Raw genomic sequence first — 65,977 nt, 5'->3', positions numbered from 1 at the left:
GCTGACTGCAGGTGCTGAGCCGTGCCAAGGTCAGCCCAGCTTGGCCCAGGCCAGAACTACTCGGCGGACCTGCAGGTTCATGAGCTAACTCCTGGAGGGCTTGTAATACTGCATAGGTGACCAATGAAAAGGGGAGGGCGTGGGTGGGGAATGGGACTTGGGAATTCCAGACAGAGAAGACAATATAATAGAACACTCAAGTCTTCTGAGTCCTCCCCAACCTTCTCCTTAAGGACTGATGCAGCAAGTACCTGTTCATGTCCCCCATCTCTGGGATCTGCCAGCCCTCAAGGGCCAACCGAGCTCAGACAATGCTCCACTGGCTGACCGCCCATGAGTTGTGTGGCTTGGACCAGTCAAGGCCTTTCTGGCAATTCGTCAGAGCACTGTGGGGTTAGAGCTGAAAGGTCATGGGCCTGTCACTGAAGGCCACATGAGAAATGAAGAAGCAGAGAACATTTAGAAGTACACATACACAAAGACTCAGAGTAGCCCAAGAGAGAAGGTCCCTTCTCGTACTTGGCACTGGCACCATGAATTTGCTGGTGATCTCTGGTTCTAGAGAGCTGCAGACGCTCACCTCAGAACCTTCTCTCCTGCGTGGAATGTCTCAATGCCAGAAATCCTTCTGGTTGTTTTCGCTGCATTGATTGACTTACTTCCTCTGCAGTAACCTCATTAGCATGGGGACACCTGCCTGACCAAGACTAGGTCCCTACCTCCAAAATCGTGCTTCATAAAATTCAGGTCTATGGATTGAATATAGTCGAGGAGAGGCCATGCCAAACCCTTAATAGCTGAATCAAATATTTGGAAGTATGTCATCAAAATCAATTAAACTCAACTTAAAAATATGTTTTGAGTTCCTAGTGTGCTTAAATGCACATTCATTCATTGAACATTCATTCATTCATTGAACATTCATTCATTCATTGATGCCAGGTGGTGCTCGAAGAGAGAACAAGATAGAGCCACTGTTGTCAACTTCCTGAAGGGGATCATGTGACACACAAGTCCCTCAAGGGTCTCCATGAAAAGCTTAGAATTAAATAACTTGGGGAGGCACAGCACTAGTTACTTCCCCCAGAGATTTTCAATGCAATCATGTCAAAGGCATGGAAAAGTCCTGCAATAAGAAATTTGCTTTGCTTTGTTTAATCCAGTGTTTATCAATGTCATTTGATCACAGAAATATTTTTTTTATAAAACTTCTTAGTATCCCATAGATTTGGTGCTCTGTGTGACCCACTCTAAGGATCCCCCCCCCAAGCTCTCCATTGTGTCTGCATCTAGATTCCTTTCTCCCTTCTTCCTCCCACCCCTTTTATTAAGGAAGCACCAGAGACCAAAAGAAAAAAGTTGACCTGCCCAAGGTCACCCAGTCCCTGGACGAAGCCTCGTGCCCCACCAGCATCCAGTACTAGGCAGCACTAGAAACACTGAACCTGTATATAGGAAAGCTAGAACAGCGGTCACTCCTGCCCAGTATTAAGTCAAACGCCCTGATTTGTGATATTATGGGGATTGAGAGGCAGCAAGAGAAAACTCTGGGTCGAAGGAGATGTGACACCAAAGGACAGAGACACTTCCTAGGGAAGTTCGTCTCTGCATTTGGCCAGATCCCTGGCAGGCCCTCCGTTAAGCTCTGCACCCAGGGACACAGAGGCCAGGTCCAGGGTCGGAGGCCGCCCTCCAGCCAGAGCAGGTTGAATGATTTGGCAGATGGGCAGGGAGGGCTAGGGCCTGGCTGGAGAATCAGAGTCCCTGGAGGCAGAGGACCGGGATCGAAGGGCGGGACCATGGTCACAGGTCCACAGTCGCTGAGTGATGGAGTGAGCTCCTGTATCTCAGCAGCCACCACCACCCTCCACATGCCTCAGGAGACACCGTCCTTGGCTCAGAGGCCTCTACCCCCCCACATGCAGAGTCCCCTCTCTGGGGTCAAACCACCCCCCCAGGATGGGGCCTGAGTCTCAGAGCCTGGGAGCACTCAGGGAAGCTCCCTCCAAGACTCATGAGTGAGAGAAACCAGAGAGTGAGAGAAACCGCTGCACAGGACGTCTCTGCTAGGAGGACCCCACCCCAGGCCCCCACTTGTCCTAGGGGCTGAGTCTGGACCTGAGGCACAGGGCCTCCCACAAGGCAGACTGGCTATACATGTCTCTGAAGGTCACGGTTTCCTGCTCATCTTGGCCTTGGGAAGGGATTCCAAATCGAAGCTTCTTCCAAAAAGGCCTGAGGCTGTTTACAAAATGAAACCATATGAACGAATGTATCTCAAGATTAAAAATTATTACAAGAAAAGCCATTTTAAAGAGTATGAAAAAATGCAGAAATCGATGTTGCCAATCATTTCTATTGTCCACACTGCACAGAATTCAGTTATAAGATCTTGGCTTTTGAAGCAAAGGGGAATCTGTAACGTACTGAGCTTTTAGTGACAGCATGGATATTTGTGGGCATCAAATGCTTTTATTGTCTCTTCCTGGAATCTGGCTCCATTTGGGCTTTATATTAGCACAATTCTTTCTGCTCTGATTGTAAAAGACAGTGAAGTATTGTCCCAATGAGTGGCACCTACAATGGCTCTAAAAAGGTCAAGAATACGCCATAGACGTCTGGCTTTGCTGAACGAGATAAGACCGTCTGAACAACCGGGCTTTGGATTTGAAGTTCAGGTTTCAGGAAAGCGAGACACATAGGAAGCTAAATTGGGGTGCAGACCTTTCACTTGAACACTGAGATGCTTCTGCCCCGGGGGAGAGAGCACTTCCTCGGGACAAACGCGCTCCGCGGCGAGATGAGTAAGACATCTGATGTCATCGATCATGGGGCTTAGCAAAGGAGATAGAACTATTCTACCAGGTTTTGGTAGAGAGTTTTTCAATTCTCTCTACAAAAGCTGCCTTTATTAATGTTGAGTTACAGGAGTCATACACGATCATTATACACACTTCATAAAAGCCATACGAAAAATAAAATGAAATCACGCGAAAACCCACCACCCAGAGTGAGTCCTGTTAGCCTTTTATTATATATTTTTCTTATGTAAATACACTCATACTAAAATAGATGCATGCTCGCGCACACACACACACACACACACACACAACCACAAACACTTACCGAAACAGAATCCTTCTCGACACACTGCTTTTTAAATACCTTTTGGACACGATAATGTATTGTTTTAACGACTGTATCATATTCCATATCTGAGGTGGGCCCTAAGTTTTTAGTTTTAAAATTCTCTTTGAATGGCCTTCTCAGTTGTTTTCAAATTTTATAAAATACTGAGATGCAGAGCCTTTTTTTTTTAATTTCTTTTCAGTGTAACAGTATTCATTGTTTTTTCACCACACCCAGTGCTCCATGCAATCCGTGCCCTCCCTAATACCAACCACCTGGTTCCCCCAACCTCCCACCCCCCGCCCCTTCAAAACCCTCAGATTGTTTTTCAGAGTCCATAGTCTCTCATGGTTCACCTCCCCTTCCAATTTCCCTCAACTCCCTTCTCCTCTCCATCTCCCCATGTCCTCCATGTTATTTGTTATGCTCCACAAATAAGTGAAACCATATGATACTTGACTCTCTCTGCTTGACTTATTTCACTCAGATGCATAGCCTTTAACTCTATAGGTGGGAGTCAAATCGCTCACTCAAAAGATATGCAGATTACAGGATATTGAAGATTTTCTTACTGATTTCCTTCCCAGAAAATTGTATCAGATCAACTGGAAAGCCATAGTTCATTTGAACTGTGATCTTTCGTAAATTGAATTCTCATATACACACAATCTGTGTCTCGATTCTCTTGGCTAGAGCGAGTGTCTGTATCTTTGTGTCCTGGTACCTTACATGTTAATACTGTGGTTTGACTACATGGAATAAGTGTCCCATGTGATTCTTATATTTGAAAATATTTTTTTAGAATTTTTTAAAAAATAAAATGAGCCTTCTAGATGAATTTTAAATTTTTTTTAAGATTTTATTTATTTATTTGTCAGAGAGGGGAGGAGAGAGCGCGAGCATGAGCAGGGGGAGCAGCAGGCAGAGGGAGAAGCTGACTCCCTGCTAAACAAGGAGCCCAATGCGGGACTCCACCCCAGGATGCTGGGATCGTGACCTGAGCCGAAGGCAGATGTTCACCAACTGAGCCACCCAGGCGCCCCTCTAGATGAAGTTTAGAATCTTTTTGTCAGACCCCAAGAAAAGTTCTGCTGGAATGTTGCTAGGAATTATCCTGAATTCATAAGTCAATTGCAGGGAAATTTAGACCCTATAACATGGAGAGTCTTCCCATCTAAGGATGAGAGGAATCTCTTCTTACCCTCATCTTTATGAGGCCCTCACCAGGTTTTCTTTTTGGTTGTTTCTTTTTTTCCTAAAGCGCCTGCACATTTCTTGTTAATATCATTCAGGGCATACCCTGTGTTTTGTTGCTCTTGTGCATAAAAATCTTTTCTTCCATTGGCTGGCTGCCTTTTACACCACATACAGGAAAACTGTGGGCTCACATCTTAACTGACCACCTCCATGAACATTTTGAACATGATGATTGGGCCCAACAACTTTTCAGATTTTCTTGCCTTCTTTATTGCTGTCATGCAGATCATCTGCATATAATGATTATTTTTTTGTTCAGATGATTTGTTCCACTCAGACCAGAGATGGAAGGAAGAATCTTGAAATTTGGATTGGTAAGCAGGGCAGGGGCTGAGTTGAGCCATTATCTCAGCAAAAGGTAGCCGTGGCTGGAAAGTTCTAAAATTGGATTTTTACTCTCCTGGTGCAAAGCCTTCAGTTCCTTAGCTGTAGAGGTCATGATTCATCTGCACCTGTAGACACATGTGATTTTTGTGCACAAAACAGCTCCCGATCAAAAGTTCCTCTTTACTCCTCCCTTGCATGAACTCTGATAGCCTCTGAGCCCCCTTGCCTCGGCCTGAGAGAGCCACCCCTCTCTTTCAGTGGAAGCAGCCCATCCGTGCTCCACTGTGCCGCCCAGCCTCTCCTGTCCCTTGGGGGTGTCTCAGGACAATTAATTGTGTTTCCAGCACGTACTCTGCCAACGTGAGCTCAGCTTTCCTTAAAAGAGGTCTGTGGGGTCTCTGACAGAGCAGGAAGAGATAAAAGACCCGGAGGCTTTCACTGATTTTCTCTTGGATTTTGCTCTACCCCAAACCAATGGCAAGATTTCAGGCCACAGTAGGCGTCTTGGGAGAATAACACTCAGAGGGGTGGATGTTGAGAACTGGCATGACTGATGTTTTAAATACTGTCTCCTCATCTGCTTCCTTCTGTTGATTCCCAGCCCTAATAGAAAGGGCTTCTTATTCATTTTGCTTTTCATTTTATGTTCTTATGTTCTCAACTGGCAGTGTTCAAGAGAATCCTTTACAAAAAGAAGTTATTATTTCCATTATTCTGGAGTGGACAAAGAAAAAGGAAAACTGCATGTGGGTTGTGCAAATTGTCTAGAGAACACGAACTCTAATAGCTTTCCCCCCCCCCAGTTCCACGAATTTGTCAATTAGTTAAAAATAACTCTGAAACACACCAAAATTTCTGAGAAGCACACTGCTTCAGCTTTTCAATTTCTGCAATGTAAATGGCGGTCGCAAAGAATCATTTCCTTTCAGTCCTTGCTCGATCATCCTTTTAGTTCCATCCCTTTACCGCAGGCCTATCGTACACCTGGCTCTTCTTCCCACCTCTTTGAAGCTGATTGTCACATCATTTTCCATAAATCTCAAGAGACAAACTTCTCTCTGCCCTTGTCAACTTCCTCCACACACTGTTTATTCTAATCAAACTTCTGCCCAAACTCCTGTGTTGGCTTCAAAGAACGGCAGTCAACATAAAGTAGTATCAGGAAAAAACAAACAAACAAACAAACAAATAAACCCAGGGGCGTCCAGGTGGCTCAGTCAGTTAAGCGTCCAAATCTTGATTTCGGCTCAGGTCATGATCTCAGGGTCATGAGATCGAGCCCTGCGTCGGGCTCCACACTCAGGACAGAATCTGCTTGAGATTCTCTCTCCCTCTGCTGCTCATGTTCTCTCTCTCCAAAATAAATAAATATATAATATCTTTTTAAAAAAGGAAAAAACCCACATGGGAAAAAAATACACACACACACACACACACACACACACACACACACATTTACATGTATAAACATAAACACATATATATATGTACTTACATTTATATGACTGCACACACACATACATAAACTTAAATCTCACCTCCACTCTTAACTATGTGACTTTGGCAAGTTACTTGAACTTTCTGAGCCTTAGTTTCCTCATGTATAAATTGGAGATAATAATGTCTCCATTTTATTAATAATCTTACTAACGAGCTCCTTTGAGTGCTAAGTGTGTCAAGCACTTTCCCAGGCACTTTGCATGTATTATCTCATTTAATCCCTGCAATAATTTCTGACATAGTTGCAATGATCATCTCTGGTGAAAGAATAGAAGCTCAAAAAAAAAAAAAGAAAGAAAGAATAGAAGCTCAAGGCAGTTCATAACTTACCCTTGCAGTTGGGGGTCCTAGCAAACATTCTGAGACTCAATTAGGACATCTGGATGCAGGAAGTTTATTGGGGAATGCTCCTGGGAATAATCCGCATGAAGGAGGAAATGGGTACCAAAGACCATCTTGCAGATCACATAGAGAATCATGTTGTAAAATCAGAAAGCATTGCCACCTGCTGGAGAGCAACTCACTGTCCTCGTGACAGGAGGAAGGCATTTTCCTCTGGATCTTTGGAGGTTGTGTGATATTTCACAAACAAATTTTCTGTGGAAGAACCAGTTTTAGAATATGAGGAATACGTTCTATGACATGGCACTTAAGCACAAATTCATCTAATTCATCCTGGGTCCTTCCACAAAAGTGTTCTGGTAAAAGCAGTTCATCCTCTGTTCTTCAGCCAGTTCCTTGTGATGGTTATTTAAAACAAAGTATAACTGGTATATTTTGATGCTTTTCACTTGAGATTTTAAGGGATGATATGTTATACCTTTTTTTACTATGTGTTCAATCTCGGGGGGATGATACTAAAATAAATTTACAGCACTGAAAAAAAAAAAGAGAGGAAATTAAGTGAACTGGAAAATAGGTCAGAAGAAATTCTCCCAGGTGTAGGACGGAGAGATAAGGCTAAAAATACAAGGAGGAGTCAATGGATATAAACATGTCATAAGAAAACCTAAGATACACATAACTAAAGTAAGAAAGCCAGAAAAGAGAGAATGGACAGAAGCACTTTCTAATAATGGCTAAGGGTTTTCCAGAACTGATGAAAAATATCTCTTGTGAAATTTAAGATACCTAATAAATCCCAAGGAGAATCACATTTTTAAAAGAAAAGGAAATCCAGACATAGGCAGACATCTTTTTGAACTACACACAATTAAAAAACAAAGCTAATTTTTCAAGCAGCCCAGGTGGTGTGGTTACACTGTCTTCAAAGGGGGAGGGCACTGACCTCTAACATTTCAAGGACAAGAATGAAAACCAAAGGGCAATGGGAACAGATAAAAGATGAAATGAAAATAAGTGCTGATGGAGAAAATAGAATTCTATCAACCAGCAAAACGATCCTCCTAGGATAAGGGTGAAATCAAATGTCTTCAGAGGAGGAGAAGCAGAGAAAATTTGCCAACAGCAAATTAAAAGAAAGAATAAGCAAGAGGGAAGGTCAAGGAAGGTCAAATGCAGGAAGAAGTGGAGAACACAAACCAGCAAACATGGGCTTACCTAAGTAAATATGACTGTATACAACAATAATAACATAACTGCATAATTTATATGGAATTGAAAATACACAACAACCATAACTTGTATGTTAGGACAGAGGTATGTGAAATTAAGGTGTTCTAAATTCCTTGTATTGTCAAAGTACTAATTAGTATTGTACCTTGGTAAATCAAAGGACACATGCTGCAGGTTTTAGGACAAGCCCTGACAGAGTAGTCCAAACGTTTATCTTCCAATTTATCAAGGAAAAATGAAGTTTAAAAAAAATCAGTCCTAAAGAGGGCAAGAAAGGTGAGTAAAAGGACCATTATGTAGAAAAATTAGAATGCACATAAAAATGTAAACCTAATATAGCCAATGTTCATTAAATGTAAATAGAATAATTTGGGCTGGGTTTTGGCATATCTGGCATCTGAGACCTAAGCCCAGGTGGTGATAGAGAAATGATAATGTTTTTACCAGATCTTTTAAAGTTACTGCCAGGAGAAGGTTGGTTTCACATTTGCCCCTGGTTCAGGCTGAGGTGAGCGAGGAGAAAGAATCCATGGACACCTGAGACAGGTGCTAGGTCCTGGTCAGAGCTTGGTCACAGGTAATGGTCAGAACCCTTGTTCCAAGATCACCTAGTCCCAGAAGCCAGTGAGTGGCACAGAACCCAGGGTAATAAAGAAAGAATAAGTGTGGGGTTAGCACAAGTGGGTCCTGGAAACAACACATCAGACAGATAGAAAAGACATGGCCAGGGAGGAAGACAGAAAGACAGAAACCAGAGCCCATAGAAAATTGGCAGCAAGTAGAAGGAAACTGTCAGGCTTGGGAATCAGACTTGAAAAACCATGAGCACTTCAAATGAGAGAGGAGATGCTGTGAATGCCAATTAGTAGACATCAGATTGAGGTAATCACCAAACAAGAGTGATGGCTGTCTTTGTGGGAATGGAACCTCACCTGGAAGGCTTAGCACTGGCTGACAGTGATGGTCATTGTGATTATAATGAAGAGGAGAGAGAGAACAAAATCTGATATCCAAATAGTGCCATGCCTTCTGTATTGGACATTTATTTTGACAAACCCACCAGGTGCATAACAATAACATCCACTGTATGAAAAGCTCTTTGTTACCCTGAAACACTGTCAGCTTCTCTATCATTATCTGGCTTGCTCTCACAGAGCATATTCTCCCCTCAATTACAGAAGAGGAGACAGACAGAGGCTCAGAGTGGGGGAAGTGACATGCTCAAGGCCACTGGAAAACCTATACTCAGCCTTTGTCTTTCCATGTCATTCTATTTCTTTTTTTTTCTCAGAAGGAAGTACATATATATCAGAAGACTCGATATTGGTAAGATGTCAGTTCTCCCAAATAGATCTAAGATCGAGTGCAATTGCAATAAATATCCCACTATGTTTTAAGAGAAAAATTGAAAGGCTGATTCTAAAATCCACATGTACTGTATGATGACTAACATAACATAATAAAAAAAAAAAAGAAAGAAAGGTTGCAAAAAATAAAAAAAAATAAAATCCACATGGAAATGCATAGGACCTTGAATAGATAAAATGACTTGGAGAGAAAAGAGCAAAGTTGGAGGATTTACACGACCTGATTTCAAGACTTACTATAATGCTACTGTATGAAACCACAACACATAGAGAAGCAATGTGGTGTGAGCATAAATATACATAAATAGATCAAAAGAACAGAATAGAAAGCATAGAAATAAACCCACAAATGTGTTCAATTGATTTTTGACAAAGTTGCACCAACAATTCAATGGGCCAAAGGATATTCTTTTCAACTAATGGTGCTGAAACAACTTGATAGCAAGAACAAACAGACAAAACAAAACCCTTTGATCTGTATCTTACAGTTTATACAAAAATTAACTCAAAGTCTATTTGTAGAAGTAAACCTAAAACTTTAACCACCAACTTTAATGAAAAAAACAAAAACAAAGAAAATCTTTGTAACCTTGGATTAGGCAAAAATTTCTTAGCTATGAAGACCGAAAACACAATGCACAAAAGAATAAATCAATTCAATCAAAGTTCATCAAAGTTACAAACTTTCTCTCTTTGAAAGATACTGTTAACAGACTAAAGAGAAAGACAGTGTTTGGAAGAAATTATTTGCAAATCACATATCTGATTCCTGGACATATAACAATGCTCAACACTGAAAAATGAGAAAACAAAACAAAACAAAACCCCAATTTAAAAAAATAAGCAAAAAATATTTCAGGACATTTCACCAAAGCAAATACACAGAGGCAAAGTGAAAGAAATCAGACTCCACCCCCAAAAAAGAGTACACTATGTACAATGACATTTATAAAAATCCTAGAAGGTATAAAGTGATCCATAGTGACAGACAGCAGATCAGTGATCACTGGGCATATGGAAGGCTGGGGTAAGAAGGAATAACACCAGGACACTAGGGAGACGGGGGCTGGGTATATATCCATTACACTGATTGTGGTTATGATTTCATAGGTATATACACATGTCAAAAATTATCAAATTGTACACTTTAAAATGTACAATTATACCTCAATAAAACTGTTTAAAAAGAAACAGTATGGAGGCACCTGGGTGGCTCAGTTGGTTAAGCATCCAACTCTTGATTTTGGCTCAGGTCATAAATCTCAGGTCATGAATCTCAGAGTCGTGAGATCGAGCCCTGAGTCAGGCTTTGCACTGGGCATGGAGTCGGCTTGAGATTCTCTCTCTCTCCCTCTTCCTCCCTTCCCTCTCCTCTCACACTTACTTTCTTTCTCTCTCCCTCTCAAAAAAAAATGTATATTAATATATATATGAAGAAACAGACTATAACCAGAAGACCCCACTTACCCCATTGTGTTTCATTTAAATCACTAATCCTCCCTCAGAGGTAACCAGCATCCTGACTTCTAAGCATAGATTATACAAGCTAGTTTTGAGCTTTACATACATGGAGTAGCACAGTATGCATTACTGTAACCTTTTGTATCAAGCTACTTTGATTCAATATTATATTGTGAGGTTCATCTATGTTGTTATAAGTCTGACGAAGTTGACTGCTTGCTAAAACAAACTCACAAACACGTCTCAGTGAAATATAACAAAATCCAGTCTTCACACCATAACATTCACAATGTCCAGGACTCAATCCAAACTCACTCACAACACAAAAAGCCAATGACTTTAAAGCAGCTAGCATAACTATGCTCAATGAGGACAATGAAAGTTTGCCCACAATGAATGGAAAGCAGAAATTTCAGGAGAAAGAGCATGCAAAAAATAACTACATGGAAATGTTGATATGGAAAAAATGCACAAAAGTTAAAATAAAAATTCACCAAATGACCTTAAAGCAGATTGGAAATGACAAGAGAAATAAGCTAGTGAACTTGAACATATATCAGTAGAAAGTATCCAACCTGATGAAAAGGAAGAAAAGAGATTGTTATAATATCAACAGGTTTAAGGTATCAGCAGTTGGAGGTACCAAAAGCAGGAGAGAGAGATGAGCAAAAAATGTGTGTGTGTGTGTGTGTGTGTGTGTGTGTGTGTGTGTGTGTGTGTCACTTGCAAAATTGGGTCAAAGACATGAATTTACAGCTTCAAGAAGTTCAATGAACTTCAAACGAGATAAGTAAGAATAAAAAAGAAATCATATTTAAGCACAGGACAGCCAAACTGCTGAAAAAAAAATCAATTTTTTTTTTTTAGAGAAAATCTTGAAATTGCCCAGAAACAAAGTGATACATCCCAGTTCCCACAAACATCTCATCAGAACCATGAAGGCCAGAAGACTGCGGAACAGCATCTTTCCAAGTCTGAAAGAAAATTTTCAACCCAGAATCACAGAGTTAAAGAAAATATCCTTCAAGAACATAGAAGTCTTCACTAGGGAGTAAGGTGGGAGGATGAATGCAGTGACATTAGGAAGAAACACAGGTGGGAAAATGAGAGTGATCCTTTCCCATCTACACAAATCAGAGGGGAGTGGCAGGTGACACTGACTGCCCAGAGAAAGCAAACAGGATGAAAACAGCTTCAGGAGGGCACAGAGAGCTTTAACAAGCTCCTTCAGAGTACAGATAAAGAAGGTCAGCTGGAAAGACCGAATGGCAACTCATGAGTTGGGGGCTGGACGTTTGTCCTGGCATCGAGCACACAGCGGTTTTACCAGGATTTTAATGGAGGACAGGGTTGTCAAGAATCTCTATGGGGAAAACCCTGCAAATTCAGCCATTTGGGAAGACTGCCCCTATTCCTTTCTAGCCTATTAACTGTGGAAGTAACCAAGGATTCTCTGGAAAAAGAAAGGGAGCTGGAGACCGGGAATGGCACCCTGACAGAAAATCAGTGTGCTCACAGTGTGTGCCAAGTCCTAAAACAGCTTTGAGATCACCGGAGCCTCCGTTTCCTCAATAGCAATTGATTAAAAACATTGTTTTCAAGTTAAAACAAACACTTGACTTATTACAGAGCAAAAGGTAAGAATTGCCAAATTTTCAGAGGAACTCCTGCTTCTGGAGCCCCACCCTGCTACAGATCCCAGGGAACTATGCCCACTTTCCTCTGCAGCATGGGGGGATTTTGCTGACTGTCTGAAAAGTGCTGAGCTGGGCAGCTCTGAGCAATGTCCAGCCAAGCAAGCATGGAAGAAGGGATTCTCCTGGCAGAGCTAAGTTGTTCTCTGCACAGCCTCCAAGGTTCATCTGCCGGATGAGGCAGGTGTCAGGCTAACATCCCTGTTTCTTTCTTTTAGAGCTAGAACAATTCATAGTAACCTTATATCATTAATCCTTGGCGGACCCTCACAGGTGTGTTCTTGCCAAAGACCTCACCACCTTGAAGCATCAAGTTATACATATCAGATCTGACCAGGCTGTCAGGCACACAATTTCTGGCCATCCCACATTCCTGGTGAGGAATCAAGACCTTCTAAACATTTATTTAAAGAGTATTACTCAAGAGAAGTCATCACCAGAGCCAAGATGACCAACATGGTGGAGACAGTAGGCTTACAGACCATGAGAGACATCATTTTCTCTTTCTCTCCACCTATCTCATGTTATAAGCAGTCTTTTTCTTTTATGCTGCCTTTGTTCATGGTCATCTTCATTATTCAGTGGTGTCCCTCCATCTCATAAGCCAGTGGAGCCATCCAGTTGCATCATCTGCCCAGTAATGGAGGGCTGAGCCAACACCTGAGTTTCCCCTCTGGACACGTGGCTGGCCATTGTGCGGCAGGCACCCTCTTGGACTCACCCCACTGCTGTAATTATGTGGATCCAGATATCCCGCACACCCCTTCCAGTTCCCGGCACAGTTTCTATTCTTTTCTCCAGAACTTTTCAATCTTCTGCTGCCAATTATAAATCTATTCTTCCACGCAACCTAGATAAGAAGAAACGGGCATAGAATTCGTAAGCGAGCACATTCTTAGCAGAACAGGCAGAACAGATGGCCTCCAAATGGAAGAGCTTATAAGCCTGCAGAGCTACTTTAAAGGAGACCAAGAACAGTTTCCAAAGATACGCAGAATAAAGCAGGCAGCTGCCCGGGGAGGGGGTGTGGAGTGGTCTCAACAGCGAGCCTCCCTTTGAGCCAAACCGCTCACTGAGACACCATACAGAGGGGACCTCGGCGTCCTCTTTGAGAAAATGAGATTATTTGCTGGCCTCTGCTAGCTGCTTCACTTGGGAGCCATGAGCAAACACTACCAGCAACGGTCAGTTCATGGTTCTCTTTATAGCAAAGGCACACAGCGAGAACAGAGCAACTGGAATTCATGCATCGTAGAGTTTAAATTCAGCCCAAGGTGTCTTCTTTGCTCTCTGATATGGGTACTTCTCTGCCTTGCACCCAGCTTGAGAGTAGGTGGGTAAGAATCCAGATAGATTCATTCAAAATCTTCTTTTCTCCTGGGTCCCTCTTGCGCCCAGGAGGTCTGAATGCTGCCCAGGGTGGGGAACAGGGGCTGGTGTGATTCTCCCTCCACGGTGTGAGCACTGCCCAGATAACCCGTTTGGCTCCAACAGTGGAGAGCCAGTGGGATCAGATGCATCTCTGTGCAGTGGGCAGTGGTCCAGATGTGCAGAACGGAGGTGACTTGGGATGAAGGTGAGCTCCCTGCTCCTGTGTGCAGGCCTGGCCTTCCTTGTGTGGCTGTAACTCAGGAGGTGCTTGCCAGAGGACAAGGGTGTCACTGAATGTCTCTCTTTCAGCTGAGAGACTTGCCAATCTGCAGCAGGAAACTGACCGGCAGCCCCAACTAGCTGGATGGAGTGAGACGTTTGGGGCACCTCACTAACTATAACAGTAATGATTCTAGTCTCTCCACTCCCATGCATCCCAGCCCCTTGGCTGTGAGGGAGATGCCCCAGAGATAGGTCCCCTCCCTGCTGGGGATCAGGGGAGGGCACTGACGTGAGCGTGCCTTATAAACTGTGAGGGGCTGGATTTATAAACTGCGAAGGGCTGCCTGAGGTAACTGCCGAAAAAGGAATTTTGAAATTTTGAAAGCAGTTTTGAAATCAAATGTCCACAGGGTCCTAGAAGGAAACGTAAATGAAGGAAAGAGTCAGATGGAGGGCAATAGTCCAAAAGGGCCAGGGAGCCCTTACCCAGGGGTGCCAGGGAACACAGGACTATTTGCCCTGTACGCCTGCTTAGCCACAGCCCAGCCGGGTGACCATGGGCATTCTCCCTAACCCCTCAGTGCCTCAACTTCCTTTTCTGTAAAACAGTGATGACACTAGGAATCCCCTGAAGACTTCTACTGAGGTGAAACGCGTTAATACATGTCAATCATTTGGAAGAGTACTTGGTACATAGTAAGTGCTCAGTAAATGTTTGCTCTAGTTACAGCTATAATTATGATTGTTCATTTGGCTCAGCCAGTCGTTATCAGATGAGATACACCCATATGGCCAGTTCTTCTAATTTTCCAGACAAAAATGAAGACTCTCTTGATTTTTAAATATTGGTGACTGTCATTAAAAAAAAAAAACAACTTGTGGACATTTAAATAAAGTCTGGGATTGAGTTAATAGTGAAATAACAATACCAGTTTCTCAGTTTGGCAAATAGGTCACCTCCCACCCCAACACTGTAAGAATTTAACAATAGAAGCAGCTGAGTATATAGGAACTCAACCTTTGTAATTTTTCTGTAGGTCTAAAACTACTCAAAAATATCATGTCATCTGCAAAGAGAGAGAGTTTGACTTCTTCATTGCCAATTTGGATACGTTTTATTTCTCTTTGTTGTCTGATTGCTGTTGCTAGGACTTCTAGCACTATGTTGAACAAGAATGGTGAGAGTGGGCATCCTTGTCGTGTTCCTGATCTCAACGGGAAGGCTGTGAGCTTTTTCCCATTGAGGATGATATTTGCTGTGGGCTTTTCATAGATAGATTTTATGAAGTTGAGGAATGTTCCCTCTATCCCTATACTTTGAAGTGTTTTAATCGGGAACAGATGCTGGATTTTGTCAAATGCTTTTTCTGCATCAATTGAGAGGACCATGTGGTTCTTCTCTCTTCTCTTATTGATTTGCTCTATCACATTGATTGATTTGCAAACGTTGAACCATCCTTGCAACCCAGGGATGAATCCCACCTGGTCATGGTAGATAATCTTTATAATGTGCTGCTGGATCCTATTTGCTAGGATCTTGTTGAGAATCTTAGCATCCATATTCATCAGTGATATTGGTCTGAAATTCTCCTTTTTGGTGGGGTCTTTGCCTGGTTTGGGGATCAGGGTAATGCTGGCTTCATAAAAAGAGTCTAGAAGTTTTCCTTCTGCTTCAATTTTTTGAGACAGCTTCAGGAGAATAGGTGTTATTTCTTCTTTGAAAGTTTGGTAGAATTCCCCAGGGAATCCATCAGGTCCTGGGCTCTTGTTTTTTGGGAGGTTTTTGATCACTGCTTCAATCTCGTTACTAGATATCGGTCTGTTCAGGTTGTCAATTTCTTCCTGGTTCAATTTTGGAAGTGTATAGTTTTCCAGGAATGCATCCATTTCATCTAGGTTGCTTAACTTATTGACATATAACTGTTGATAATAACTTCTGATGATTGTTTCTATTTCCTTGGTGTTAGTTGTGATCTCTCCCTTGCTGGGAAAATTGGACAGCTATATGCAGAAGAATGAAACTCGACCATTCTCTTACACCGTACACAAAGATAAACTCGAAATGGATAAAAGACCTCAACGTGAGACAGGAATCCATCAGAATCATAGAGGAAAACATAGGCAGTAACCTCTTCGATATCACCCACAGCAACTTCTTTCAAGATATGTCTCCAAAGGCAAAGGAAACAAAAGCGAAAATGAACTTTGGGGACTTCATCAAGATCAAAAGCTTCTGCACAGCAAAGGAAACAGTCAACAAAACAAAGAGGCAACCCACAGAATGGGAGAAGATATTTGCAAATGACAGTATAGACAAAAGGCTGATATCCAGGATCTATAAAGAACTTTTCAAACTCAACACACACAAAACAGATAACCATGTCAAAAAAATGGGCAGAAGACATGAACAGACACTTCTCCAATGAAGACATACAAATGGCTATAAGACACATGAAAAAATATTCATCATCGCTAGCCATCAGGGAGATTCAAATTAAAACCACATTGAGATACCACCTTACACCAGTTAGAATGGCCAAAATTAGCAAGACAGGAAACAACGTGTGTTGGAGAGGATGTGGAGAAAGGGGAACCCTCTTACACTGTTGGTGGGAATGCAAGTTGGTGCAGCCAATTTGGAGAACAGTGTGGAGATTCCTTAAGAAATTAAAAATAGGGGGAACCTGGGTGGCTCAGTGGGTTAAAGCCTCTGCTTTCGGCTCAGGTCATGGTCCCAGGGTCCTGGGATCGAGCCCCGCATCGGGCTCTCTGCTCAACAGGGAGCCTGCTTCCTCCTCTCTCTCTGCCTGCCTCTCTGCCTACTTGTGATCTCTGTCTGTCAAATAAATAAATAAAATCTTTGAAAAAAAAAAGAAAGAAAGAAATTAAAAATAGGGACACCTAGGTGGCTCAGTGGGTTGGGCCGCTGCCTTCGGCTCAGGTCATGATCCCAGGGTGCTGGGATCGAGCCCCATATAGGGCTCTCTGCTCAGCAGGGAGCCTGCTTCCCTCTCTCTCTCTGCCTACCTCTCTGCCTACTTGTGATCGCTCCTTATCAAATAAATAAATAAAATCTTTAAAAAGAAAAAGACAGAAATTTAAAATAGAGCTTCCCTATGACCCTGCAATTGCACTACTGGGTATTTACCCCAAAGATACAGATGTAGCGAAAAGAAGGGCCATCCGTACCCCAATGTTCATAGCAGCAATGGCCACAGTCGCCAAACTATGGAAAAAACCAAGATGCCCTTCAACAGACGAATGGATAAAGAGGATGTGGTCCATATACACTATGGAGTATTATGCCTCCATCAGAAAGGATGAATACCCAACTTTTTAAAAAATATTTTATTTATTTATTTGACAGAGATCACAAGTAGGCAGAGAGGCAGACAGAGAGAGAGGAGGAAGCAGGCTCCCTGTTGAGCAGAGAGCCCGATGCGGGACTCGATCCCAGGACCCTGAGATCATGACCTGAGCTGAAGGCAGAGGCTTTAACCCACTGAGCCACCCAGGGGCCCCAAATACTCAACTTTTTATCAACATGGACGGGACTAGAAGAGATTATGCTGAGTGAAATAAGTCAAGCAGAGAGAGTCAATTATCATGTGGTTTCACTTATTTGTGGAGCATAACAAATAACACAGAGGACATAGGGAGATGGAGAGGAGAAGGGAGTTGAGGGAAATTGGAGAGGGAGATGAACCATGAGAGACTATGGACTCTGAAAAACAATCTGAGGGTTTGAAGGGGCGGGGCGTGGGAGGTTGGGGGACCCTGGTGGTGGGTATTATGGAGGGCACGTATTGCATGGAGCACTGGGTGTGGTACATAAACAATGAATTCTGTTACACTGAAAAGAAATTTAATAAAAAAAATACTACTCAAAAATAAAAAATTTATTCGAAGCCTACAGGGAGTAATACACACGCACTGATGGGCCAGGCTTTGCTTCAGGATGAGCAGAGATCCAGTTTTGATGGAAGGGCCGTTTGCTGGGTGCGCTGATGGGACTGGGACATACGAGAGCGAGCCACCTGCTTCCGCACAGCTAGTAACCAAAGGGAAATGCGTTCACTGGGGAACTGACGACTGATTGCATAAATGCCTCTTGCTAAGTAGAGGTCAGCTCGTCTTTGTGAATCCACCCTGCTGTTAATAATAGCTAGAAAACCCGGTCTTGAGCAAAATCTCAAAGGGATCAAATAGATGATCAAGTAATTCCTAGGACAAAAAGATAAGAAACTCAAGAACCTGGAGGAATAAGCAAACCTAAAAGCTGCTTTTTACTCTGAGGATGTGTGCTAATCTCACAAAATTCAAACCTTCATTTTGACAGTTGTCCCCAGCCCTCAAGGGACAGAGACACCCGAGCTGGCATCTGGGCTATGCATGGGCACTTACGTATGTATCTTCCTCTGCACAGAGGGCCAGCTGTTGTCCATTACACGTTCTTTAGGGTCCTTGACCACCCCACCCACAAATGGTTAAGGGAAGTGAGTGCAAAGGAACAAGTCAATTTTGTGTGTGTGTGTGTGGGAATAACAAAGATTTGGTTTAGGAAGACACCTACTGCTCAAAACCTTCCCCCTGCCTTGTCACTAATGCTTGCCATTCAGCCACCAGGAATGCAGGACCCAGCACGGTGGGGTCTCCAGCCTGAGCAGCTTTTCTACTGTGTGTCACATTGTCAGATCTCCAGAGAACAGCCCGTGACACAAGAAGGCAGAGAATCCTGGAAGAGTGCAGGGGGCTCAGGTAGGGAAATGGATGACCTTGGAGAGGAAGTCCCTCCTGGTAAAGGACAGAATTCAGTAAACAGTCACCAGGGATGGGTGCAGGCACTTTTTTTTTAATCTTATTAAAATCCGAATATCTTTTTTTTTAATTAAATTTTTTATTTATTTTCAGCGTAACAGTATTCATTGTTTTTTCACCACACCCAGTGCTCCATGCAATCTGTGCCCTCCCTAATACCCACCACCTGGTTCCCCCACCCTCCCACCCCGCCCCTTCAAAACCCTCAGGTTGTTTTTCAGAGTCCATAGTCTCTCATGGTTCACCTCCCCTTCCAATTTCCCTCAACTCCCTTCTCCTCTCCATCTACCCTTGTCCTCTATATTATTTGTTATGCTCCACCAATAAGTGAAACCATATGATACTTGACTTTCTCTGTTTGACTTATTTCACAAAGATACAGATGTAGTGAAAAGAAGGGCCATCTGTACCCCAATGTTTATAGCAACAATGGCCACGGTCGCCAAACTGTGGAAAGAACCAAGATGCCCTTCGACGGATGAATGGATAAGGAAGATGTGGTCCATATACACTATGGAGTATTATGCCTCCATCAGAAAGGACGAATACCCAACTTTTGTAGCAACACGGACAGGACTGGAAGAGATTATGCTGAGTGAAAATCCAAATGTCTTGGTCCTTGGCACAGCTTGGTTCCTGCAAGATTTACCTTCTGTTTCCCTCATCCCTCCAGCAGGGGACGCTGTTTCACGAAGTTGAAGGTAACCACTGAAGCTGCCGCCAATTCTATCCTGAGGTCCAGTGTGGGGAAGCATCCTGCTTCTGGATACCCATGGGACTAGAATCAGAGCTGGATTGGGACCCTCGCTTTCTGACTCCAGCCCCAGTCCCTCACCTGCGTGGCCTGTGTAAAAGTCGTATACATGTTGGACCATGACTGGACAATTGTAAACATAATCAAACCGGTCTACAGTCTTGAAGACATTATGCTGATTTTGTCGGATGAGCAGGAAATAGCATGTCTGTTAGCTGCCTTAGTAATGCCCATGCATAGCAGAGATGTTCACAAGTCTGCCACCCCACTGAGCTTCTGGGGATTCAGTGGTCTGGGCCATTTCGAGATACCCTCTCCAAGGTAAAAGACAAATTGCTAAACCCTGAACCACTTGCCACACAGTCCAATGTTTGGTTGGGCTTTGTGGGTGAGTTTAAAGACATTGCATTGGAATTTGAGGTTCACAATGTGTACTGTATCCTCTGTTTTTCCTCCTTCTAACAAATATCTCCTGCCATATTCCCATTCGCTGTTGGGCTCCAGCCACACACATTTCCTTGTAGGTCCTGGAATAAGCTCCATCCTGCCCCAGGGCCTTTAAACTTGCTGTTGTTTCCTTTGCCTGGCATGTTTTCATCCTTCTTCTTTATCCTGTGGGTATCCACTGGACTTCATCTTCAGAGATGATTTCCCTGACCACTCCACTTGAAGTGGGTTCCCATACACACCCTCATTGTCTGTCTTAGATCCTTATTAGTTTCCTTCATAACATTACATTTATCTTATTTGTTTGTTCTTCTTTCTCTAAGAGTTTTAGCTACTAGTTCATTGTCCCTCTCTCCAGTGTTCCTCCTTTCTTAATTCTTAGCAATTTCAGCATCTGCACAAATAGAACTTTATGATGTATCCTTCTACCCTGTTTAAAGTCACATGGTCACACCCTGGATATTGTACCAATGACAGTGTGATCTGTCATTACAATCACTCCACTAACGTGTTCCATTCTCCCTTTGCCCTATTGCAAAACCAAGTCCTAATTAAATCCCAAACTTCATCTACTCCATGGGCAGCCATACAGCTGAAGACACTGGAGAAAACGCATGGCCATATTGACCAGTCATACTTTAATCTTACAATCACTGTCATCTGTTATCAAGGGGCCCTTTATGCTACTCAGACATCACTCCATACCTCCCTAACCCATTCCTTCCCATTTCCCAAGACAATTCATACCTTCTCCCTCTCCTAAGACTTCCAAAACTGTCTCCCCATTCTTATTGTCAATGGATGACTTTGCTTCTTGCTGCACAAAGAAAGTTGAAACAATCAAAGGAGAACTTCTATAAGATTCCAGCTCAACATTTTTCCACTCTCCTACAAGTATGCCCTTAAACTCTTCCTTCCCTTTGGACTATGGATGGAGCATCCATACCTGCAACAACAACAACAACAACAACAAAAAACCACAAACAAACAAACAAAAAGGCCAACACTTCCTGTGTACTAGACCCATCTCGTTTACCAACTCAAAGACAATGTCCCAGTGGTTCTCCTCTCACTCCTGTGCCACCAATGGTTGTCTCTCTACTTGATCATTCCCCTCTTCAAACAAACACAACATATTCCCGCCAAACCCAGCATCAGGGGCCCTGGGATGCACAAAGATGAATAAGCAGGACCTACAAGGAAATGTGTGTGGCTGGAGCCCAACAGCGAATGGGAATATGGCAGGAGATATTTGTTAGAAGGAGGAAAAACAGAGGATACAGTACACATTGTGAACCTCAAATTCCAATGCAATGTCTTTAAACTCACCCACAAAGCCCAACCAAACACTGGACCATGTGGCAAGTGGTTCAGGTTTCAGCAACTTGTCTTTTACCTTGGAGAGGATATCATCAAGGATACATCATCATCAAGGATACATTTCAGATTTTGCCCTTTCCCCATTCGTACTGATGACGTATTTTGTGATATGAGACCAAGGAGATCCCTATTCTCTCCATAATATGATGTTGGGCGGGGCGATTGGGAGCTCAGTGCAGAAGCATACACTGGTACACAGACAACATGGCTGAAAAGTGGGGCTAACTTCAATCTCTGGCCTCTCCTGACCATTGTTCCCTCAGTAACGGGAGGCCTCACATACAGAAAGTGAGTCTGCTCAGACAAATAGGGAACCAATATTGGGAAGAAGGGTGGCATCCAGGGACCCTGAAGGCAAACCTGCCAAAGACCCAAGACCTTGGAAGAGGTGGGGCTGCTGTTGGAAATCTGCTAGGGGGTTGGTACCACACCTTGGCCCTGAACCCAGGTTGCACATAAGGAGGATGGAATGAGATGCTCTGGGATTTCAGAGACTCGTGTGATCACTTCTAGATGAGGAAACGTGGAGGAGTTAACATTAGGCCCAAAGGGGCATTGCTATGGGTTAAAGCAGAGAAGAAAGACATGGAGGCTCGCCGGGAGAATAAGGGCTACCAGAAACAAGGTGCTGACCGCCCGGAGTGACGTGTGAGAGAGAAGGTCAGCACTGAGGTGGGACACGTGGAGCTCCAGCCATTTCTCAAGGCAGGGCTTGGAGTGAGACACCATTTACATTTACTACCCAGAGTCATTGCTCAGGGTCCATTGCTGGAATCCAAGCATTACCAATACTCCCCAGGCCTCACTCGGGTCTGAGACACAGATTTGGCTGACTGGTGTTGAGAAACCTGTCTTGGTTATTTTTGGATCAGTGCGACTCTGTTCCAGGCACGATGTGTTTTCTCAGCACGTCTAAGAACTGAGTTGTGTTCCCCCCATAGTTCAGAAAGCAACTGGGTGGCCGGTACCTGCCGACAGATTTGGCCAAAGGCCATCACCTTTGAAGGTCCAACTTGTAAACCGATGTCTGGTTGTTTGAAGCCTCTGACTCCGTATTTGTCAAAGAATTGAGAAAACTGGTGGAGAAATAGCAACTACGTCTCTTACGGGGTTACTTCATCAAGTTGGCCCGTGGTAAGCATACAACGACCTGCTCATAAGAAGTGCGTAGGGGGTGAGCTGATGCATATCGCTGGCATTGTTTGCAGGAACAGGGAAGACAGGGAGGGAGAACAGTTGTCAGGGAGGGAAGTGTAAGGTCAACAGACTGCCGGGCAAATCCGAGGTCAATAATTGGACATTGGAGCCAGCTCTCACTGAACTCCCCAGTCATATTGCCCATCTTAGTGGTTCTTTAACACTTGCTTCTGGCCCAGGTGCGTGACCACCAGCCTCAGTGGGAAACTTATTAAAATAGATCCTATGTGACTTTTACAGAGGTCACCTAATCCCAGGTCTGATATACCTGAGATTTTTTAGGAAAAAAAAAATTTTAATTAATAAGCCAACACACAGGAGAGTTGAAATAGCTCACTTTCAGATACAATAATGTTGAGTTTTAGCTAAAAATGTGAAAGCTGGGTGGCCTGGCATGCTCAGTCAGTCAAGCATCTGCCTTTGGCTCAGGTCATCCCTGCATCAGGCTCCCTGCTCAGCAAGGAGTCTGCTTCTCCCTCTCCTTCTGCCCCTTCCCCTGCTTGTGCACTCTCTCACTCTCTCTCATGAATAAATAAAAATCGTTTGAAAAATAAAAATAAAAATGTAAAAGCTGAATTTATACATCCATGAATGGACTGATGAGGCTTAGGATCTCATCCTACATCAAATATAGGGAATCATTATACTCTTTTGGCTTTCCTGAAAACCAAACTAATAACCCTACTCACTTCCTGGCAAAGAAGAGATTTATTATTTTAACATGACATTTTATAACAGGAGTTCTATGGTCCCAAGAAGAACCGGGCTGTATCATGAAGTATGTCTTACTCTATTAGTCAGGGTAGACTAAATTATGCTTCAGTAACATCAGCCTCAACAATTTTAGTGACTTACTAACAAAAGTTCTCTCTCATGCCATTTGGCTCCATGTTTAAGCAACTCCCCAGGGCATCTGTCCTTCATGAAAGGATCCAGTAACCCAGGCTGCCCTCTGTCATGGCTCCACATCTCAGTACCAGGCCCCCACACTGACCACTGTGAGGATAAGAGAGACTCACTCAGAGGCTCTGCACCCCTTTGGTCCAGAAGTGATACTCAGCATTTCTTCTGCATTTCTTTAGCCAGAACATGGACACACCGCACTGTAAGTTGGCTGAAAAGGGTCGCCTCCCAGAAGAAAAGGAGATCAGACATTGGACACACTCAACTTAGTCCTCCCTCTTCTGGAAGTTTCTAGTCAGTCATCTCTGGACTGACACTGGGACTCTGGAACAACTCAAGGAAAATGCGTTGGTCCTCTGATTGTGAATAAGCAATCGTTTCTTTGTTAGGGTCAGTTTATAGTCTCTGTAGGAGGCAAGACTCATTGAAATGGCCTAGTTGTTCTTAAAACTTACTTTTCCAGCTTTACTGAGGTATAATTGACAACTAAAAATTGTATATATTTAAGGTGTACAATGTGATGCCCTGATACACACACACATTGTGAAATATGACCCCATCCATCACCTCACTTACTTACAGTTACCTTTTTGTGGGGTGTTGGGGGGTGAGAACATTTAAGGTCAACTCTCCCAGCAAATTTCAAGTATGCAATACGGTACCCTGAACTACAGTCAGCATGTTGTACATTACAGCCCAGAACTTAGCCACCTCATAACTGAAAGTTGGCGCTCTTTGACTAAACTCTCCCCATTTCCTATACCCCCAGAACCTAGTAGTTACAGTTATACCCCCTGGATCTATGAATTTGACGTTTTACAATTCCACATCCAAGTGAAATCATACAGTATTTGTCTTTCCCCATCTGGCTTGTTTCACTTAGCATAATGTGATTGCTAAGCTTCTCAACATGAAACCCAGATGTAAGGAATTTAGGAGAACACTAAGTCACTGTTCTCTTTCTTCCATCACATACTTCCCTACCATCCCTACTGGGAAGAAGGCCCATTTTCCCTGGCCCATTTCCCTTTGTAAAAAGGCAGAGTAGCTGTGATTTCCAAGGCATTCAGAATGCCAGGTGCTAAACTCACATGTGTGTATGGGTGCATGTACGTGTGTGCTCACACACTAAGTATATGAAACCTTTTCTAATGTCTCACAGACCATCAAAGGATGGGATAACCATAAAACTGAGGGTGAGTGGATATTTCAAATGGTCATATAAGCACAACTGAAGTAACAAAGCCCATCAGTACACTTTAAGAGGTTAAAATAATTTTCAAAAAGTTCATACAAATCATACAATCAAGGTGGTGCTCCTGGCCTCCAAGGGAAAATCCATCAGAAGGAGATGCTGAGAGGTCTACTAATCAGACTTACTGCACAGTGTGGGAGACAAATGGTCAAGAATATAAACTGGCTTCATGCAAGGCCCTTACTAATCCCAATTTTAAGCACAAGAGGAAAGAAATTGGAGCCAAACAGAGACAATCCATAGATTGTGGATTGAAGGCATTCATTCAACAACTTCTTCAGATCAAAGACCTCATAACCCCAGGGCTCTGGGAAACCCAGTCATTAGAGTCCTAGCGACTTATAGAGAGGTAGTTCCTTCCGGATTTGATGGTTTTTAATATACTACACTTGAGGTTAGAGGGGGAAAATACCAAGAACACTTTTTGTTGATTCATTCCTATGTTCAGCCATGCAGAGACTTACGATCAGTCTGGAATCATGACTTAGAAAATTGTACCTGGAGACCTCTTTCCAAACAGCCCTGAGCTCAGGAGAATTGAAAATCCTCAAGAATTACCAAATCCCTGTTTATTGCAGCCTTATTTACAATTAACCAAGACATAGAAGCAAACTAAGTGTCCATCAATACACAAATGGACAAGGAAAAGGTTGTATACATACACACTGGTATGTTATGCAGTCGTAAAGAAAATGAGGTCTTGTCATTTACGACAACATGGATGGACCTGGAGGGTATTATGCTAAGTGGGGTAAGTCAGACTGATATAGACAAATACCATATGATTCCACTCATAAGTGGAATCTTAAAAAAAATGAATAAACAAACAAAAAGCAAATCGGACCTATAAATACAGAGAACAAACTGATGCTTGCCAGAGGGAAGGGGATGGGGGGATGGGCAAAATGGGTGAAGGGGAGAAGGAGACACTGGCTTCCAGTTATGGAATGAATAAGTCACAGTAATAAAAGGCACAGCATAAGGTATGTTGTCCATGATACCATAACAACAGCGTGGTGGCCACATTTGTGATGAACGTACCCTAACGTACATTGTCAAATCACCAAGTCATACACCTGAAACTAATGTAATGCTATGCGTCAACTGTCCTCAAATATAAAAAGAATAAACTACAATAAAAAAAGAAATATGAAACTATTTGGTAGAAAACAAGTCTAATTTCAGAAGCATCTATGCATAAATTTAGAGAATTTAAATATGTTCATGAAATCAATATTCAATGGCTATTGTATAGAGACTTGTAGGCCAGGCAGTACTGGAGGCTGGGTGTGGCTGTGAGATGAGCACGCACAGAAACTACGTGCTCCCCTTCATCTCCCAGCTCCCCTTGCAATTAGGTGAAGGTTGCATATGGGATGGGAGCCAATGGACAGCGAGCAGAGTAAAATGTGTGGTTTCTAAGCCAGTGCCATTGAGAACCAGGGTGTTCTCTCCAATTCTCTCTTTCCCTGACCCTTGGAAGCCATATGTGGCGGAAGCCATATTTACGACATGGGAAGGACCCGCTAATTCTGTTGTGCTAAGCCCCTGGATTTGGAGATTGTTGTCACAACTGCTAATCTCGTCTGGAGACTCAGCATAGAACAACCAGACATGTCCTTGCTCTCATGGAGACAACACTTCAGTGAGAAAGATGCTCTAAGTTTTGTAGCTGTCTTCAAAGTTCATATCTTAGATTTTGCCAAAATTATTAAACCCTGTTTTAAGGGGAGAGGATGGTACTGAAAACCAATTATGTGTGATTTCATTCCACTCATGCAGTCATGCAATAAATATTTTTTTAGCTCCTACTGTATACCTGTTACCATTCCAGGACCTAGGCAGGACCTGGGCATACGATGGGCAAAACAATGTTTGTGCCCACATAGTCTAGTGGGAGATACAGACATAAACAAGTTAGCAAATAGATAAATGGTAACATATAATGTAAATATAGATACACGACAGTGTTGGGTAGTAACAAGTGCCATGAGGAAAAACAAAGCAGATCAAGGACATTGTGTCATGGTCTAGGAGGACAAATATTTCAGATGCAGTGACCAAAAAAAATTCTCTGGAAAGGCCCATTTGAGGTATGAGCTGAATGCCATGTAGGACCATTCATGAGAACACCCTAAAGAGGATGAATATTCCAGGCAAATGGGCCAACAAGGGCAAGTACCAAAGCCGTTCTGGTAGATTTGGCTCTGTGCCCAAACTCTGAGAAATGACTAGATCCACCAATAGCAAGGGAAGCTTGTGGTCAGGCTGAGGTGGGCCCTGACCAACTCACATTTCTGGAAAATAATTTAGGTTCTCAAATCTACATTACCATTGATCTAACCAACCTTACACTCTGGCTTTAAGCCATGTCCATGCATTGTGGAGCAAAGAGTGCTTATTAAACTCATATTTTGTATTGTTCATGTTCACATCCATATGGATTTCCAGCGATATTCACCCACTTGGTGATGCCATAGACTTCTGCAAACTTACATGTCTTCCTTGATCCAGGGCTCCCTGGATGGATCCAATGGGTCTATTAGAGGACAAGAGAAAATATGGTAAAATTCATTAATTTTTTGTCTCCTTTAAAAAAATGTTTATTTTTCTTTGTTTTATTAAGGCAAAAAATGCATCAGGGCAGTTGCACATGTATATAGTTTATAAATAACATATTTGGAGCTACTATTTTTTAAAGTTTCCTAATAGAGGTGCATCAGCCCATTAGGATGACTAACGCCTTTGTTCCATAGGTAGGTGTGGGTTATGGCTGTGTTCAGTTCGGGAGAACAGCTCTAACCTGCCCTAGTTGACCAGATGACCAACCCACAATTAAGTATTATGACAAAAGAGCTGAACATTCAGCCTGCTGGGTGATGGTCTGGCATTTGGAAAATGCTCTCTAGATGTTAAAACAGTTGGATTTTCCAGAATTTTTCCTTGTTAATGAGGCTAACAGGAAAATCTTGAAATCCAGCCATGGAGATTCCTATCCCCAGGGAGGCCTCCAGTCTCCAATTAGAGAGTACACACATAGCACAAACTGAATGAGGACAAGTGTGTGACAAACACAGACGTCAAGACCTGTCCAGGCACCAGAGTCAAAGCCCAAATATGACATGGCCATAATGTACGTAATGTTCATGTTGTAATATACAGGGAAGACTATACAGGAATAAACAGTGCTGGTTTTCCAGGGCCAAACTGGGCAAATCACTGAAATTCTCTGAGTTTCGTTTGCTCATCTGCAGACAAGGGGATAGCCAACAGTGACTATTGCCCAGGCTTGCCGGGGGTTTGCCAGAGGCCATTTCCATAAAGACACTGACCTAACACATTGCTCAGAAGGAAAACCACCATTCCATTCCTTAAGAAGCTTCATATGTTTGGACCATAAACAGTCATCTCATTCAGCCTTCCCCCAAACACCGTAAGGTAGATACAATCTCGATTTTATTGTTGGTCTCATAGAGACATTAAGTCATCTTCACAAGGTCCCACAGCTAGTAAACAACTAAGATCTGAGCCCTGTGCTGTCTGACTTCACCGTGGAATATTTTCCCTTCCATCAGCTGATGTCCATGGGCGAGGGCATTTGGAGGAAAGCCAAAAAGGGAAAGAGAAATCCAGGAGAAGTTACCTTTAAAAAAAAAGAAAGACCCTCCCAGAAATTGTCATATATATAAATATAACATCTTTATGTGTGATCATAAAGTTAAAAGGAATTAACTTTCCTTTCTTTTCCATAAAGGCAACTTATTCTTGTTGTGAAAACATAAGCACACAAGAATAGACAGAAGGAGGTAAAAGTCACTCCACCTGGGAAGGGTTTGTTCCGGAATAATCACTGGTTTGTGTCTTTCCAGAAGCTTCTATGCATATACCTTAGTTTCTACATATGCAATCTCTTACTGGATACAGTATACTCTGAATGACATCATTCTCCTACTTCTTTGTGATCAAAACAAACCAAAAGACTGAGACAGAAGAAGGAAAGAAGAAAAGAAGGGGAGCCAACATTTACTGGGTGTTCGCTGCATGCCGATCTTTTATAGATACATTGACTCACTTTACCCTAAAAGACACCCTAAGACCTTAAAAACAGAATCTCCACTTGCAGACAAGGTCAGTGAAGCCCTGAGGGGTTAAGTAACTTGTCCACAGTGAATCAAGACTGGTTCTGACCGTCCCCAAATTCCATGGGATTTCTACCAAAGTCCCGGGAAGCCAGCGGAGGGGGGCCCAGAAAACACACAGCCCCCGTTGTTTGCTCTGCCCAGACCTTCTTCACAGCAGGCAGTGTTGACCAAGCTTTGTTTATCTAAATTGCCCAACACTCTGCAAAGTGGAAAGTTGAATACGAGGTCCTGACAACCTGCTTAAGTGGAATGGAAATCATTGATTTCTCACTAAATTTCTGGAGCAAGTTTGTTTTTTGTTCCCAGCCATTTCATTGAATTACTTCATTTCTATCGGCGCGCCATTAAAACAAGCCTCGCACCACCACAAGCTGAGAGATGTTTATTGACTCGAGCTTCCATGATCAGTGTCTCCTGAAATCCTCGCTGGGGCTCGGAGAGGTCAAGATTATCATCCCCATTCCAGACAGTAGGTGAAGCAACCGGCCCCAGGTCTCAGCATGGAGGGCAGAGCTGGGGTCTGAGCCACTGCCCCACTGCGGTTCTGGAAGCCCTCCCAGGACATCGGGAGGGGAAGGTGGGGAGGAGGAAGTCATTCCTTGTAAAGGAACATCTACTGAACATCTACTACCCTCTAACTAGCTAGTCCACCCAAGAGAATGAAAACATGTCCACACAAACCCTCATGCATGAGTGCTTATAGGCATTTTATTCATCATAGCCAAAGCAGGAAACACCCAGACCTCTGTCAACAGAAACTAATTGTGGTACACCCCTGCAATGGAATTGTACTCAGCCAGATACAGGATGAGTTTCATGAACATGATGTGGAACAAAAGAAGCCAGATGCGGAAAAAAGTACACAGTGCATGTTCCCACTCTCTCCACATTCTTCTAGAAGAGGCGAAACTGACCTATGCAGACAGAAGTCCAAAGGAGAAGTGACCTTCAGTGGGAGATTGGAAGACGGACAGACTGGGGAACTTCCCGGGTTGATGGATTGGTTCTCTGTATCTCAATGAGAGCGCCAGTTACACAAAAGTGCACAAATGTAAACATGCACTGAGCCTTACATTTAGGATTTATGGTTTTACTGCATGTAAATAACACCTCGGTAAAAGTAAATACATGAAAAGGAAAACAGGGAGGCAATTATCCCACGTGCCAGGTGATAGCAGGTGGAGAGGGGGAGGGAAGGGAGGGTCCTGGGGAGGTTTCGTGGACTCATCCTGTTTATCCTCTCTGAGCCTCACCTGCAGAGTGGCTAGAATAAAACCTTCTTTGCAGAGCTACTGGAAAGAGGACAGTTTGTGTACATAGTGCCTGGCACCCGGGACCCAGGCAGAGAATGAGCCACTTGTGCCAGGATTCGGCTGTGGACATTTGGAGATGGGAGGGGGCAGGGTCCGCTCCTGGACGGCAGGACCCAGGAGCCGTCCCTGCACCTGCCAGGCGGAGTCAGCCTCAGGAGAAGGGAAGGACGCACAGCCAACATGACGCAATCCCCTCGCTCGGTGCTATTTCACCATCCCAAGGCAGCCCTCGCTCTGTTGTCTTCCCTGAGCCCTTCCGCTTTCCTCAAGGGGCAAACAGAGGTGGCAGATGAGAGCAGCAGCTTTTGGGGGTGGGGGGCAGGCTTGGCCAGCAGGACAGCGCCCCTCTAGATCCTGGCTGTGAGCCCTCTGCCCCTCTCCCTCCACCTCCCCATGGTGGGGGCCTCCCTTCCCCACAGGATGGCTTCCAACTCAAACAGACAACTTGTTTTCAGTCTGGGAAGCTTCCTGCCCCATGCCCGTTTATAGCATTTTTTAAAAATTTAAATTCAATTTAAGGAGTATACACTGTATTGCTAGTTTCAGAGGTAGAGGTCAGGGATTCATCAGTTGCATGCAACACCGAGTGCTCACTGCATCACGTGCCCTCCTTCATGCCCGTCACCCTCTCCTCCAGCATCGCTCAGTTTGTTTCCTAGAGTTAAGGAGCATTCTACAGATTTTCACACTCTAGCCCTGGCAAGATGCCTTAACCACATGATAGAAGAAACACTCGCTCCTTTTTTGCTCCTTTTTGTTTGTTTTTTAAGATTTTATTTATTTATTTGAGAGAGAGAGAATGAACAGTGGGGAGGGGCAGAGGGAAAGAGAGAGAAAGAGAGAGAGAAGCAGACTCCCTACTGAGCAGGGAGCCTGACGCGGGACTCGATCCCAGGACCCTGGGATCATGATGTGAGCCAAAGGCAGACGATTAACCGACTGAGCCACCCAGGAGCCCCAAAACATCCCATTTCTGCTTCTTCGTTCGTTTGACTTCAGTTCATCCAGCAGCCTTGAGCCCCCACTTTGCGCTCAGCAGAGTCGGAAAACAGGCTGCCCCCCCCACTCAGGTAACCACACTCCCATGTCCGAGCTGAGTCCTTGTCCTGCAGTCACACAGCCTGGTTCCAATCTCCCCTCCACGACTCGCCAGCTCTGGGACCTAGAGCTGGCAGGCTTGGCTTCTATGAGCCTCAGTTTTCTTGTCTGTAAAATGGGGATAACCAAAGTACCCACGTCACAGGCCTGTCGTGAGGATGAACAAAATTAATCTCTCTGAAATGCTTGGAACAGTGTCTGGAATGTTCTAAGTGCTTAATAATTGCCAGCTCTCACGATATGTGTTACCACATGTGCTCTGGAAGCAGCAAGGAAGGAGGTGTCCCCAGCATGGGGAGGTTGAGGGGGCAGGAAGTCTCCTCAGTGACTTCGTCCTGGCCCCAGATGTGCAGGGACACACTGAGTCGGCCACCCTTCCGTCAAAAGCCAGCAGCCTCAGAGGCACGGCCCCAAGGGACCACGAGCTGGCATGATCTGTGGTGCTAGGCAGGAATCAGGAAATTTGTTCTGGAAAAACCAGATTGTCTGTAGGCCTAGTTTTAGGCTTTGCAGGCCACAAAGTTTCTGTCACCATGATCTGATGTGGCTACCGCCCTGGGAAAGCAACCGTGGAGGGTGAACCAACAGCGTGATTGTGTTCTGATTAAATGAAATCTGAATTTCACATATTTTCCTGCATTGCAAACCCCTTCCTCATGCCACCCCGACCTCTGTTCCTGAGGTCACATCCCCTTCTCTCACTCTGACCCACCTGCCCCTCACTGATAAGGACCCTCATAATTACACTGGAAAATCCGGGTAAATGTCCCGTCTCAAGATCACGACCTTCATCACATCTGCAACGTCGCTTTCACAGTGACACACTCACAAGCCCTGGGGATTAGGATGTGGTTGTCTCTGGAGATGTTGTTCTATCTACTGCAGAGGCAGTGACGGGAGAGTGGCTGATGTGACACCCTGTGAGGTTTAAGCTGGTCACACCTCACCATCTCCACGTGTCTACACCCGCAGGCCCGAGAGCGCTGAGGACAGGTGAGGGGGGTATAGCAAGAGGGGAGCTGGAGACGAAGAGTTGACCAGATGTCTCAGACCCGACGGCAAGTCCAAGAGATGGGTCATATGGGGGGGGTGAAAGAGAAGGCCACCAGAGGTAAGATGGACAGGAAGCAAGGGGCTAAGGGCTCAGAAAGCCATCCACAGCCGCACCGAGGGATGCAGAATGGACCAGACGGGCCCTTGTTGTCCCGCCCCCATGGTGCAGGTTATGGTCCACAGGCCTGCAAATGTCAGGGATGAGGCCGGGAGAGGGTGGGCCTGTCCAGGGAGGGTAACTACCTGATTGCCAGAGAAGGAGAGGTTTGGACACAGCTGTGGGCCAGGAGAATAGGACTTTCTCCTGGCCCCCCAGTTCAGGGATGCTGGAGAATAGTGTCCACCAGAGAGGACTTCAGGGGAAGCCGGGTCTCTGGGGACGCCCAGGACTAGTACCCAGGCAAGGGAGGGGCTCCTGGGGCGGGTGATGGGGAATTGAGCCCCAGGAATGAAATGGGACATAGGGAGAGGCAGGTATGAAAGCTGCCAAAAAGCGCTGTGTCCCAGGGTCCCACCAGCTGGCTGTGGACTTGCCCTTAGAGTCTGTGGTCCTTCCTATCACCAGGGGATGGGGAGACTATGGTTAAGGTTGGAGCAGTTGCCAGAAAGAGAACTGAAGAGAAAGTCTGGAGATGTGGACTCCAGCAGAGCTCCAGGAAGCCCTAGAGTCAGCCCCAGTGCCTTCCTGGCGCTTACCCCCAGGTCAACCCTCGTCTGTGGCTCCTGCCTCCTGCTTATCTTCTGAGCCCATCCCTCTTCTCCATCCCTCTGCCTTATCCTCGCTCACAGGGACATCCAAAAGGGGCTCTGTGGTCCCCAGGCTCAACCCACAGCAGGGTGCAAGTTTCTGGGCAGCGGGGAGAGCACACCTTCTACGTTTGCAAACTCTGAGCCAGGAGGTGATCAATACAGGACGTTTAGTGAGTGAATAAATAGATGATATATCCATTAATAGGTGGGAAGAATTAAGGAAGATGACCCCATATGATGACTACAGATAGAGGAAGGGAGGGAGGGATGCGGCAGGGAGAAGGAGGCAGATCGGCCATACTGTCAGCCTCAGGAGAACTCTTGGTGCCTCAGTTTCTGTATCTGTACTAAGAGGATATTAATGCTATCTACTGCACGGGATTCAGACAGAGCCCAGGAGACAGGAAGCCCTTGACCCTGCTGGAGTCGGTTTGGGGGTTTGTATCCCCAAACAAGAGTAGCAAAAGATTCGCTAAGACCGAGCAAACAGAAAGGCTTAAAGTCAACAGGAAAGGAGACAACAAGGTGAATCGAACCATTTCAACCCAAGGTCGGAGGTGGGCAAGTTCAAAGATCCCTAATGCCCTTCTTATCTGAGCTACCCACGCAGGGCTTGAATTTCTGAAAAACAAGTTCCAAAGTCCTTCGGGATCTCCCTCGGCCCCACACAGGGGTGAGTCCTGCACAGCCGGTGCTCGCCAGGGTTCCTGGGAGAACCCCTGCCGCACCTGCTCCCTTCCTCTCCCAGGGGAGGCAGAGAAGATGACGATGGAACTGAAACGGGGGGTCATCGCTCAAATACACGTATATGCTTGCTGAAGGTTGGCACACATCACTAAAAAAAGAAAAGAAATAACTTCCAGAGTCTAGTGGTATTTCTCTTAGGATGGCCTAGTTACTTTAGGATGGTGACTCCCTCGTTAAATGAGGACAAGCTGAGTCTCCTAAAAGCTGAAGGGCCATCGTGACCACAATGGCCCATAAATTCAATGAAGTTAAAGGGAAGTGTAGAAAATGTGAGCTATAATACGAATAATGGTTTTATTGATTCTAACACGTAGGGCATAAAGCTATAGAGTCGTGCTTTATCCCTTCTCTCCCTTACAATGCATAGATCTGCTTTCTTCTCCTCCGAGCAAGGAGGAAGAGTGAAAACGAGAAGCCGTGGGTAAGCCAAACACTTCCAGAAAAACTGAGACCGGAACCACACACCCGGGTGTCGAAAGATGGATGATTTGCAAGATGCCAACAGGAGGCAAACTCACGGGGCGATTTAATTCACGTCCTGGGAGGGAAAGCTGGGAGCATCCAACTAACCTCTGAACGTGAACAGGCTCTGGCGAGGCGGATGCAGGTGTCGGTTGCGCCCACAAAGCAGGCCTGGGGTAGAACACCCCACAGGCATCCCCTCATTTGAGGCTCACAACGACTACATGAGAAAAAGACTCTCATTATCCCCATTTCCCAGATGAGAAAACCAAGGCTCTGAGATCAGCCCCACAAGTCGACGGGGCTCCAACCACCCCACACCCAACTTGGTGCTCTGCTCCCAACTCTTGGCCTCCAGGAAGCAAAATGAGCTCAGAGCCCAGGAGAGGGGACTGGGGCCTTTTGGGATCAGCAGAAGCTTGAATGCAAAGAGGCGTGCCTGAACAAGGAGCACTGTTCCCCATGTCTTTCTCCTACTCGGATCCTGGGGACGCATCTGAACGGGCTCCCAGGCCCGGGCCCCATCCACAAAGATCCCACGGTAGGCATCGACCTAGGGCCCACCTGGGCTGAGGTTGCCCTCGGTCTTACATGAAATCATCTCATGCTCTCTTGACCATCCTGATACAAGCGATAGATCTCATCTTGCCTCTTACAGATGAGGGGACAGAGGCACAGGGAGTGTCCACGGTGAAGTTCTCTTGAAGGACAGGGTGGAGTTCAGACTTGAACAGGATGTTTGGCTCCTGGGCCCAGGCCTTAACCACCACCCCACACTGAAGGAGGGAGCCGGTGCCTGGAGGGGAGGGACCCCATAGTGAGCACAGGGGGACCCAAGTGGGAGCATGCTGTGAGAGACTGGTGCGCCTGTGTGTTACATGGGACAGTCCTGGTCCCCACACTCACCAGGGAGCTCTGCTGGTGGCTGGCTCCGCCCTCCTGACCTGCCTGATCTTGGCCCAGGGCCCCTCGCACACCCTCCCCCTCACTCCCTTACCACCGCAGACCTCACAGCTCAGCTCTCAGCCTTCTCTCCATCCCACTCCCACCCCTAGGCCGGGCCCCGAGTCTGGGAAGGTGCCCCCAGAAGCTTCCTATTTAAACTAGCCCACAAGATGTTCCTAGGATGCACTCACTCCCTGGGAGCCAGGCTACCATCGACAGATCCAGAAGTGAGCAAGTTGGCAAGACATTCCCCACCACCGCTCTTGGTTCACGGAACACTGTTGCAGAGAATGGTTACTGGGTGCCCCCCCCCACTCCCACCAGGATTCCATTCTTGCTCCAAATCCTCCCATCCCTTCTTCCTAGATAGTTTGTCCAGAGGAGCTCCTCTGCAGCAGGAAATCCCAGGGGGTTGGGGACCCCAGAGCACAAGGATGGGGAGATGAGGAAGGGCTGAGCATGGAACCTTGGACTCCGATGGGACAGGGCCCCGGAGCCCCTCACATGCTCCCCTCCTAATGTCCCAGTCCCTGCTGGGACATCTCACAGCCCTTCTGTACCCAGCCCAAAGTCTGCGACACACACGTCTCCCATGCACAAGACCCTTCTCAGCCTCCTTGGGGCTCCCACTGGGCATTATGCAGGTGATTCAGTCCTTCCCTCTACGGCTGGTCCTGGAAAGTTGCCAAGATGCCCTGCCAGGCCCTAGGCCAAGACGGTGACACCTTCTCTCTCCAAGAACCCCCTGAGCCCAGTGCGACCCTCCCTCTTACAGAAGCTCAGAGGGACTGGGTGACTCGTCAGGGTCACATAGGCTGGACGCAGCTAGAAGAGCAGGTGACAAGCAGGGCTGCCTGGGTCAGGGAGGGCCAGCTGCACCCTCTGGCTAGCCACGGCTTTGTGCAAGGTGGCTTCCTGTCCCTGTTCCCCGCCCCTCCCGGACTTGCTGCCTCTGACACTCAGAGCCTCCTTCCAAGGCTGGCAGAGACCGTGTGCTGCTCAAGGTGCATACAGAGTCCCAGAGAAGGAGGAGGAGGAGGCTGCCGCAGGAGGTGTGGAGGCCACCGCAGCTCAAGGATTGGAGGTAGAGGGGGTAGGGCAGAGCCCTCCCACAAGCCCTGAGGCCACCGGGCTGTGGGAGCCAAGCTTGGCAACAGCGTGCAAGGTGGGGCACTCGGCACGGCCCACCCCCCCGCCGTGGGAAGTGGGAGGGGCAGCTGGGTTTGGAGGGAGGCCATTGTACAGATGGAGAAACTGAGGCATGGGGCGAGGAAGAGATGCCCAGGAGGTATGGAGGTCAGGCCTCACCCCAGTCAACTAGCTCTCTGAGCTGTGAGGGGATGGAGAACCCCAGTGGGGAGAAGCCCATCCAGCCAGCTGAGGGGAAAAAGCCTGGGAGACCTTCCTGGAAGCCCGCCCCCGCCCCCACTCAGTGACACCAGGGAGACCGACCGGCACAGGTAGGACCACTTCATAAGGGGCTCGCTGTGCCCACCCAGCCCCAGGCTCTGAGCTAACCCGGAACGGCCGCATTGAATCCTCACGGCAGCCCACCAAGGTGGGTACCGTTTCAAACCTCATTTTACAAGTGGGGAAACTGAGGCATGGGCAGGTGAAACAGCTTGTGTGGGATCTCACAGTCAGCGAATAGGGGAGCTGGGTTCTCACGTCTGAACCTGTGTAGCAGAGGAAGCTACACGCTGTTCACTGGGCACAGTCTCACGTTTGGGACCAGGGGATGAGAGAAGGGACACAAACGCACTCAGCCGCTCCATCAAATGTCTGTGGAGCTCCATCAAATGTCTGCGGGGCAGCTGTCAGAGCACACCCAGAGGGATGCCGTCCACCTTGGGTTTTTTAAGGAGACCGCAGTCAAGGGAGGCCCAGTCACTCTCAACCCTGTACCGGCACCTTCCCCACCGCCAGCCCCTTGGGGGTCTGCAGCAGCCCCAGAACAGGGCCATGTTCCCAGGAAAATTCAAGCCCTGTGTGGCTCGCACTCCTCTGCTGGGAGCCACACCCCATGGAAACAGAAACAGGCTGAGGCTGGCGAAGAATTCAGCCTTGTCCTGCCCAGAGAAGCCCAGCGAGCCGGGCTGAGCAGACCCCGATGAAAAGCGCCCTGTGTGCCGGGCCCTTTACAGAAGTTATTGTGCACATCCCTGACGGTGCTAGCCCAAGGCCGCTGTGTCAGCAGCAGTCATGGTCCCGTTCCTCCTCGGGAAAGTCAACAGAGCTCGTGTCCAGGGCTAGCCTGGCCTCTCCACTCCGGACCTCGGTTTCCTTCTCTAACAAAGGTGGTTCTTTTCACTTCCCCGCCCCTCCCAAGGCCGCAGAGTGTCTCCGGCAGGAGGCATCTCAAGGTGGCTGGGTGAATGGTAGCTCTTGCTGGGTCAGCCACTGAGAATTCCCCAGTGGGAGGAGAGGCCACCAGAGGAATGCTGTCCCCAAGAGTGCCTGAGTCATACCACCTCTCCGTGAATGCAGGACGCCACGGTTTATGGGCCGGGCACAATGACTCCCTTTGGGAGATGGGACGGAGGGCCCTGGGCTGCCCGGGCAGGGGCGCAGACCGGTGGGTGTGGGTGGACAGCTCAGAGGTGGCCTCTGGACTTAGTCCCTGTTTGCTCCTCCGATAACTGGGGTGACCTTAGTTAATATTCACCAGCAACCTCCCCCATCATCCCTGTGGGTCCACGGCTTAAATAGGAACCAGAGACAAGGCTCTGTCTCCTCAGCCTTGGTCACCGGCCCCGGCCTGGGACAGTAACTGTAAGTATGCCTTCCCACCGGAGAGAGCCTCCCGAGAGGCCTCGGCTCCCACGCTGCCAGGCAGGTCCCGGGGACGCAGGGAGGATGGAACAGGCTGCGGCTGGACCCCTTGTTGTCATGGCAACAGTAACCCCGGAGGTCCTTACCGCTCCCAAGCCTGCCCTGGGGCCTCCCCAGTACCTACTGGCGAATACGCTGGCCCTCAGTGAGCCGTGGGGAAGTGGAGACCCCAGGAAGGAGCATGCCTCTGTCGGCACAGCTCCTGTGTCCCTCCTGTTGGTTGTGTCCTGCTGGCCTCCCCCCCTTCCCTGCGCTTCCCCTGCCCCGGGTGAGAAAGGTAAGGCCCAGAGAGGGACAGTGGGGAGCCCAGGCAGGACCAGAGCCCAGAGTTCCAGCCACACATCGGGCCTCTGTCCTCTGCAGAGACGCCCAGAACAGAACCACGCTGGGCCCCCCTGTGCTCAGTGGGTCTCTGGGCGCCCTCGTGCACAATGGAAGATTAGAGACCCTGGAGACGGGGCCCAGGTTCAGGGCTTCAGCTGTGCTCCTGAGCCCTCGCTCGAGCCTGCCGGCTGCGGTCAGCCATTTGAGCCTTAGAGAAACCTTCTGAGGTGGTTCCTGAGATTATGCCCATTTTACAGATAAGGAAATCAGGAACAGAGAAGCTCATAACTTGCTCTAAATTGCACACGACCCAGGATTCCAACTGGGGTCAGCTGGCCCCAGATCTCACCCTCCCTAACCTCTTCCTCCCGCCAACATAATTCTCTTGGGTCTTAGGAGCCAGCTGGGGAATGGGAGAAACCCCGCTGGGCTGGGCTGGCCTTGAGGCCTCTTTGATGCTGGGTGACCTTGGACTACTGTTCAACCTCTCTGTCCTCTTGGGCACAATGCAGACAATCTTTGCCCTCTTTCCTCTCATCCCACCCCAGCCCCCAGCCTTGATCTCCGCAGCATGGGAAGCATATAATTTTTCTGTCATCAGTTCTTGGAAATGGGGGCTACAAAAGTGACCAAGGCCAAGGCCACCAGGCTCCCATGTGGCACTCGGAAATATCCAGATATTGGCAACAGCTAAGTCTCCCCGACAGCTGACTGTGTGTCAAGCATTTCTTGGCACTTTGCACATATTTAACTTGCACAATAGCTCTGTGAGGAAGTGCACCCTTGTCCTCTCCAGGAATGGAGGTTCGGAGAGGTTAGTTAACCTGTCCAAGGTCACACAGCTGCTGTGGAATTCTGGCCTCAGAGCCACTGGCCTGAGCCGCAAGCGACCCTGTCCCTCTTCACCTAGCCCGACCACTTCAAGCATTTTCTATCTCAAGGTCTCTTGCTTCAGCTTTGTAAACAGAGAAGGATGGAATGCCGAGTTCTGGGATCCAGATTGCCCGGCATTAAATCCCAGATTCATAGGCATCCAAGTCTGTGGTTTTCAGTAAGTTGCTCAACCTCCGGAGGCCTCAATTTCTCCATCTATAAAATGGGGCTGATAATCATTCCCGCTCCACAGGGTAAGCATTGAGGGGACATTAGATGAAACAGTGTGCATGAAACACCTGCTGTTTACTGGGGGTGATGACCGGGACAGTGATGCCGGTGCTAGTGTTCGCTCAGTGTGGGGTTCGGCAGCAGCTGGGAGGCAATACATAAACACTCGGAGAATTGAATTGAAAATTCTCCAAACTCTCTGGTCCTGGGCAATGTGGCAACCAGCCAGGAAGAAATCTGCTGGTTTTTACACGTGCACACCACCTGTGCGCAGGTACAGGGAGAGATTCCACACCCAGCAGGTACCCGCCCGCCCACCCACCGCTTTGTTCCTCCCTCACATCTGCCCAGCGAGGGATTCTTTTCTCCAAGACAAGAAGCCAAGGTTCAGAGGAGTGAAGTCATGTCCCCAAGGCTGCTGGCCCAAACGTATCCCGGCTTGGTCATGCGTGGACTTATTCAGTGCCAGGCTTAGCAGGTCGTTGATGTCCCAGCGGCTCTCCCGGACCCTACTGGGTCACCCCTGATCATTCATTTTATGCTCGTGGGTGGATCTAGAATTTGACCCGGTAAGGGGATGGCTCGCTTCCTGTGTACCCATTGTGAGGGTCCGTCGGAGTCCGGTTCTGTCATTCACCGTCTGAGACCAGAGGACACAGCTAGCTCAGTCTGCAGGTCAAGTGGCAGAAAAAGTAAGACTCATTCCAGCTTTGTCACTGATGTGCTGTGTGACCTTGGCAAGGCCCTGACCCTCTCTGGGCCTCAGACCTTTTACTGTAAAAAGAAGCATCCAGAATCGGTGATGTTATACCCACCGAGATGGATGGGCTCACCACGGCTGTGGCCCCTTCCCAGTTCAGCCCAGACCAGCAGCCCCTGGAGGGAGAGGGCACCCATCCACCCCCTACCCCCACAACGGGAGTCTCAGTCCATTTTCTTCCACCAAACCCAAATAGCTTCTGAGAATCCAACGTTAGTACAGGGGAAACTCATTTAGGTCTTCCCCCACCGCGGCTTCGACAGCTGGGTACTTGCTTGCCCAAGGCCAAGGGGATGGTAGCGGTGCCATCATGGCTGGAAGCCACAGCCCCTGAGGCCTTTGGCATACTTGGTGTCCCCACACTGCAGAGGCCCAAATCCCTCATGATCTCTGAGCCCCACAAAGATGAGGGGTTTCTGCAAACCGTGAAGGTCCACGCCAAACCCAAGCAGGGAAGCGAAGAGGAGCCAAGGGCCGTGGACCTCGGCAGAGCCGGTGCGGACACCAGCAGCTCTGTTTCCGCTGTAGTTTAAGAAAAATACAAGCACGTATTGCGTCATGTGCGGTCCGTCCGGTCTGGATGATTTAGAGGCACGAAGGCCAGAAAAGGGGCGGTGAAGAGAAAGCAGCGTTGGGCTTCATTTTGTTGTTTGATTCAAAAGAAACTCTTTGGGAGTGCAGGGTGTGGCCTTGGATGGAAGGGCTTGGAGAAAGCAGAAGTTTTGGAAGGAACACGTGAGGCTCCTATACCCCACCCCACACACAACCACACAACCCCCAACTTACTACCCACTGCCCGCATCACGGGCGAGCCCAGAGCTGGGACACAGGTGGTGACAAGGACGAGCAGGTAAGCTGACTGCAGGAACCACAGTGCATTCATGCGGCTGAGGCCACAGACGTGTGTGGGGCTGCCCTTCAGCTCAGGCAGAAGCTCTGGGGGCTGAGACTCACCATGAGGGGTGAATGGGGACAGCCCTGCAGCTCCATGGGTTCTGGCTGTGTGTCCCTGGGCAGAATCTTACCCTCTCTGGGCAGCAGCCTCATGTCCGTTACATAAAAAGACTCAGTGGAAATGTTCCCATTCCACATCCAGTCGTACATGAACCTGATCTGGCCTGATTCCTGGGTAGTTGTGCACAAGTCTCTTATGCTCATTGTGCCTCAGTTTCCCCTTATGTAAGACACAGGGCCACTGCAGGGGGTAGGGCAGCCATCAAGAGCATGGACTCCCACGCAGATGGCCTGGGTCTGTGATTCTTATCCTGCTACTTTCCTGCTCTGTGGCCTTGGGGCAGATGACTTCAACCTCTCTGGTCTTCGGTCTCTGTGAATGGACAACGGTCCTGTGCCCTAGGTCATAATCATTGCAAGAGGGCAATGAGATGAGACAACATAAGTGCATAGAATGGGGCTCGGCACATGGTGAGCCGTGTAAAGTCTTGATTACCGTTCTGTCTTTCCCTGATGAGCATGTAGGAGAGTGCTTGGCTGGGGCTGGCACATAGTAGATGTTTAGTAAACTGGATGTTCCACCTGGGGTCAAATCAGCAGCCGGGGAACTTGCCATGTGACCTGACTAAGGCGTGGTGCCCCTCCTCTCTGTCTTGCAGGACGATGGCATCCTCCGTTCCCTGGGGCCTCCTGCTGCTGGCGGGGCTGTGCTGCCTGACCCCCCGCTCCCTGGCCACGAGTCCCCCGGGAGCCGCTGTCCAGGACACAGGTGCACCCCACCACGATCATGAGCACCATGAGGAGCCGGCCTGCCACAAGATTGCCCCGAACCTGGCCGACTTCGCCTTCAGCATGTACCGCCAGGTGGCACATGGGTCCAACACCACCAACATCTTCTTCTCTCCCGTGAGCATCGCGACCGCCTTTGCGCTGCTTTCTCTGGGGGCCAAGGGTGACACTCACTCCGAGATCATGAAGGGCCTTAGGTTCAACCTCACTGAGAGAGCAGAGGGTGAGGTCCACCAAGGCTTCCAGCAACTCCTCCGCACCCTCAACCACCCAGACAACCAGCTGCAGCTGACCACTGGCAATGGTCTCTTCATCGCCAAGGGCATGAAGCTACTGGATAAGTTCTTGGAGGATGTCAAGAACCTGTACCACTCGGAAGCCTTCTCCATCAATTTCGGGGACACTGAAGCGGCCAAGAAACAGATCAACGATTATGTTGAGAAGGAAACCCAAGGGAAAATTGTGGATTTGGTCCAAGACCTTGACAAAGACACAGCTTTCGCTCTGGTGAATTACATTTTCTTTAAAGGTAAGGTTGCCAACACCAGCCTGAGCTTGTTCCCATAAAAACATCCAAAAATATTCTCTAACACACCATTGTTAAACTTTCCATAGCCATCCAGGATGCGTAGGGTGGTGTGTCTCCACGTGCATTAATTGGTTTCCCAATTAACCACCGTCATACATTCCATGATCAACTAAGGCCAGATGATGATGGGTGGGACAGTCAAATCGTCATCTTCTCTGCGGGACTTCTCAGAGCCTTTGATGTCCTAGTGTGCCTTGTCAGCCCCCACCAGGGAGTTGACTAAAAACAGGCGGTTTTAGCAGATTGTATGAAGGGAATGGGGTTTCTTAGAACACAACTTCTGACAACTGCAGTGCAGTGGAAGGAGGGAAAGCTTTGGCGTCAGAAACACCAGAGTTGGAATCCTTCCCCTACCGATTATTAGCTCTTTGATGGGCGGCAAGCCATCTTACCACTTTGAGGTCTTCCCTCTGTCATGGGGACATACTAATACCGTTGTCAGGTTTCTGTGAGGATGGAACAAGTTACAAAGAACACGGGGCCGCACGCTCACACAGCAGGTGCTCGACTGACCTTGAATGTCAGCCTGGCCTCCTCCCTGAGGAGTGGCAACGTGGGGGCCCTGTGGGCCACAGAGGGCGCTCTAAGGTAGCGGAACAGCCCGTGGAGATGGCCTGGAGGGGGTGGGGGTAAAGAGCGAGGCCAGAAAGTTCCTTCACTGTGCCGGCTCCTCGCTCGGGAGGCAACAGACCAGCGGAGAGCCCGGGGCCAGAGCAGCAAGCGCATCTGAGGTCCCAGCTCTGATGTGAGGCTTCTGGTGGGTCTGGCCTCTCTCCAGCCTCAGTCTCCGTCCCTGTACAATGGGAGAGTTGGGTGCAGGCAGGGGTGCCCGGGGCACTCTCCCACTCTGACTTGCCCGGATGGGGCTGCTCTCTTGGCGTGGGGGGTGGAGGGTGGGGAGGAGCTGCCCAGGCACCTGGGTTCCACACAGTGATCCAGACACGGGCTTGGAGTCGTGGTGAGAGTGATTCCCTGAATGACAAGGAACGCCCGCTAATGAGGGGCAGGGAGACTTGGACAGGGAGGTGCTGAGTAGGGCTGATGTCAGTCGTTTTCATGTAGAACCTCCCAAGCCCCCCTCAAATAAGTAAGCATGAAATACAAGTAAAAATGCTCGCTCTGCAACGAGGCTTGGCATCCCTTCGCCTCCATCAGATACACGTTCTGAATCCTTCGCGGGTCTCGCATTGCTCTCCCCAAAGTCCTTTCAGCAGACTTTGCCGCAGCTCCGCTTTACGGGTGGTGAAATCAAAGCTCCTTCCAACAGCAGGATCCCAGCAAGGAGGCTCAGGGCTGGTTTATCCCCCCACATTGTCCCAACCTTCTCCCGCCTCTGGCTGACGGCCCCCCCCCCCACTTCTCCAGGCAAATGGGAGAAGCCCTTCGAGGCGGAGCACACCACAGTGGAGGACTTCCACGTGGACGAGCACACCACCGTCAAGGTGCCCATGATGAGCCGGCTGGGCATGTTCGACGTCCACCACTGCAACAAGCTGTCCAGCTGGGTGCTGCTCATGGACTACGTGGGCAACGCCACCGCCATCTTCATCCTCCCCGACCAGGGCAAAATGCACCACCTGGAGGACACGCTGACCAAGGAAGTCCTGGCTAAGTTCCTGGAAAACAGACACACCAGGTGATTCCCAAACCGAGAACGACTTGGATACCACCACGTCGGGCCGGCCATGGGGAGGGAGGGTAGACCCATAGCCGGTGGACCGGACAACTGCACGTGACCCGCTGTCCTGGACACAGGCTCGCGACACTCACGCCGCACCGGCTGGGCTCCGTGAAAGGGACATGCCCAGGGGGAGGAGGCCATAGTCCTGTGTCCCTGGGGATTCCCCCCTCCCTCACCACGGACACTGCCCCTTCCCTGTGCCAGGGCCCGGAGCGGGGAGAGCTACGCCAGCACGCGCCCGGGACAACCGAGAAGGGAGACCCGGGCTTCTGGAAAGACAGGCAGGGAATATGGCGTTAGAGAAGGGACAGTCTGGGGCTAAACGGAGAGGGCCCGCCTGGACACCAGAAAAGCAAAGGCCCAGGCGGGTTTGGGTTCCTCTGTCACCAGACCCGTGCAGCTTGATGAGGTCCCCACAGGGAAGTGACAGTGAGCCCGCACCCCCGAGTCGTGTGTCCCTCGGGAGTCACACGATGCCCAAGTTGTTGGGGACTAGTTTGTCGGGTGCACTCCAAAATACACGCACCCATATAAATGTGTGCGGTAGGAACATAGAAAGACAATCAAATACGTTAAAATTTGAATTAAGAGGTAAAATTAACATCCAGAAGAAGACATAATAAACATATATAAGTGAATATGAAAATACAGACGAGCATAAGGTTAAAATTAAAATAGCAGTTTTAAGACGTCTTCTCCCCGACCTCGCCCTATGATACTGCACCAGAGGCTGAGGAAGGAGAACAAGGGGCGGCAGAACCCAGAGCCGCTCACGGGGAGCCCCATGCCTGTCAGCTCACAGGCAGACCCTTGATTCAGGCCCTGGAGACGTCCCCATCTGGGGGGACCTAACCCTGCAGGGCTGTGTGCTAAGAGCTCCCCAGGGGAGTGTCCGGAGGGCTGCTCAGAGGAGAGAGGAGGCAGCCAGCCCCTTCAGACTTGGCAGGACAAACCCATCCCTGTGGCTCTACGTTCTCGGGCCCCAGGGGCTGGAAAAACAAGAAATGGAATAAACCCATTCACACCTCCAGTCCTCGTGTGGGAGGGAGAGGGCCGCCGAGTGGGACAAAGAGCCAGAAATGAGACACTCCATGTGCGACACCCCTTTGTTTCCTGTCATGCCAGGTCTGCCAGTTTACGTTTGCCCAAACTGACCATTTCTGGAACCTACGATCTGAAAACCGTCCTGAGCAAAATGGGCATCACCAGGGTCTTCAGCAATGACGCTGATCTCTCGGGGATCACGGAGAAAGAGCCCCTGAAGCTGTCCAAGGTCAGTTGTCCCTGGTGTCCGTGGGTCAGAAGGTGCCACAGTGTGTATGGAGCTGCAGCTCAGAGCTGGGCTGGGGGAGGGACAAAGGGACACAGAAGCACCTGCAGACTGAGGTCCCGGAGGAGTGTCACTGGATGTCCTGGGACTGGAACGTGGGCAGGTGACGATGGAGGAAGGGGCCTCACAGGCATCTGCCAGGTTCCAGACCTCCTCTGCGCTGGTGCCGCTGACCCTCTGGGTCATCTTCGGCCAGGGCCTTCCCTTCTTTGGGCCTCTATGGACCCATATTTCCCAAGACAGGCTCAGGCTCAGCGGTTTCAAAGGGCTTCTGTCCCTTGCATCTGTGACCCGGGAACTACTGGCTGATCACTGGGTCTGAGTGAATGACTGATTTCACCTAAAGATGTCATTTATTCAGAAAAGTGGAAAGTGACCAAAGATCCAGCCACAGCTCAATGGCTGGCTGGGAACTGAGTGCCTGGTGTGGGCCGGGCACAGGGAAGGCCTCCCTCAAAGTCCTGGGTGCCAGAGCGCCTGACATCTGACACTGGAAACAAGGCAGGAGCCAAGTAAGATGAATGGCAGGAACGTCTCCTTGTTGGGGTTGTGGGTTGCTTCCCGGGGAGGCTGAGAACGTTGGTGAAGATGGAGAAGTAGGGCCCACCGGTGGAGTCAGGCAAGGCCTGGAGAAGGGGGAAGGCCTGTGTGTTGCCTGCAGGGAGGGAGGCTGTGGTCTAGAAGGACACTCAGGTGGAGGAGGTCTGAGTGAGCCCCTCCCCGGGCCCCATCCCCTTCCTCGGGCCTGGCTCCCAGGCCTGGGGAAAGGGACGGCCCCACTCAGAACAGGCCGGTGTCCTCTCTCGCTGCAGGGGGTGCATAAGGCTGTGCTGACCATCGACGAGAAAGGGACAGAAGCTGCCGGGGCCACGTTTATGGAAGCCATCCCCATGTCGATGCCCCCAGGTGTCGACTTCAACAGCCCCTTCCTCATCATCATCTACGACAGAAACACCAAGAGCCCCCTCTTCGTGGGAAAGGTGGTGAACCCCACCCAGTAGTAACTCCCTTTGGGGTCCAACTCCCTCCCCAGATGACATTAAAGAGTTGCTCTGGCTCGAGTGTGACGTGTGACTCCTTCAGCCCCTCATCTCCCAGGTCTCCCTCTCTGTCCCCGGGAAGCGGGTGAAACGGCCGTCACGGCGTCTCTCCCGTAGGCCCTTGTTACCCTGCAGTGGGCTTTCACACCACCCAGGAGCTATGTGAGGCCAGGAGGAAGTGCTGCCTGCGACGCTCACTTTGGTGGCTCTTCCCCAGTCACTATGGAAAAGCTCTGGGGTCTCACAGTCTTATCTGGGAATCCCCAAGAGGGGATCGCAAGGACGCAGAGACCAGCCCACAGCTCCCACCTCCGCCAAGCATCCACCTCTCGCTAAGCCCCCCAGCCCTGCTGGTCCTTGCTGTGCCCCCCATGAGGGCCCCAGCACAAGCCACGAGGCTGTCCCCTGCCCCTGGGGCTCCCAGAACCTTCAGCTCCCTTGGGGACTTGGAACCGCCACATCTGCAACCACAAAGAGAGACTACTCAGTCCCCTTTCCATCCCACCTTGTCACCTGCGCCTGGCTTGGGCTCCTACCACTCAAAGGTCTTTCCTGCAAAGAGCTACGGTTGATTTTGCCTGGAAAATGTTCGACGGATTTAGGCTAGGAACACACACTCCTGTCCTCGTCCTTCTTTCTCTGCCCCGGGACCCTCAAACCCAAAAAAAAGTCTTCCACCTCCTCGTCTCTCCAGGTGGGTCTCCGTGTCTTGGTCTGTGTCACTTGCTCACACTCATCCGGCTGGTCAGCAACCCCCAAGACACTTACCCTGTGTCCTCTTCTACCCAATCGTGGGGCCAAGTCGTGGCTCTGGAAAGTCATTCCGATGATTCCTTGGTCACAGGAGAGGAAGTAGGCCACCAGCCCCACTCGCCCTCCCTGCCTTCCCTTGGCTAAGCTCTGACGGGCTTGTGGCCTTGTCCCTGCCCCACGGCGCTCCCTGCGGTCTTCAGAGGGAACCACAACTGCTTTATCACAGCTGCGGCCACTCCAGAGCAGCCCTTTCACTAAGGGCCATGTGGCTCTGTCTCCAGAGCCCCACGGAAGGACGATGACACTCAGCAAGTCCTGCCAGACCCCCAGGATGAGGGAGCCAGCTCCCAGACTCACAGGAACATGCTTGTCTGTGGGAAAGACTGTCCCATCCCATAAGAACCTAGTGCCCACCTAAGGCACTCTCGGAGGCGGAGCGTGTATCTACACACCTGGGTTGAGTCATATGAAATTTACACCTTTTAAGGCCGAATGTCCACATGTGTCCAATTCCATGTAATTCGATGTAATGAATCCAGCTGTCTCCCAGTGACGTCTGCTGTCATCCTGATTTCCCTCTGCCTGGACGCTTCCAATCTCCACAAATTCCATTAATGATACAACCAGCGTCAAACACCCAGGACAATGCAAGAGTGGGAACAAGTCCAAACTTTGCAGCGTCCCAGCTGTGTGACTTTGGCGAAGTCACCAAACCTCTCTGGGCCTCAGCCTCTTCATCACGGTTATAACACCGACTTTGAGTTGGTGTACGCTTCAAAGCGGGTCCTCAAAACAGCCTTTGAAGGAGAGCAGAGCCGATGTAAGGGACGATATCTGTGATCTTCATGAGCTCCTCTGTAATCCTGGCGCCCCTCGAGGGGCAATGCCAGCATCGTTCCATTTACTCCTCGGAGACGCAATGCAGAGCAGTGAGTGGAGCTGCTCTGCTCTCATGCGCCCATTCTCCAGATGAAGAAACAGAGGCTCAGAAAGGCTGCTGGTCTTGCTCAAGGTCACGGAGCTAATAAGTGGCAGAGCTGGGTCCAGAAGCCCGACTTGTTCTGGTGAACCTGAGCACACCCCCCACGCTCCCCCCTCCCCCAGACACTCACAAGCCCAATTCCTACCTGAAGCATAAGCGATGCTGGGGCCCACAGCCACAAGCCGAGACACCTGTGCGAGAAAACACCCTCCTCCCCAGAGGGCAAGCAGCCAGTTCGTGGGAGCCATCCCACCTGAGGCTGGAGAACTCACAGCCTTCAGCAAGCAGCCCGCACCACGCTGCACACCCCACAGTACTGGGGAGGTAGGGGGTACGTGCAAAGGCCAGCTGGGACTGCTGGAGCCCAGGGAAATACCAAGAAGCTGGAAGAGCGAAGGGCACTCACCTGAGAAACCATCATTCCGCTGCCAAGAACGGCCTGTAGTTACATCCATCTGGGCTCTGGTGGCAGAAACCCAGTTCAAAGGAGCTGAACGTCCCCAGTGGGGAGTTCACGGGCCCCTGAGAACCCACAGGGTCCAAGCAACCTTGTCGTAAGGAGGACAGGACTGTGGCACCAAGAGCCTGTTCAGCCAGAAGCCTCTGCCTTGCCTTTGATTGCATTCACTGCCTAGTCTGACCCTCGAGACCAGTCCCTGACGGACACGGGCTACGTTTCCTTATCCCCCATTGACAGATGGCAGTGAGAAGACCGGCCTGGCACAGGCCCAGAAATCAGGTGACATACTCAGGCCTGGCTGCCCCAGGAGCATGGGATGTCCCATCCAGCTCAGACCTCACGGGCGAGTCCAACCTCCCAGTCCACGTGGGAGCCACCTGTCTGGGCTCACGACAGCTGCAGCCCGGCCCCTGAGGACTCAGGGCTGGGGAACACGTTCCAGAAACTCTGGGGGCGGCAAGGCTGAGTCACGGGGTGGGCAGGCAAATGGCGGGACAGTCCCGCAGGGCGGGCTTGGCCCAGGGGCTGAATGTCCCTGATTACAGGGACATTTGTTTTCAGAGGTCAAATGTGCCTTTCTGTGACCCGGTGCCCACTCGGTAGGCTGAAAGTCACTACCGAGCCCTATGACTCAGGACCTAGTTCAAGACTGCTGATCATGACAGAGTAAAGAAATCACTTTATGCTTATTTCCAACGTCTGCTGTTCTGTTTGCCACGCTTTCCGTGAAAGGCACAGCGCGGCATTGGACTACTTTCGGTAACTCTGACTCTTCATCACATTGCTTTCCCGGTGTTCCCAGACCACCAGCTGGATTGAAACAAAGGGTGTGTGCATCCTAAATGTGATAGCGGTCGGTAAATTGCCCTCCCCTCGAAGAAGCTGGTTCCAATTTATTTTTCCTCCCTAAGAACAATCGTTTCCTTACTCACGTCCCTCCAGTAGATTACAATAGGCTCGTTTCAGGGAGATGTCCATACTAAGGATGAGGTCACTCACTTCCCGCACATGTAGGGGCCCCTGCTGTGACATGGGTCCCTGCCCAGAGCCCCTGTCCATTCTCCTTCCTTCCTTCCACCACCACGGTCAACCCCGGTGCGTCGGTACCCGTCCCCCCGGGGCACCACCTACCTTCCTGCTTCTAGAAATCGTGGGGCATGTGTTGAAAGTAAGTTGGACCAATGGTGCTGTGATGGATTTGGTCCCCTCCTCCAGACAGCTGACAGCGTGGCAGCATCTTTCAGAACCGGGGTTCTAGCCAAAACGTCTGGAGATGTCACCAGAGCCAGCTGGGAGAGGGTGGGCAGGGAGAGCGGTGCCGAGCACGTGCACGGCACACGGGCCCCGCTCTGAGACTGCTCCCCCAGAGCACTGCCCTCTCTCCCCAGCTAGGGGCCGGTTCCTGGGCTGCGTATCTGGAGGGGGCCCCACAGCTGTGCCCCGCTGGCCGAGCGAGCGCTGGGCGGCTCACGGAGCCGAGCTGTGGAGCCACCTGTGGAATGCTGAGGTCTGTGGGCTGCCGGGCAGCTCTGCAGAGCTCAGACTTTGGGCCACTTCCCACGGGACCCAGGCCCAGAGGGCAGCGAGTCTCCTGCAGCCCATCTGGTCGCAGATGCCACTGAACCCTGCTTTGGGGTGGAGGTGGAAAAGTGTTTCTTGCTCCTGAGGTCAGGATAAAAAGACCAGGGGCGCCTGGGTGGCTCAGTGGGTTAAGCCGCTGCCTTCGGCTCAGGTCATGATCTCAGGGTCCTGGGATCGAGTCCCGCATCGGGCTCCTTGCTCAGTGGGGAGCCTGCTTCCTCCTCTCTCTCTGCCTGCCTCTCTGCCTGCTTGTGCTCTCTGTCTCTCTGTCAAATAAATAAATAAATAAATAAAATCTTTTTAAAAAAAAAAAAAAAAGACCAGCAAACTGTGGCACCAGGAGCAAACCAAACTTATACTGTGGGTTCAGACTTTGGGTAATAGCATTGATATTGAGTCCTCGATTGTCACAAGTGTCCCACAGCCATGCGAGATGTTACTATCAGGGGAACTGGTGGTGGGATGGGGGAAAGTATGTGGGAATTCTCTGTACTTTTGTTCTATAACCCTATATTGTTAACAAAATTGTATATTGTTCTATAATCCTAAAACTGCTCTAAAGAATAATGTCTTATTTATTTATTTATTTATTTATTTATCTGTAATACCTTATTTATATGAGGGAGACAGAGATAGTGACAGAGAGCACAAACGGGAAGGAGGGAGAGAAGCAGGTGCCCCGCTGAGCAGGAAGCTTGCTGTGGGGCTCCATCCCAGGACTCCAGGATCATGACCTGAGCCAAAGGCAGACGCTTAACCCACTGAGCCATCCAGGTCCCCAAATAAAGTCTTTTTTGAAAAAGCAAAAAAGAGTTACGATGGAAATGCCCAAGGCAGTGTGACAAAGCAAGCAGAATTCGGGAATGCCAGGTCAGCCTTGGAACGAGTGTGACACCGTGAACAGGGCTCCAGACCGCGCTTATATCTGAGCTGGCCTCTGCTCTTGTCACTGCAAAATGGGGACAGTGAGCAAGAGCTTGTTCAAAGTGTCCTTCAGGGATGATGGCGCACAGCGTCTTTTTTTCAGCACTGGTTCTTACCAAATATTAAACATCAGACTGCAGATTCTGAAAGTAGCGCCTTGGGGGGCTGGCTTCCCTGCCCCTTGATTCGCTGGCAGAAAATGAACAGCTGAGTGAATTACAGATATTTGCACACTTTTTTTCTGAAGACCTGAGCTGGGAGTCAGACGGCCTGGGGTCTTTTCAAGGCTCTAGCACGAATGCACATACCCTGGGTGCTGGGGAAGTCACCACCCTTCTCGAGTCTCACTTTTCTCGCCAGTCTTGATACTCTGCAAGATCCTAACCGCCTCAGGGCAGCCCGACGCTGTTCTTTCCCATGGTTCCCTGGAGCTCGGCACCTGGCAGGTGCCTGTTCCCGCCTATCTGTGCCGAGACAGATGGACTTCGGAGCCCAAAGGACACAGACGCCAGCTCCCAGTGTGAAGATCCTAAGGGCTGGGACCTGGCAGTCACAAGTCGGGTGACGTCAGGCGGCTGACGTTTCTCGGAGGTCAACCATGTATTAGACACAATTCCAAGCTCTGGTGGTGTTGTAATTCACTTTCTCCTCTCGACAGCTCTGTGAGGACAGTATCAAGGCAAAATGAACTCTGGGTCTTGCATGGCCCTGGGGCGCCAGCAACCCACCCTTCCCATGGCCCTTGAGCCTGTTGTTCTGCCGGACTAGGACCACTTCCAAGACGAACAGAAGACACCCCGGGGGCTCCCCAGGCTGATTTCCTGCAGCGGAGGTGGCTGTGGGCCCACAGGACTGGGTGTCCCAGCCCCCTGAGACTGTGCCCTATGGGTAGGGGAAACCCAGTGAGCCCGTGCAGGGCCCCTGCCGTGCGCGCCCAGCCCATCCAGCATGTCTGGGGAATAAGTGCCTTCTGCTGAGTGAGGTACTTCCCATCAGCCTCCTCCTGAGCTGACACTGGTCAGCGAGGTGGGGCTGCTGGGCCAGGATTCTTATCTCCACCTAACAGAGGAGAAAATTGAGGACAGACTGGTTGGGTTCGGATTTGGAAGGGTTAGGATTGGCAGGCAGGCTGTTCTGCTGTTCTGCTCAGCACCGCCAGTGGGGAGGATGGAATCACGCCATTCAAATACCATCAGAGCATAGTAGGTCCGCTATCATGATGCTGGCGAGTGGGGCAGCTGCTCTTTCCCCAGGCTGGGAAAGAGCCCTGTGTCCTGGGTGGTCTTCACCTGTGCCTCCCCCAGCGGCAGGTGGCAGAAACGAGCCTCCCGGAGGGCCCCTTCAACGTTCCCAACATGCTTCTCCAACACGCCTCCGGCTCCTTCCCTTCTTACCTGGCTCCTTTTCAACTCCTGCCAGAGCTAGAGTCCTTGCCCGAGTCCTTGCCCTGTAGCTCCCATGCACCCCCACTTAACTGTCTTACTGGAGAAAGCCCAGGCCCCTTCAGCTTTCCCCCAGAGCGCCTGCTCCCCAGATTTCCAAAGGATGACCATGGTCGTCCAACTCCCTGGCCCCGCCCTCCTGCTCAATAGACCCCGGCCTTGGTCTTGTCATCAGAATTCCTCCTCTGAAAGGTTGAGGTGTATTCATTAACTCCTCAGATAACCTTACTATCTTGTCTGTCACCTCCTCCCCTTTCTTATCTGGGTTCATGGCCCCGTCTCCCACTCATTGGCCCCTTACTGGTTGTAAAGCTTTCATTTGCGAAACCCACCACCCTCCTCCCCCAAAGAGATGATCTCTCAGGTCCCTTCTGGCCTTGAGTTTCATGGCTAGCCTGGCTTCACTCACGTCTCCAACAATCATTTTTTTTTAAGATTTTATTTATTTATTTGACAGATCACAAGTAGACAGAGAGGCAGGCAGAGAGGAGAAAGCAGGCTCCCTGCGGAGCAGAGAGCCCGATGCGGGGCTCGATCCCAGGACCCTGGGATCATGACCTGAGCCGAAGGCAGAGACTCTAACCCACTGAGCCACCCAGGCGCCCCTCCAACAATCATTTTAAAGAGGAAGATCAGGGAGATGAAACATTTGTGTCCTGCCTGGGTCTGCAGCTAGTGAAGGATCCAAGCCAGGTTAGAACCAGGTCTGTCAGAAGCTAAAAAGTGTGCTTTTTTACCACCTCCTCCCCAACACATCAGCCCCTCTGTCCCTGGAGGGACCAGCATCTGCGAGGCCCCTGCCATCCAAGCACAGGGCAGGGACTCGGGTGCTATCTAGGGAGTAGGTGAGCGGACTGTGGGGCCCAACGATGATGTGGGGGCTGGGATCTGGGACTCATCATGAGGCTAGCTTAAGTCTTCTAGGAGCTGTAGCTGGGCACGCATGTTTAGTGGGAACAGCCCTGACTGACACTCAGAGGAACTTGGCATTAAGTTCCCAGTGGCTAAAGGACCATAGGGGCATCTCAGTTCCCAAGGTGACAGGTGAGGTGATTTTCCTCCTCTGACACCACATCCACTGCCCCAGGGCACTGCCACATGGGGTTGGCCACAGGGAAGGAGGATAGACCCATAGCCCATGGACTGGACAACTGCGCGTGACCCGTTGTCCCGAACACAGGCTCATGACACTCACGCCGCACCGGCTGGGCTCCATGAAAGGGACATGCCCACGGAGAGAAGGCCAAAGTCCTGTGTCCTTGGGGACTCCCCCCTCCCTCACCACGGACACTGCCCCTTCCCTGTGCCAGGGCCCGGAGCGGGGAAAGCAACGCCAGCATGCACCCGGGACAACCGAGAAGGGAGACCCGGGCTTCTGGAAAGACAGGCAGGAATATGGCGTTAGAGAAGGGACAGTCTGGGGCTCTGTGGAGAGGGCCCGCCTGAACACCAGAAAAGCAAAGGCCCAGGCGGGTTTGGGTTCCTCTGTCACCAGACCCATGAAGTCCCCACGGGGCAGTTTCAGTGAGCCCGCACCCCAGATTCGTGTGTCCCTCGGGAGTCACATGATGACAAAGCCCTCGGGGACTAGTTTGTCGGGTGCACTCCGAAATACACGTACCCGTATAAATGTGTGCGGTAGGAACATAGAAAGACAATCAAATACATTAAAATTAGAATTAAGAAATAAAATTAACATCCAGAAGGAGATGTAATAAACATATATATACATAAGTGAATACAAAAATACAAAAGAGCATAAGGCTAAAGTTAAAATAGCAGTTTTAAGACATCTTCTCCCCGACCTCGTCCCTATGTTCCCTGCACCAGAGGCTGAGGAAGGAGAACAAGGGGCGGCAGAACCCAGAGCCGCTCACGGGGAGCCTCAGTGCTCACACTGGCAAACCCGTCCTAGGACACGAGTTGTTCCCCTAGGAGCAGAGAGCCGAGCATTCAGCCCGTGCACTCACACAGACCTCACCAAACAAATGTCCCTCAGTGTCCGCACCACCACAGGTTCCCCCGGAGAAGTCCCCGTCTGGGGGGACCTAAGCCTACAGGGCTGTGTGCTAAGAGCTCCCCAGGGGAGTGTCCAGAGTGTCCAGAGGGCTGTTCACAGGAGGCAGGAGGCAGAAGGCCTGCAGGGGGGGAGGCTGGGGACAGGGAAGGATGGACCAGGTAATGAGAGAGGCCTGAGTATGATCATGAGGCACAGAGAAAGGGCCAGCCTCTGGGAAGAAAACGGTTAAAAAATTGTCCTTGATAGAGCATCCGGGTGGCTCAGTTGTTAAGTGTCTGCCTTCATTTCAGGTCATGATCCCAGGATCCCGGGAGCCCCCCATCTGGCTCCCTGCTCAGCAGGAAGCCTGCTTCTCCCTCTCCCACTCCCCCTGCTTGTGTTCCCTCTTTTGCTGTCTATCTCTGTCAAATAAATAAAATCTTTAAAAAGTTAAATTAAGAAATTAAAAAAGAAGTGTCCATGAGTTTAGGTAAGCATGATCAGTTGATGGAGCTGATCATTACCAGATAAAGAACTCTGACTTAAGAGTCCCCATTCACACACACACACACACACACACACACACACACGCACACACTTGCACACACACATTTATCGAGCACTGGTACTGAATGAGGCCCCTCACAGGAACCGCCTTAGGAACCCTGGGAGTCCATGTTGGTTAGCTCTCATCTTCCCACTTAGGAAACCAAAGTTTCAAGAGGAGTAGTCACCTCCTTGAGGTGACACAGTTAGTTAGGGGAAAATGGGATTTAAACCCAGATCCTTGTAATGGAAAGTCATATTTTTTTTTACTAGATCATTGATGATTCAGTCGTGAATTTCGTGATCCTTTAATTAAAAAAAGCTTAAATGGTAGACACCCAACTACTGATTCTGCTTATTTGTCATTATTTTCGTTTTTACTTCAAGGAAATGCTAGAAATACCCAGGTCCTTCATAGGCCTTTGGAAAGATCCCTTCCCTAAGCCCCCAGGACAGCTCTCATCTCATCACATTGGGCCTTGCTTCCAGCTCTGGGTGGGGGATGGTGCAGCCTGTTTTTGCCTCAAAGTGGCCCCTGTGTTTCTCCCTTCCAGACCATACATAAGGCTATCCTCAGCATCAATGAGAATGTGACAGAATGTTCTGGAGCCACCCCTTCGGAAGAGAGCTCCTGGTCTAAGCATCTCTCCATCCAGTTCAACAGGCCCTTCTTTGTCATCATCAAGAATGAGAACACCAACATTCTCCTCTTCATACGAAAGACGGTGAACCCCATGCAAAACTTACTGGCTCTCTGGGTTCAGCTGTCTTCTCTCAGGCCAGGCCCCCTCTCTAGATAACATTAAAGAATGGTGGACCTGCCCAAGCTTGAGTGTGATGAGCATGTCCCTAATCTTGTTGTCTTGAGGTCTCCCTTTATATGTGTGGAATCCAGGCACAACAAGTGTTCATGGATCCACTTAATTCATATGCATTGGGCATGCACACTGTCCAGGCACTGTGCTAGGCAAGATGAAATGTTGGCTGAAACCCATAGTTTAATAACAGACATAGAAAGCCAGCAATGACAGGAGATGGCTTCTCTGAAAAAGGAACAGGACACCTAATTAATTGTTTAGATTTTGGTAGAAGTGTGACAGCCAAAGAAGGAATGAGGCAAGGATAAGCCAGGCAGATCACTCAATAAGGAGAAAGCTCTGGGGTCTGCACTCAGGCAAGGGATCACAACCAGTCAGAGTGTTAAAACCTCACACTCACATTAAGTACTGGTGTTTGGGCCTCTAGTTAGATCACACAGTAAAACATAAAAAACATCAATGTCCTCAAAGAAAGGATTGGTTAATGCATATCTTGATACTGAAGTGGGTAAGGCCTCTCTAAATAAGATGAAAATTCATATGTCATAAAAGTAAGGCTTGACATATTTGACTTTATAAAATGCAAACTATATGGCAACAAAAAATGGCTTTCACTTCACCAAGAAGCTATAATGACATAAATATTTATGCAGCCACCATCAGAGCTCTTAAATATGTGAAGCCGTCATTGATAGATGTGAAGGAAGAAATGACACAATGATAGGAGAATCAATTCCACTTCCAATAATCAATAGGAAAAAAGACAGATCAGTAAGAAGTACTTAAACCACACTATAGACCAGCTGGGTTAATAGACATACATAGAACACTCCACCCAACGACAGCACAATAGACATTTTTCTCAAGTGACTAGGGAACGTTCTCCAGGATAGACCATATATTAGACGATGAAACCAGTTTTAACCAATTTTTAAAGACTGGAATCATACAAAATACTTTTTTCAACCACAAAACTAAAAAATCAGTAGCAAAAGAAAAACTGGAAATTCCAGAAAGATATGGTAATTAACAATTCTTTCACAATCAGTCAAACAAAGAAGATATCACAAGGGAAATTGGAAAATATCTAAGACAAGTGAAAGTGAAAATACAACAAGACAACACTTACCAAATGCAGCAAAAGCAGTATTAAGAGGCAAATTTGCAGCTCTAAGTATTTACATTATAATGAAGAAAAATCAGATCAACAACATAACTTCATACTTGAAGGAACTAGAAAAAAAGGGAAGGGGTGAGACAAACTAACCCAAAGCTAGCAGAGAAAGAAAATAATAAAAATGAAGTAAAGATAAACAAAATAAGGAATTTTTTAAAAGAAGCAATAGTGAAAATCAACAAAACCAGGAGTTAGTTTTTTGAAAAGATCAACAACATGGACAACCCTTTTGCTAGATTGGCTAAGGAAAAAAAAAAGAGAGAAGAATCAAGCAATGAATACTGGGTATTATATGGAAATAATGAATCATGGAACACTACATCAAAAACTAATGAAATACTATATGATGACTAAAACAACAATAAAAATAGATAAATAAATAAGAAATGAAAGAGGGGACATGTTTTTACACAAGTAAAAAGGATTATAGTCAAATAGTGTGAAAAAATTGAATGACAACAAATTAGATAATCTGGATACAGTAGAGAAATTCCTAGAAACATAAAACTTACCAAGAATGAATCATAAAGAGATAGAAGATTGACACGTGATACTAGTTATACCTGGTGTATAACTAGGGAGGTGATTGAATCAATAACCAAAATCTCCCAAAAAAGAAAAGTCTAGGACTCCACGGCTTTGCTGTTGAACTCTCCCAGACATTAAAGAAGAATTCACACACACTGAACCACTTTCTTACACCATACACAAAAATAAACTCAAAATGGTTTAAAAAACCTAAATGTGAGACCCGAAACTGTAAAATTCCTAAAGGAAAACATAGGCAGTAATCTCTTGGACATGAGCCTTAAGAACATAGTTCTCCTCAGGCAAGAAAAACAAAAACAAAGATAAACCATTGGGACCACACCAAAAAACAAACAGAAAAAAAACTTCTGCACAGCAAAGGAAACCATCAACAAAACAAAAAGCCAACCTACTGAATGAGAGAAGATATTTGCCAATGTCATATCCAATAAGGAGTTAATATCCAAAATGTATAAAGAACTTACACAACTCAACACCAAAAAGACAATGTATTAAATTTTAAAATGGCCAGTGGACCTGAGAAGATTTTTTTTAAAGAAGACATCCAGATGGCCAACAGACACATGAATAGATGCTCAATGCCACTCATCATCGGGGAAATGCAAATCAAAACCACAATGAGTTATCACCCCATACCTATCAGAATGGCAAAAATCAAAAACACAAAAAACAACAAGTGTTGGCAAGGATGTGGAGAAAAGGGAATCCTCGTGCACTGTTGGTGGGAATACAAACTGGTGCAGCCACTGTGGAAAAGCGGTATAGAGGGTCCTCAAAAATTGAAAATAGAAATATCATATGATCCAGTAATTCCATTATTGGATATTCACCTAAAGAAAATGAAAACCCTAATTGGAAAAGATATATACACCCCTACTTTTAGTACAGCACTATTTACAATAGCCAAAATATGGAAGTCACCCAGGTGTCCATCAATAGCTGAGTGGGTAAAGAAGATACGGTGTTTTTACACAGAGGAATATTAGTCATAAGAAAGAATGATATGGTGCCTTTTGTGATGACATGGATGGACCTAGAGGTTATTATGCTGAGTGAAGTAGTAATTCAGACAGAGAAAGACAAATATATACAACTTCACTTATATGTGGGACCTAAAAACAAAACAAATGAACACACAAACAACAAGAAAAAACCAAACACTCTCTTAAACACAGAGAACAAACTGCTTGGTGCCAGAGTGGAGGAGGATAATGGGATGGAAGAAATCGATGGAGGGGATTAAAAGGTATGAAGTTCCAGCTATAAAATGGGTAAATCAGGGAGATGAAACCACAGCATAGGGAGTACAGTCACTAATACTGTAATAATGTTGTATGGTGACAGATGGCGACCACATGTATCAATGGTGAGTGCTGAGTAATGGATAGAATTCTTAATAGCTGTATTGGAGCAAAAAAGAATTCACACAAATTCTCCATAAACTCTTCCCAAAAAATGGAAGAGGAGGAGGGAACACTTCCTAACTCATTTTATGAGTCCAGCATTACTCTGATGCCAAAGCCAGACTACGATACTGTAAGAGAAGAAAACCACAGACCAACATCTTTCATGAATATGGATGCGAAGCTCAACAGAACACTAGCAAAGACGATTCCACAGCACGGTAGTAGGATCAAACACCAGGACCAAGCAGGATTCTTCCCTGGAATGTAAGCCGGGAGTAACATATGGAAATCGATTGATGCAATACATCACATCCACCAAATGAAGAGAAAAATATGATTTTTGCGGTTGATGCAGAGAAAATACTTGACAAAATTTCATGCCCTTTCATGATAAAAACACTCAAAAGACGAGGAATAGAAAGAAACTACCCTCAACATCATAAAGGTCATGTGTGAGAAGCCCACCGCTAACATCAGACTCAGTGGGGAAAGACTGAACATTTTCTTCAGGAACAAGCCCTGAATGCCTGCTTTGGCCTTTTCTACCTGACATAGTTGAGGAAGTGAAATAAACCAATCATGGGAGGACATATCTGTATGAACCCACCTCTGTGAGGTACCTAGAGTATCGAGATCACAGAGACGGAAAGCAGAACAGTGGGGGCCATGGGTGAGGGGAGGAGGCGATGGGAAGGCAGTGTTTACTGGGGACAGAGTTTCAGTTTGGCAAGATGGGAAGAGCTCTGGGGATGGATGGTCATTATGATTGCACAACAGTGTCAATGTCCTTAGTATCAGTGAACTGTACACCTAAAAATGGTAAGATGGCAAATTTTTATGTGTCTTACTAGAATGAAAGACAACATGATACAAATTAGTTTCAAATTTAACAGTAATGACAATGTATGACCAATGTTTTCTAAATAACCCAGTGAAATTCTTGACACGTTAAGCTGTTACTCCCAATTCTGTGATTTTAATGATAATTTCACATCAATTCATTAAAAAAAATTATGTATCTGACTTCCATACCAAAAAAATTGCCATAAACAAAGCCAAAGGACAAACGGAAATTTTATAGCTTATATGGCAAAGAATCACTTTAACTTTAAGGAACTCTCAAATCCATAAGGAGGCAGCAAGTAACCTAATAGAATAACGGGAAACAGATATAAGCAGGGAGTGTACAGAAAAATAAACACAAATGGCCAATGGAAATGTATAAGATTTCTTAACCCCATTCATAATTTCAAAAACACAAATCAGAGTGCCACCTGCCACCTATCAGATCAGCATAAATGTGCAAAGTTGACAACACTCTGCTGATTTCCATGTGAAAAAACAGATCTTCTCATACAACAGATGGGGGAGTGGAAATGTGTGCAGTCTTGTTGGAAGATAGTTTTTTGACATCTATTAAAGCTAAAAGTAGAAAAAAATAATTTTTGATTCAGGAATTTCGCTGATAGGAATTTACCCCATGAAAATATTTGTAGAGGCTGGGGCACCTGGGTGGCTCAGTGGGTTAAAGCCTCTGCCTTCGTCTCAGGTCCTGGGATCAAGCCCCGCATCAGGCTCTCTGCTCAGCAGGGAATCTGCTTCCTCTTCTCTCTCTGCCTGCTTCTCTGCCTACTTGTGATCTTCTTCTGTCAAATAAATAAATAAAATCTTTAAAAAATATGTTTATAGGGGTTCCTGGGAGGCTCACTCAGTTAAGTGTCTGCCTTAGGTTCAAGTCATGATCCCAGAATCCTGGGATTGAGACCACATCATGCTCCCTGCTCAACCAGGAGTCTGTTTCTCCCTCTCCCTCTGTATTCTTTCTCTCTCTTTCTCTCTTTCAAATAAATAAATAAAATATTTTTAAAAATGAAAATATTTACAAACAACAAATGTAGGGGGGAGTTCTTTTTAATTGCAACCTTGTTTGGATGAAAAAAACAAACAAACAAACAAAAAACCCTAATGTCCACAAATAGGGGATTGGTTACATAAAGTCAGGTACATCTCTATAACGGAATGTCATGCAGACTTTCAAAATCATAAGGCTAGTTCTATATGGGCTGATAGGGAAAGATCTCTAAAAGAAAAAAATATAGGTAAAAAGCAAAAATACATAAGAGTGTACAAAGTATGATTTCTCCTGCAAACACACACATTCACTTACCTAACGACTATTTACTAAGCATCTACTATGTGCTAGGCACTGGCTGTGCAGCTGTGAACAAAATAGACAAAATCCCTGCCCACAGGAGCTCAATGAGGGATAGGCAATAATCCTGGTAAGTCAATACCATGCATAGAATAGGGGAAGGTAATGAGTCTTACAGCAAAAAATAATGCAGGGACAAGTGATGGAAAGTGCTGGGATGTGAGACATGCTCGGACAGAATGGTAAGGGAAGGCCTCACAGAGAAACCCACAGCAGGTAAGAAAGTAAGCCACATGGGTATCTGGAAGAAGAGCAGCCAGGCATAAAGAATAAGGTGATGCAAAGGCCCTGGGGTAGGGATGTCTGGCATGGTCAAGGGAAGCAAGGAGGAAGTGTGCCTAGAACAGGGAAGGTATGAGAGAGAGATTAGCAGAAGAGGCCAGAGATGCAACCTGCAGTTCCTGGGCTAGGGGTCTCGGGGGTTCACACACTGTACACTTTGTACACCTTGTATATCGTTGTAAGGACTGGCTTTTGTTCTAAGTGACCCAGAGCCCCAAGAGGGAATCCAGCAGAGGCACAAAGTGATTTATTTACATTTCAACAGAATTATATAAAGATGTGGCTGAGAGAATCACAGACCATTTGTTTTCTTCTTTATAGTTTTCTATATTTAAAAATTATTAAATGTTAATTTAAGAACCAAATAGAAGTGGGTGCTACATTACAAAGATGGGTGGACAAAGAGAAGCTCAAGGAGACAGGTCTATCTCAGGCAAACAAGCAGGGGGCCTGCCCTGAAGGAGGACATTCCCCTCCAGGACATTTCCCTGTGGAGTTAGTTCGTGTTATGGGGGAAAAGGGTCCTTGGTGAAATGGGTCTGCAAAACTCTGGACAATTATGACTTCTCAGCATCTCTCAAATACTACCATCCAAGTGCGAGGAGGAAGATGCAGTGCTTCCCAAGTTTATTTGACCCCAAAGCCCCCCTCCCACTTTTTTTCCTTTTAATGAATCATCTCTAGGATTCCATGGAATACACTTTGCTAATTGCTGCTGGGGTTAAGAAGGGTCTTAAGTGAGATCATGGCATATAGTTAGCTCACTTGGGCCGTGGTCAGGGGAATCCGCTGGTGAGACAAGGCGAGGTGTAAGGAGGTCTGAGAGCTTACTTCCCTGTCACATACACAGGGTGCTCTTCTGGGCTATCGTGCCCTTCTGCTCAAAGACAGTGATTTGAAAACCAGATGCCCCTGCACCTGGAGACTCAGTGGCCTCCACTGGAAGGAAGCATGCTGATGCAGCAGAGTAACAGTTGATATTTTTGGTTCAGAGTGACAGCACCATCTGCTGTTGCCCAGAGACCCAGCCTACCAACGTCCTCCCTGGGCATTAACTGGAGGGCAGCTGCAAGAGACAGAGTGGACAAACAGGACTATCAGGTGGGGAGGAGGTGGCCAGGTGGAGGATTACACAAGCCCACATCACCTTGGACCTGTTAATATTAACTCAATCTCCAGCCTGGGGGAGCACCAGCAATCTCCAAAGTCACTGCCCTGATAAATATTGTTTTGCTCATCTTATTGGCTAGGTGCTCAGGGATTCTCTCTTGGCCTTAGACTGTGATCCTGCTGAGTCCCCCATAAGTATGAAGCTTTAATCCCCTATGTTGACATGTTAGGGAACATTCCTCCTATGGGATGGGGCAGTATCTGGTTATAGACCAAGTGGGAGCAGAAACCCAGCAGAAGCAATGTGAACGGCCAACCAAAGGGCTTCAGGACAATCGTTATCTTCAGCCATTTCAATAACTGTGCCATCAAAGCCACTTCTAGGAGTAGATTTCTTCCCGGTGGGCACCCACTCTCTTGATTTCCGGATACTTTTTTTGACTCCTAGCATTGTTCACATAAACCGAACTTACGAAAAAGTAGATTCAGCCAACCGATCACTCTTTCACTCAATCATCTTACCCTGAGTTAATCATTTATCCAACCATCCTGTACTAAATGCCAACCCCATGCCAGCCCAGGGCCCCACACTGTGCTATGTGAAAATTCCATGTAAATTCAATACATAACTTTTAATTACAAACTTCTTTGTAAAGAAGCAAGGGTTTTATAAATATTTACCACACTTCTGTGTATTTGGAGAATTGTCTTCAGGGTCAAAAAGGATGTTGGGACGGATTGCACTGCACATGGATGCCTGATGGAAGGCATAGGAGACCTGAAATCCAGGCCATGCTACACTTGCCAAAAGGAGACATCCAACTGGTCTAAGAGGTGTCCTTTTTAATTGACACAAAGATGCTAATACTTCAGAGAGCATGTGATAAAAATGAGCATAGTAAAATATTTTTAATTGAACCTAGGTGGTTGATTTAAAGTGTACACTGTAAAAATCTTTCTACTTTATGTTTTAAAACTGTCATAATAAAATGTGAAGGTGGGGTGGAATGTCATTCTCAGCCAAGTTATGCATGGGCCAGAGAGATGCTGTTATGGGTTAAATTGCGCCCCCCTCAAAAAGGTAAATGTTGAAGATCTGCCCCCCTGTACCTCGGAATGTGACCTCATTTGGAGATAGGATCTTCATAGAGGAGATCAACTTAAAATGAGATTAGAGTGGGCCCTAATCCAATATGATGGGTATCTTTTTAAAAAAGGGGAAATTTGGTCACTGGAACATGAAAATAAAAGGAAGACAGTTTGAAGATACAGCAAGAATACCATGTGAGCAAGAAGATAGTCAATCCACAAGCCCAGGAGAGAAGGTTAGAACAGATCCTTCCCTCACAGACCTCAGAAGAAACCAACATTGCCAACAGCTTGATTTCAGACTTCTGGCCTCCACAACCGTGAGATAATAAATTTCAGTTGTTTTAGAAGCCCACTTTGTGGTATTTAATTGTGAAAACCCTAGCAGACTAATGCAGGTGGTTTTTCTTAGTCTGCATTGGAAGAGCCACCCCCCAAAGTCTAGCAGAGACTTGATCTTCACCTCGAACACCTAGAGGAAGCACAAATGTAAAGAGAGCTTGGGGCAGTGGGGAGACGTCCTGCTATGGGGTTTGGGTTGTTGGGAACTGACCATAAGCTAATGTTTGCCTTAGATAGGAGTGATGATGATGGGAAGTCATTGCCCATTGGTGTCTAAAGACCAGCTAATTTCCAATAGTGGGGCTATAAGCAAAGAGTTTTGCCAATTTTGGCTTATGACATCCCACACTATTCCACAAATAAAGACACAAGACAGGGTTGTTTAAAAAAGAAAATGCACAGGAACCCAAGAAACCTGGCATGGCAACCAGGGAAAAGAGATGTTAGAGCCTGGTTCTGTTCCTGGGTACACCATCTTGGGTAAGCCCTTGAACTCAATTTTCTAATTCACAAAGACCCAGGTTTGGGTGAAGATGAAGGTGTTACATGTAAAACTTTAAGCACATACTAAGTGCTCATGAAATGGAGGCAAAAAGTCAGAGACAAGATTGAGATAAGCCCCATGAGGACTAAAAACCAGGCTCAAAGGCTTGTTTGTATAACAAACAAATGGCTGCAGGTGAAGGTCAGCAAGACTGTGGATGACAAAATCAATGCTCAGCTGATATCAGGTGTTTTTCCATATTAGACACTATGAGAATTGACTAGCTTATTGTCAATCCTGACAGAATGTGTGCGGGACTAGAAAGAACACTTGCTCATGAGGCAAGAGAAGGAATTCTAATTCTCACTTTCCTCTGGACTATGTAGCCCTTGGTAAATCTCTGTTACCTCCCAACCTCTACTTCCCCAGCTATGAAATGAGAGTATTGCCTAGACTGGAAATGACAAATATGTAGCCATGCATAATTTCTTCTGCTCTCATATCTACACAGACAAGACCAGTCAACTGTGGCCCTATTTTCATCTCATTCAGACACAGCCTCAGAATCCTCCTCAAGATAAGATTCTGGAAATCACTATGATCGATCCAAGATGGCAGCTTGGATGGAAACCATTTACTGTCCTGTCCAAATGATTTCTAAAATGCCTTCTTGTTCCTCTGTTTGCCCAGCCTGATTCCTTTCTAAGAACAGAGATGACTTCATCTTGCATCTTTCAAGACTTTCATGTGGTAATTGTCAGGGACCTTTCACTGTCAGGCATCTTACATTTTGACTTGTCCACCTGCGTCAGTTCTTCTTCTCCCAGACCCAATGTCCAACAACCTCAGCAGATCTGCATGTCTCCATTATTTGAAGTCACCTGGCTTCCTCTGCCCATGCCCAAGACAGCCCTGGTTAATGGATTAAGGCATTCTCATCCAGAAAGAGGGAATCTCAAATGCCCTCTGAATTCAGTCTCCCTGGCAGCACCTACCAATTGCTTAAAATTCATGTGTCATCTCATCACATGAAAATATGTCCAAAGATACTCTAGAAGAAAAGACTAAACCAAGACTAGCTCTGTGTGTGTGTGTGTGTGTGTGTGTGTGTGTGTGTGTGTGTTTTGACAGGAACCAGCTCCATATGAATAGCTCTCTTTCCAATCTCTAATTAAGCCTTCCAACCACCTTTCCAATTCTCATCTAACCTCAACAGCCATCTTAGAATGTACCTGTCCTCAGGAAGCCATC

The 65,977-nt window shown here is 47.6% G+C and overlaps 1 protein-coding gene across 2 annotated transcripts; it reads left to right on the top strand.

Annotated features, from left to right (window-relative positions):
- Positions 1-35,933: 35,933 nt before the first annotated feature.
- On the top strand, positions 35,934-46,586 carry SERPINA1 (serpin family A member 1). 2 transcript variants are annotated; one of them, XM_080808817.1, is made up of 5 exons: positions 35,934-36,251; positions 41,801-42,459; positions 43,885-44,155; positions 45,326-45,473; positions 46,343-46,586. In XM_080808817.1, the coding sequence occupies exons 2-5, from the start codon at positions 41,805-41,807 to the stop codon at positions 46,529-46,531; spliced, it is 1,263 nt and encodes a 420-aa protein (XP_080664943.1). In that variant the 5' UTR covers positions 35,934-36,251; positions 41,801-41,804; the 3' UTR covers positions 46,532-46,586. The 2 variants fall into 2 exon arrangements, with proteins under 2 accessions (XP_080664943.1, XP_080664942.1); XM_080808816.1 differs by lacking the exon at positions 35,934-36,251 and adding an exon at positions 37,740-37,939.
- Positions 46,587-65,977: the final 19,391 nt, after the last annotated feature.

Source organism: Martes martes (assembly GCF_963455335.1).
Source record: "Martes martes genome assembly, chromosome: 7".
NCBI lineage: Eukaryota > Metazoa > Chordata > Mammalia > Carnivora > Mustelidae > Martes > Martes martes.
Note: the sequence above shows the minus strand (reverse complement) of the source record. Positions and strands in the feature narration are given on the sequence as shown.

Excerpts from the sequence above, each read along its gene's own strand:
- SERPINA1 (XM_080808817.1), top strand. The coding sequence starts at position 41,805 with ATGGCATCCTCCGTTCCCTGGGGCCTCCTGCTGCTGGCGGGGCTGTGC. Across the intron at positions 42,460-43,884 it reads GAATTACATTTTCTTTAAAG|GCAAATGGGAGAAGCCCTTC; the intron begins GTAAGGTTGCCA and ends CCACTTCTCCAG. Across the intron at positions 44,156-45,325 it reads CTGGAAAACAGACACACCAG|GTCTGCCAGTTTACGTTTGC; the intron begins GTGATTCCCAAA and ends CTGTCATGCCAG.